The 70,393-nt window shown below is 49.2% G+C and overlaps 2 protein-coding genes and 1 long non-coding RNA gene across 5 annotated transcripts in view; 1 reads left to right on the top strand and 2 right to left on the bottom strand.

The window, feature by feature from the left end:
- Positions 1-2,229, bottom strand: part of CCKBR (cholecystokinin B receptor) — a 10,673-nt gene extending 8,444 nt beyond the window's left edge. For both annotated transcript variants that reach the window (XM_083500154.1, XM_083500155.1), the window contains exon 1: positions 2,075-2,229. In XM_083500154.1, coding sequence (XP_083356280.1) covers positions 2,075-2,204 — 130 coding nt within the window. In that variant the 5' untranslated portion in view covers positions 2,205-2,229. The remainder of the gene's footprint in view (positions 1-2,074) is intronic.
- A 15,859-nt stretch (positions 2,230-18,088) lies between these two features.
- On the top strand, positions 18,089-44,773 carry LOC310705126 (uncharacterized protein). 2 transcript variants are annotated; one of them, XM_083499599.1, is made up of 6 exons: positions 18,089-18,219; positions 19,451-19,943; positions 23,471-23,552; positions 23,842-23,924; positions 40,699-40,825; positions 42,957-44,773. In XM_083499599.1, the coding sequence occupies exons 2-6, from the start codon at positions 19,542-19,544 to the stop codon at positions 44,375-44,377; spliced, it is 2,115 nt and encodes a 704-aa protein (XP_083355725.1). In that variant the 5' UTR covers positions 18,089-18,219; positions 19,451-19,541; the 3' UTR covers positions 44,378-44,773. The 2 variants fall into 2 exon arrangements, with proteins under 2 accessions (XP_083355725.1, XP_083355724.1); XM_083499598.1 differs by having other exon boundaries at positions 18,090-18,192.
- Positions 44,774-52,180: 7,407 nt separating this feature from the next.
- LOC310705758 lies at positions 52,181-59,521 on the bottom strand. Its single transcript, XR_014525472.1, has 2 exons — positions 58,303-59,521; positions 52,181-57,897 (listed from the first exon to the last, which is right to left on the bottom strand). It is a non-coding gene; the product is annotated as an uncharacterized lncRNA (long non-coding RNA).
- Between the last annotated feature and the right edge of the window lie 10,872 nt (positions 59,522-70,393).

The raw sequence follows: 70,393 nt of genomic DNA, 5'->3' as shown, positions 1-70,393 counted from the left end.
AGTCGCCTCTGAAAAGGCCGCACCAGGAGGGAGTCCCACTCTCTTTCGCAGAAGGGAGACTGAGGGTCATCTAGACTGACCCCCTGCAATGCAGGAATCTCAGCTCAAGCATCCATGACAGGCGGCCGTCCAACCTCTGCTTCAAAACCTCCAAGGCGGGAGAGTCCGCCATCTCCCCAGGGAGACCACTCCACTGTCAAATCATAATACGTAAATGACTCCTGATGTTTAGTGGGAATCTCATTTCTTGCCCTTTGAATCCACCCGTCTGGGTGTTACCCTCAGGGGCGGCAGAAAACAGCCTTGCTTCCCCTTCCGACTAAACATTAGGAGGAACTTTCTGGGAGTAAGAGCTATTTGGGGGGGGGGGCGGACTCCCTCCCTGCGAAGGGGAGAGGTTCTCCTTCTGAAGCAGAGGTTATCATCACCTGGCATTCTTGTTATCTGTTTATTGATACCTGCCTTTCCCCCTGTTGGAACGCAAGGGGGCTGACAGATAAAATAAAAACAGCTAAAAACACAGTCATGAAAAAAAATTAAAAACAAACATTAATAGAATAAACCTGTCTGTCTGTCTTCTCTATTTACCTAGTGCTTTTTTCTTTAAAAAATTGTTTAGGGGTACTCTCATTTTGTTTTCCTTTTATCTCCCTACTTTATAAAGGAAAACAAAATGAGAGTACCCCTCAACAATTTTTTAAAGAAAAAAGCACTAGATAGATAGACAGACAGACAGACCGACCGACAGGTTGGTCACGAAGAGTCGGACACGACAAAACGACTAAACAGCAACAACAAGTCTCCTTTTCCTACTCATATTGAAATCCTGCCCCTCAGTGAGGCCAAACTTAGATTCACAAAATGTTTTGGGGTATGCGTCCCTCTGCGCCCCCCCAGAAAAAAACACACACACACTCTCTCTATCTGTCTGAGCTATTTTAAGACATGCAATTGTAATGAAACCAGCAGGGTCCCAACCCTTTCATTAAAAGGTCTTCGGCTGCCAGGGAAGGACAACCAGGAGGGAGCCAGTCTCGCTTCCCAAGGGAGGGAGTTCCACTGGCTGGCCTCTGTCCCGGATGCTTCAGCTGAGATTCCTCCATTGCTGGGGTTGGACTAGATGACCCTTGGGGTCCCTTCCAATTCTGCGCTTCCAGAATTCGAGGGGGACATCCCTTCCGATATTGGAAGATGGCTATCCCGTCTCCTCTCGGTCTCCAAGCCCAGCTCCTTCCACGGTTCCTCCCGCGCCTCATCCTGCTCTCCCTCCTCCGCACACCTTCCCGGCCGGACTCGAGGGGCCCCTGGCACTGTGCTCATGCTCTTACCCGCAGGAGAGAAGCCAAGCCCCCCCCGAAAGCCCCCCAGAGAAGAGAAGCCAGGGGTCCAACCCGGAGGGACACGGCAGCACCCAGGCCACAAAAGAACTCTGTGCATGCTCCGAAGTCCTCCAAGGACCGGAGGGAATGACTGAGATGGACTGCGGGAGGGGTGTCAGGACCTGTAAAGGGCAGAAATGGAGGCTGGAGGACCCGATCCAGGGACGTGGAGGCGACACCACGTGGAGACGAGGGGGGTCTCCCCGCTGCCTCAAACACGGGCTTGGGCTGGGGAGGCTCCAAATACTGTAGTTGGGTTGGGGGTTTCACCAGAAAACGGGGGTCTATCAAAAGGCACCCCCTATTTTCTGGCGATAGGGGTCTCCTCTAGGATGCTGAGGGAGAAAGTCCATTACCCTCCCCAGCGCCGTTGGGGCTGCGTGGAATCGCGGGTGGGGGGCGCTTCAGAGTTCCCGCGCGAGAAGCGCGAGGGGGGCCCCGGAGGAACGTGTTGGTTGTGTGTGTTGCATGTCCCCTTTGGGGGTGTCCCGGGCAAAAAGGGAGACCCTCTCCTTTAGGGGGATCTTGCGGGGTGGGCGCGGGAGTTCCGCGGCCGAGATGCGCGCGCGTGCGCGCGTGGCGGGTGGATTCCGGCATTAGGCTCGCCGGTGCTGCAGAGAAGGTGGAATTTTTGTGGGGGGGGGGCTGTGCCGGTCCACCGATGCCTTGGGCGGGGTCCCCTTCCTCCTCCTCACCTCCGGCTCCGCGCGGGGGTCTCCGCGAAGCGTCGCAGCCTCCGCCGGTCCCGTTCCAGACGCCGCCGGCCGAGCCGTTCCCGGTCCGGCCGCAGAGCAGCGACTCGTTGAAGGGGCGCGGAGCCTCCATCCTCGGCGTGGCGTCGCGGGCAGCAGCCCAGGCAGACTGACGCCCCCTCCCAGCCCGCCCGCCGCCGCCGCCGCCTCCGCCGCTGCCTCCTCCCCCTGCGCTCGCCGCCGCCTCTGCAGCCGCCCGGCTCAAGGCTGCTGCCACCCCGAGCCCGACACCCAGCGCCGCCGGAGCAGCAGCGCCCCCTGACGGCGGACGGGGGCCCTCGCTGCGCTCGGGAGCTGCGGTCCGCGGCGCAGGCGGGGCGCTCTGCACATGCCCCGGCGGCCAATCACAGGATGGCCGAGTGGGAAGGGAACCCAGGGGTCATCTAGCTAACCCCCTGCCATGCAAGGAAGGAGGGCCGCTCTGGAACAGCTTGGCGGCGCCGAGGCTCACCCTTGAGCATGGGCAGAGTTCGGGGCAAAGGACACTTTTCCGGGGTGGCGGCCGCACCCCGTGCCCCAGGGCATGTGCAGAGTGCCTTTATCCCCAGGCTCCCTGGTCTTTCGGGGAAGAAGGTCGGCCGGCCGGCGCTCGGACTCCAGCCAGCCAGGCGCAGTGCGGGGGGGGGCATCCAGAGCCCCCACCCCACCCCTGCGCGGGCCAAACTGCTGGCCCTCGGGCTCCTCGAGTGGGGGTGGGGGGTGGCGTCTCCCAGCAGCAGCCCCGAGCCGGAAAGCCGACGCCGTGTTTGCTGGGGGAGGGGCGGAGGCACCTGACCGCCCCCCTCCCGCTGTTGACACAGGTGGTTGTTTACCTGGCCGAACGGCAGCCAGGTAAGTGCTGCCTGCGGGTCCGAGCGGGGGAGGGAGCCTGGCAGCCGCAGAGGGGGGCTGCTCCTCTCTCAAAGCCTCCCGAGGTGCCCCCCCCCGTGGCACATCGCCTCCCCTTGACCGCTCCCCCCCCCCCACGATCCGAGAGGGGAGAATTTTGAGAAGTGCAGCTTCTCTCGTTCCTCCTGGTCCCCAGTTCCCCCCTCTCTTGGGTTAGCTTCCCTCGCAGGGTTGTTGTGGGAAATAAAAGCTGGAGAAGCCCCTTGTTGCGCCCCCTTGAGCTCCTGGGAGGGAAAAGGTTGGCTATGAGCCACAGTTCTCTGCTCCTGGCGGGGGGGGGATCCCTCTCCGTCTCCTCGCGGGGGAGGCGCTGGCTGTCATTTGGCAAAGCAAGGTTGTCAGGGCGGCGGGATGGGGACCTGGGCTGGCAGCCCAAGCAGCCGGACGTGGCGGGACTGCTGAGCGGGGAGAGGGGAGCCTCCTGGAATAGCAATAAAGGGCGGCAGGTTCTCCTCCGGTGCCCTGGGGGGCTCTGCGCCTGCGTGGCCTGGGGGCTCTTCACACTTTCCCTTTCTTGGCTTCCCCTAGAAGCTGCCTTTTGATGTCTCTCTCTGAGTTTTGGAGAGAGGGATGAAGGGAGATTTGCGGGGGGGGGGAGGAGGGGGGTGATCTCCTCCTCCTCCTCTGTGCAGAGGGTGGCGGCTGCCACTAGGAAAAGGGAGTGAGTGAAGGCAGAAGATGCAGCCCTGCTGGCAGGGGCTGGCAGGACCCTACACGGGAAGAGGGGCTGGAGTCTGGCTTGAAAGAGGGGGGCAGTGATTTGTGGGGAACTGGGCCAGTCGGGAGGCAAGAGGCGGAGGCAGGGGAAGCTTCAGAGCTGGAGGAAGAGGAAGATGAGGCAGGCCAGGGAAGGGCCAGGGGCTTCCCCACCTTCTTCTGAACCTCCGGCTCCCAGAACCAGGAGGGGACTGAAGAGGGAAGGGCAGAGGGAGCTTCCGTGCAGGCGCAGTCTCTGGCTGTGAGGAGCGTAAACGGAGGGAGGGAGGGAGAGTCGCCCCTGTTGTTGCAGCTGCTCATAGAGCGCAGACCTGGGAAGAGCTGCATCCTAGCTCGAAGCTACCAGCATGAGTCTGACCAAACTGCGGGAGGCAGTGGAATAATAATATAAATAAATAAAATTTTATTTATATCCCGCCCTCCCCAGGTGAAGCCGGGCTCAGAGCAGCTAACAGCAGTAAAAGTAACACAGCATTCTAAAACCAATTCATTCTAAAAGCAATTCAAAATCAAATTAATGGCAACTATTGGGCTAGAGTTCTGTGAGGATTACCAAAGGAGGGGGTCAGACTGTGCCTTGGCCAAAGGCCCGGTGGAACAGCTCCGTCTTGCAGGCCCTGCAGAAAGATGTCAAGTCCTGCAGGGCCCTGGCCTCATGAGGCAGAGCGTTCCACCAGATCGGAGCCACAGCCGAAAAAGCCCTGGCTCTGGTCGAGGCCAGCCTAACCTCCCGGTGGCCCGGGACCTCCAAGATGTTTTTGTTTGAAGACTGTAAGTTCCTCCGTGGGACATACCAGGAGAGGCGGTCCCATAGGTACGAGGGTCCTAGGCAGGAGTGACTGGCGTGCTCTGGTCCATGGGGTCACGAAGAGTCAGCCACGCCAGCTCCATGGAAGGAAACAGAGCTGGTGGATGGACGGGGGTAGAGAGGCTTTCAAGCTCCAACATAAAGTTCATTCTGGGGGAGGCAAAGAGGAGGCATCAGGGTGGGGGCAGCCTTGCTCAGTTTGCCAAGAGGCAGCTGAAGGAGATGGCGATTCCGGGACGGGGCGGGGCGGGGAGGGCAAATGACTCCTGACTTCTTGGCATGAGAACCCAAGAACCTAACATGAGCCCCACAGGGCACCAGAATCCGGCCTCCTCTTTTCCCAGGGGTCAGCCAGGTGCCTGTGGGGAACTGAGACCCATAAGCATGGCAGAAGCAAGAAGCAGGGGGTTCTTATGTTGCCTGGAAAAGGTCTTCCTTTGGTTTGCCCCGAATCACCCAACCTTCAGCTTTGCATCTTCTAGTATTTCCCATGTGCCAATTTCTGCAGCTCTCTTGTGGGACCTCTTCCTTGCCTTTTCTATCAAGTCAAAAGGCCCAGATGTTGCTACAGTTGTCTTGGATGTTCCTTCTTTAATCCTGTGTTATGCCAGGCTTCACACCCCCCCCCCATGCCACTCTTTTTGTACCCGGCTCCCTCAGCGCTCTCGCAAAATTCAGTCCTAACTTTTTCCCTGGTGCGACATGTTAGTTGAATTACTGCCACTCTTGTTTTTGGAGCAGTCAGGTTTCGGCAGAGAACCGATTGGTTCCAACAGACGGTTTGCCAAAATTAAAATGGCAAGAAGAGCAGCAGTCCAGACCCCCCTAAATGGCAGGTGCGTCAAAGCGCAACTCCCAGCGCAATTGCAGGGAGAGTTGGCCAACGGGGCCAGGGAGGAGAGGAGTTTGAAACCTGCAGCAGAAGAAGAACAGGGAAGCAGCCCTCCCTCCCCTGCCAGCTCTGAAGGGCACCTCATGGAAGACGGAGCCAGCTTGTTTCAGAGGCTGAAGCCAGACACAAACGTTTGGAGTCAGATAAAGGCAAGAAATGGAACCGAAAACCCCACCTCTGCAATCCAGCAAGACAGACTGTTGGGAGAGGGAGGCGCAGGGAAAAGAAAGCGCTTGTTTTGGGGTGCAGAGTTGAACCACTGAACTCCCTCCCACAGGAGGCAGGGATGGCCCCCCACCTGGGTGGCTTAAAAGAGGATGAGGCTACCAAATAGGATGGGAAACAGCCCTACTAGAAAAATTAACCAATAAACTGAAACTGACACGGGGACAAATAGAAGAAGATGCCTTCACCCCGATGTGGCTCCCCTTTATCACATACACAGCCCAACAAGACAATGACAAAAATCCACCAACAGCATACAAATCAGTATGGCTAACCTGATCCAAAACACCCACCCACCCCACTCACACATGAAAACAAAGATCACCACAGCCAACCACAAATGAATAACCACACTCCAGGCCAACCCCAGCCTCTCTCACCACCAAAGGAACACAAGTGAACGGCAGAGAACCTGACACCAAACCCCACATATAGTAAGTAAAATAGAACATCGCCACCCGACCCCCCATCTCCCCCCCCCCACATCTTTCCCCCTTTTCTTCCTAATGTCTCAACAAATGAAACTGATTTGTAAAATGTTACATGGGGGGGGGGGGAAATACGAGAGAGAGACAATGCACACACTTTTGTAAATCAACAAAATCTTTAATAAATAATAATTAAAAATAGAAGAGGATGAGGCCAGTTCATGGGGCAGGGCTGGATTACACCCTGTGGAGGGAGGCCCCTAGGCAGTCAAACTCGGGGCGGGGGGAGGGTCTCATGCGCCCCCTGGAATAACATTGAACTAAGAAAGCTTGATTGGCATTTTCTTTTAAGATCAAATCAGAATTATTTTGATCCATTGTCCCAGGGTGCCTCAAAGGGCCAGGGTCTACTCTGCCTCTTTGGTATCCAGCAAGCCCCTTTGGCCGCAGGAGAGAGAAGAAAGGAAGTGGAGGGAGGCCTCCTGATGCGCTGCAGATGTTCCCCACAAGGAAAGGGAAGGCTCCACATTTGCCAGGCACTTTCGGATGCTGAGCAGTCCGGTGTGGATACAAGAACCCTGTAAAGTAGACCAGTGCTAGACGCTCCCCATATTGCAGCTGTGGGGACTCCCGAGGCTGATCTGAGGCAGGGTGGCCAGGGTCTGGGGGGAGCGATCCGGGAGGGTGGGCTGCCCCCAGCAGCCTTTGCAGCATCGGAAGGCCGTCCCTGAACCACACTGGCTAAGAAGACTCTGTCCCCCCCACCCACAGCATCCAGAAAAGGCAGAGGCACTTTCTCAGTCTTGGTGTCCTGGGAAAAGGCAGCGTTTCTTGTCAGGATGGTTCTGACATGGTGGTTCCCCCCCCCAAAGGACTGCATGACCTGCAACACGGAGGAGAAGAGGGTTCAGAGCAGGTCATCCCTCCCAAAATGGGGGGGAAGGGGGATATTGATCCAGCTGGGCAAAGGAGCTCCTAGAACTTCCATGAACCTTTGCAAAAGACGACTTGTTCACTTCCCATTAAATAAGGATTCTGAAAGGCTGACGCACCACCAGAGCTTTGCTCTCCAGACTGAGCCCTCAGGATGTGGCCTGAGGAGGGCGTCCCTTCTGGAAGAGCTCCTCCAGGTTGCACTTCCAGGCATGGATTCCTAGAGTCAGAATTGTAGAGCTGGAAAGGGACCCAGAGGGTCATCTAGTCCAGCCCCCTGCAACGCAGGAGTCACGGGTGAAGAATCCCTCACAGGTGGCCATCCAACTTTTGCTTAAAAGCCTCCAAGGAAGGAGAGTCCACCGCCGTCCCAGAGAGACTGGCCATCAGAAAGTTCTTCCTGATGTTTTGTCTGAATCTCCTTTCCTGCCCTCCCATCTGGAGCAGCAGAAGACAAGCTTGGTCCTTCTGGCAGCCCTTGAGATATTGGAAGATGGCTCTCCTCTCAGTCTCCTCTTCCCCAGGCCAAACATACCCAACTGCCTCAACCGTTCCTCATCAGGCTTGGTCTCCAGACCCTTGACCCTCCTGGCTGCCCCCCTCTGCTGCCCTTCTAGCGGCTCAGTTCCCTTCTTGAACTAGACAAAGGTCTCTCTGATCTCAAAAGGATATTAGATTAATTCAAGGAGGAGGAGACAGTGTAATGGCTGGACTAGGACCAGCATCACCTGCACTGACCGGTAGCAGCTCTCCAGGGGTTCAGACGGGGGGGGGGAGACATTGCCAGCCCCCTCCCCCCGGAGATGCCGCCCAGGACGGAAGACCTGCATGCCAAGCAAGTGGTCCAATCCTGCGCTGTGGAGACCCCTAGCCTGCCTGGGAGGATGTGGGGCTGGTCTCCCTTGGGGAATGGGGCTGCAGGAAGAAGGAGGTGAAAGGCGGATGCAGCCCAGGGGCAGGCGGAGCAGCAGGGGCCTCCGAGGTCTGAAGGAGGAGCATCACCAGGTGGGCCCAGGTCCAGGTGAGGGGGTTGCCATGGTGACAAGGACCCCGCCCTCCTTTGTGACATCTCTTGCTTCTCCTTTAAAAGCCACTGACTTTCAGGCAGCCATTGTGGGTTAGGAGTGAGGGGAGTGGAGGAGAGAGGAGTTGGTGGCGGTTGGAGAAGATAAGGAGAAGCGTTTGGTTTATTGTTATTTTTCCAGTTTCTTATTTTGATTTATTACTTTTATTTGATTCATTTTATTTAATTTATTATTTTACTTTTTATTTTAACACTTTTGTTTTACTTTTTACTTTTATTTTTTGCTCAGCTCCTCCACACTCTTTCCATGCCTTCCCCCTTTCTCTCCCCTCTTATCATTTATTAGGACATTCCTAGCCCACTTTCCTCCCAGGAGCTCAAGGCGGCCTTCATGGTTCTCCCTGCCACCTATTTTTATCTTCTCGGCCGCCCTGCCAAGTAGGCCAGGCTGGCCCAAGGTCCACCAGGGAGCTTCATGACTGTGTGGGGATTCGAACCCTGCTCTCCCAGGTCCTCCTAGTCCCGCCCTCCAACCGCTACACCTCTGCCTGGCTCCATCTTGCTTCTCTCCAGCTGCCCAACGCCAGCTCCCCCTTCTCCCCCTTCCTGGGGGTCTCTCTGACTCCAAGGAAGACTCCACCCCCTCCCTCAGGTTCTGCTCCTCTTCTGGGACCCCTTGGGACTTGGAGGTCCCTCCTAGGGGTCTCCTCCCTCTCCAGGAAGGGCAGGGCTCTCCTAAGAAGATGATGCAGAGCAGCCCTTGAACGGCTGGCAATGCTTCTCTTTCCTTTGGGCTGGAGCGTTGGATATAGCAAGGGATATGGCATAGCCGGATAAGGGGCTTCCACCCAGAGCCAAGGCCAGGCAGATGTCTCCAGGAAGCCCACCAGCAACAGCCCACTCCTGTGGCCTGTCCTCTCGCAGGTACCTTCCATGCTAGACTCTAGCTGGAAGCTCTAGACAGCTAGGTCTGATTATAACCAGAGATACTCTCCTCCTCCTCCTGTGAAGAGACGTGACCCCCGTTCCAAACTGGCAAGCCTGTTGTCCTTGCCGCATCTTGTGGCTTCCAATTTCACCAACCAATTAAACATTATGAGAATAAGTTCCCATCCATGTTAATAATGACCCAAAGCTCTTCCCTCTCCCTGTTTATTTCATTTGTTTCATGAAATTTATACACTGCTTGACTGCATGAATGAGAGAGCCAGGCTCTCTGGGTCCTGGCATGGCCGTAGCTCTTGAACCCAGAGAACTTGGGGCCTCCTTTCTCTCTCTGCCAGCCCTTCGTGCTCCGGGCTGCCTCTTTCAGGCTCTGATGATGCCCCTTCAGGTCACTGAACTGCAGAGAGACGGAAGGAATTGGTCACGATGGGCCGGCAAAGATCAATTAGGTTCCACATATGTATTTCTGTTCTGCCAATTCAGCGGTGGTTCCTTGTCTTCTCCAGACGCCCCTCCTCACAAACAAACACCCCCCCCCCCACAATTGGGGCTGCCGGCTTCTGAGTCACTCTCTCCGCTCATCCCTTCTAGGATCAGGTGCTTAAGGCACCTCTTCAGACGCTGCAACAGGGTGGCCCCCCAGCAAGGCCCGGAGCAGCCCGTGGTGCCAGGTGAGCAAGTGGCCCTCCTTTTTGGGGCAGAGGAGGGCAGGAATGGGCATGGGGGGCAGCTAGTCAAAAGATGCAAAGAGCCAGATGGCTGGATCCGAACCAAAGGTCCATCTGGGCCAGCGACTGGAAAGCCAACCCCCCCAGTGGCCACCCCATTTGTGGGGTCTGATGAAGGAAGCAGGGGGCTGGGCTGTGGGGCAGTTGTCAGCTGGAGGGGCACCTTCCCTGGGGAACCACGTTCTGGGGAAAGGAGGCCAGGATTGACCCCCAAGGATTGACCCTCCCCTGTATTAAGACTTGGAATGCGGGAGAAAACTCTTGGAATAGCCTTGACAGGTGCTCAGGGAGGGACTCACCTGTCCCCATGTCCTTCTCTTTGCAGATGTGTTGTGGTTCCACATCTCTACTAAAGGGGTGAGTATTGAAGAGAACCAGAGCAGGGACTAGACCCCTCAGACCTGCCCCCCGCTACCCGGGCTCTTTGCCCCCCACTCTGCCCTCTCCGATGTGGAGGAGCCCTCTGCTTGTGAGGAACATATGCCTGAAGAGTCTGTCTTTGCCTTCCAAGGAATAATACAGGAAACAAAAACAGAGCGCCAATTCCCTGACCTTCCCTCAGAGTTAGAAGAGGAGGTGCCCCCCTGGCTATGGGGAACAGAATCCACCTCAGTAGGACTTTTCAAATCAGCCACGCCAGTCAAGATTACCTGTCAGACAGATCTACCATACCCATGTAGTCAACAATCCCCTGTACCTAAAGAGGCTATTAAAGGCTTGAGATCCCATGATAAATGATTTCCCAGAGAAGGGAATTCTAGTTCATTGCGCCTTTCCTTGTAATACCCCCCTACTTCTGATTAAAAAAACCAGTGGGGGGGGACCCCAGTGCGCTACCGCTTAGTCCAAGATTTGAGACTCGTTAACCAATTTGTGATACAGTGCCTCCCAGTGGCAGGCAACCCAAATTCCCTTTTAAATGCCATCCTGGCAGAAATTACCTGGTAACCAGGGGACTGGTTCCGAAGATCTGCAAAACGGAGATTTGCCCTAAAACTTGCTCTGACCATAATGCTGTGAAGATGGAAATGAAATTGACGTCAATTGGTTCCTTTAGATGGAGAATGAATGATACTTTGTTTAGGAATGAAGAGGTGACTAAGAAGGCCCAAAAAACTCTAAGAGATTATTTTGAGATAAATAGGAATACTACAGTGGAAAAAAGAGTAATTTGGGATGCAAGTAAAGCGGTTATGAGAGGATTCCCAATACAACAGAATGCAATTAAGAAGAGAATTCAGAATGAAAAAAGGATAAAATCCTGGAGGAAGGAGAGAAAAAATTGAAAGCAAAACCAAAGTCACAGGAGATCCTGAAAGAGATAAAGCTATACCAAACACAATATATGAAGCTGATGAATCAGGAAATAGAATGGAAGATCAAACAGATGAGGCAGAAGACTTTTGAATCGGCAAATAAGTGTGGAAAATTGTTGGCCTGGCAGATGAAAAAAAGACAAAAACTCAATACTATTACGAACTTGGAAGTGGAAGGAAAGAATATACAGAACCCAGTGGAGATTAGGAAGTGTTTTCAGAGATACTTAGAATCATAGAATCATAGAGTTGGAATAGACCACAAGGGCCATTGAGTCCAACCCCCTGCCAAGCAGGAAACACCATCAGAGCACTCCTGACATATAGTTGTCAAGCCTCTGCTTAAAGACCTCCAAAGAAGGAGACTCCACCACACTCCTTGGCAGCAAATTCCACTGTCAAACAGCTCTTACTGTCAGGAAGTTCTTCCTAATGTGTCAGGGAACTGACATCGGAGCCAGAGGCGGAGGGTAGGCTCTCAAGCGATGCTGGAGAAGGGCCCAGCAGGGGGAGAGGCGGCTCACCAGCTGGGGAAAGAAATCAGTGTAACACCAGGGATAAAGGGGGGCAGATGGGGGAATCGGCGAGGGGGCTCCAGGACTCCTTGCCGGAGATCAGCGAGGAGAGCACGGGTCCTCCGCTACCCACGCCCTCCCTGCGCAGAAGACTTCCGCGCAGGGAGAGTAGGAAGAGACTTGGAGTCAAACAACTTTTATGCTGGAAAAGGTTTAAGAAACAGCCACGAAGTGCAGAGCTGTCCAGACAGAAAAGGTTTAACAAGGCAACCTAGCCGGGAGTGGCACCAACTTGCGCATGAGCAACCCCTACATTTATTACATAATGTTTAGGTGGAATCTTCTTTCTTGTAGTTTGGATCCATTGCTCCGTGTCCGCTTCTCTGGAGCAGCAGAAAACAACCTTTCTCCCTCCTCTATATGACATCCTTTTATATATTTGAACTTCAAACAACTTTATACACAGGAGAAGCAAAAAGAAATGGATATTGGACTACGTAAAATCTCTCAGGAAAAACAGTTAATGTTGAACTATAAGATAACGGATCAGGAGGTGGAAGGGGCCATCCAAAACATGCAATTAGGCAAATCTCCAGGACCAGATGGTTTGACTTCAAGATATTACAGATCTTTGAAAGAATGGTTAATGCAACCATTGAAGGAAGTCTGCAATGAAATATTGGAAGGAAGACAGGCACCAGAGTCGTGGAAGGAAGCTTACATTACACTTATACCGAAAACAGAGACTGAAAAGACACAGCTCAAGAACTACCGCCCTATATCGCTGCTTAATGTGGATTACAACATTTTCACAGATATTTTGGCTAAAAGACTAAAAAAGGTGTTAGCAGAAGAAATTCATACAGACCAAGCGGGCTTTCTCCCGGGCAGACATTTGTCTGACAATACGAGGAATATAATTAATATTCTAGAAAAACTACAAGTGAATATTAATACTAAAGCAGTCTTGATATTTGTGGATGCAGAGAAAGCCTTTGACAATATTTCTTGGAGTTTTATGAAGAAGAATCTACAGGGGATGGGGGTAGGACAAGGTTTTGAAAATGGTATAGATGCAATTTATTCAGAACAAAAGGCAAAATTAATTGTGAATAATGTGATGACAGAAGAGTTTAAGATTGAAAAAGGGACACGACAAGGTTGCCCAATTTCTCCATTGCTTTTTATATCGGTCCTAGAGGTTTTGCTAAACATGATTAAAAAGGACCAAGAGGTTAAAGGTATACAGGTGGGAGCTAAACAGTACAAATTGAAAGCATTTGCTCATGATTTAGTATTGACTTTACAGGAGCCAGAATCCAGTACTAAAAGGGTATTGGAACTGATTCAAGAATTCGGACAGGTAGCAGGTTTTAAGCTGAATAAGACGAAAACTAAGGTTTTAGAGAAAAACTTAACTGTGAATGAGAGAGAGAAGTTTCAGGAGGAGACAGGACTAACACTGGTTAAGAAAGTGAAATATTTAGGGGTTAACATGATTGCCCAAAATGTGAATTTAGTTAAGGATAATTATGAAAAATGTTGGATTGAAGTGAAAAAGGATTTAGAAATATGGACAAATTTGAAGTTATCATTGTTAGGCCGAATTGCTGTGATAAAAATGAATGTGCTGCCAAGGATGCTGTTTTTGTTTCAAACATTACAAATTTTGGATAAGATGGATTGTTTCAAGAAGTGGCAGAAAGATATTTCTTTGGCAGGGCAAGAAGCCTAGAATAAATTTAAGATATTAACAGATGCTAAAGAAAGAGGTGGATTTGCCCTGCCAGACCTTAAACTTTATTATGAATCAGCTGCTTTTTGCTGGCTGAGAGAATGGCTGCTTCTTGAAAATACTGAAGTGTTGGATTTAGAAGGTTTTAACAATGTATTCGGATGGCATGCATATTTGTGGTACGATAAGGTAAAAGTACATAAAGCATTTAAAAATCATATTGTTAGAAAAGCATTGTTTAATGTTTGGATAAGATATAAGGATTTGTTAGGGGGGAAAAACCCCAAGATGGTTGTCACCAATGGAAGCGAAGGCACAGAAAAAACTCAATATGGAGGCCAAATGGCGGAAATATTGGGAAATTTTGGAACAAGAGGGTGACAGATTAAAACTGCAGAGCTTTGAAAAATTAAAAAACAGAGTACGAGATTGGCTCCATTATTATCAAATAATGGAGGCATATAATTTGGACAAAAAATTAGGCTTCCAGGTGGAAAAATCAAAATTGGAAACAGAATTGTTAGACCGTAAAGTTAAGAATTTGTCAAGAATGTATAACTTGCTGTTGAAATGGAATACCCAAGACGAAACGGTGAAATCTGCTATAATTAAATGGGCACAAGATGTTGGACATAATATTATGATGGCTGACTGGGAACAGTTATGGACCACTGGTATGAAGTTTACAGCATGTAATGCCTTAAAAGAGAATTTAATGAAAATGATCTATAGGTGGTACATAACACCAGTCAAGCTTGCAAAAATCTATCATTTGCCCGATAACAAATGTTGGAAATGTAATGAAACTGAAGGTACATTTTTTCACCTTTGGTGGACGTGCCCAAGGATTAAGGCTTTCTGGGAGATGATCTATAATGAAATGAAAAAGGTATTGAAATATACCTTCCTGAAGAAACCAGAGGCCTTCCTCCTGGGCATAGTCGGCCAATTGGTGCCAAAGAAGGATAGAACTTTCTTTATGTATACTACAACAGCAGCAAGAATACTTATTGCAAAGTATTGGAAGACACAAGATCTACGCACCCAGGAAGAATGGCAGATGAAGCTGATGGACTACATGGAATTGGAGGAAATGACTGGCAGAATCCGAGACCAGGGAGAAGAATTGGTGGAAGAAGATTGGAAAAAATTTAAAGTATATTTACAAAAACATTGCAAAATTAATGAATGTTAGAAGGATGCTGGAACGAAGTTATATGGTTTTAGCAGAAATGTAATAAAGAATTAAGTAAAAGCTGATCGATAAATGAAAAAAATTAAGGTTAGACCGTTAAGATAAATTATAGAACAAAAATAGAGAAAGATGGAAGGAATTTGCTGACATAGTTAATTGAACTAGAATACAAAAAAGGGAGGTGAGAGGAGGTCAATGAAACAAGTAAATGAAAGGTAAAGATATGGAATATTGGATGTGTGTTTTAGTGTTTCTGTTTCTTTTTGTTGTACTGTTGTATTTTTGTGTGTGTGTGTTTTTCTTTTTATGTATTATGCTGTATGTTTTGTAAAAAAATATATTGTTTTTCTTTTTTCTTTTTTTCTGTAATTTTTAATCTTCTAATAAATATCATTTTAAAAAAAAAAGACCAAGCCGACTGGCTGCTGTTTTGCTCTGCTCTTCCTGCCCGGTGTCCTTGTTTTTTGTCCAAGGGAGACTCAGATTTCTCCGTTAACAATTCTCCACGGTGCCGTGCACTGAAATGAACTAAATTTGGGGGAATGGGCAGGTCTTTGCACCCTGGAGGGGGCTTGGACTCCCGAGCGCAGCCAAGCCTAGGATGGGGTCTGCGCATCAAGTGAGGGGTGGAGACCCCTGCGGGCAAGGAAATATGGCAACCAGCGCTGGGCTTCCCTGGGCTTCCCCTTGACAAGCGCCTGGGAGGAGGGGCCGGGGGGGGGTCCAGCCCTGGGGGTCTTAACGGAAAAATCCGAGGGCTCCCTTGGAGAAAAAGAAAGACACCAACCAGGATAACCTGGAGCAAAACAGCAGCCTGTAGGCTTGGTCTGGATTGATCTGTTGCAACAGGGGGCTCCCCTCACTTGCAGGAGAGGGGAGGGACCCAGAAAAATGGGGTGCAAGGCCTGATCCAGACTTTTGAAATTGCCCCCCTGTAGATCAAGACCACCCCCAGAAACATCATACATACATCACAGAAGGGGTGTAACCTAAGACCATCCCTCAGATACATCACACCTACATCACAAAAAAGGCGGTCTTAAAACAGAAATTTGAATGTTGTTTTTCTCCTGTCCTTGTTTGCGGGCACACGCGCTAAACCCTGTCTGTGGTGCCTACCCCTTTTCCCAAATGATAAGACAAGAGACCAGAGTATGGGTTCAAATTGGCCACAACTTTATTGAACTTCAGAAGTGGGAAACTTGGCACAGGCCTTGCCAGGTAACCCTCTCAGCCCGCCTGGCTGAGGATATGCAGGCAGATGAGGCCCAGTGCGAGGGGACTGCAAAGCGCAAACTTACACAGCATGCCCTTCCACTGACCTTGTCCAGGGAGTTTGACCTACATGCCGCCGCTCTAGGTTCAGGGACTCCCGGTTTGCCCTTCAATGGGCCCTGCACATGCTGCCGCATGGGGAGGGAGCATGAATGCATCCCCCCCAACTTGATGTTAGACTAAAGGCTACCTTGCCAAGGCCTAGAACCGCCACTCGAGGCCCTAAGGGGCCTTGCCGCCAAGTCCCACAACCGAGGACCAATCAAACTCCGCAATCTATCCAGTCCCCAAGGGCTCGTCGCAAGTCGTGGAGCCAGACGTCATTGCCCAGTGGGGTCAGGTGCACCCCGTCCCCCCCCCCCCGGAATAGGTCAACTCTTTCTGCTGTGATGGTGGGATGTGGGATAGGGAACCCACCAATTTGACGCATGGTGTTGCGCATGGCCCTGATAATTTTACTCACCGCATAATGGAGGCGAGAGGGATTGGAAGCCCCCCTCCAGTGAAGACGGGGTAGGAGATTGGACCAGCCGGTGGTCATTGATGGGTACAAGGCATGCAGGCTTTTTAGATCTGCCCTTGCAGCAAGGATAAGGGCAATGCCTTTTTGCTCCACTAGATCGTTCTCCCCCGCATGTATAATCAAGACCCTTGGAGGGCCATGGGTCGCTGCGGCACTACGCAGCATGGGCATCAAGCTCCGCCAACGCATGCCCCGCTGGGCCATCCAATAAAAGCGTACCTTGGGGTGGATGTTAAGGTTAAGGCCACAATTTTGAGACCGTGCATAGTCCGCTGCCCAATGGACAATGCTGTGGCCTATCACCCAGATCTTCATGGTGGGCAAACCTGTAAGACAATTAAATTGCAAGTGATAAGGAGGAGGAGCCGGGACGAATGTAACTTTTGTAGGCTGTCGAGCGCCAGCGGCCCAGTGTCTTGATGTGTGCGGGGTCCCAACCCTGTATCGCTGCTGAAGTAGCAGCCCCGATACGAAACGAGTGCCCGGAATATTCCTGGGGACTAACACCGCAAGCAGATAAGGCTTTGCGTAAAACCGCTGTGACTTGTGATCGCGTCAACGGGCGCGTGTTTGAGTGAATGAAGAAAGGGCCCTTGCACTGGGACCGGACCCTGAAGAAGCAGCGTGTGTTGCGACATGGGCAGGGGCCCGCCTGTTCCGTTGGGGACAGCGCGAGCGTGACCCCTTTCTGCAACTGGTCAGTTTTTGAGGACCGAATCTTAACATTCAACGTATGCCCAGAGAACTTGATGTCGTTGTCTGCCAACCCTGATTGCAGGGGCCCAACCAAACACTCCCCAATGCGCATGGCACCAAAAAAGGCTAGGGAAAATGCTGCCCGAAAGAGACGTGTTTCGAAATTTGACCAGCAGATCTCTGGTAGTGTTTTCCAGATTAGATAAAGTATGTCTATGGTGATAGGTTTCCTGCCATCCTGACGAGGGGGGATGACACGCCACCACCCAGCCAGTAACTTCTTGACATGGAAGCTGTCACTGGGATCTGGCCAGTGGCGGAATTTACAAAAGAAAGAAATAGCTGCCCTGTAAAGCATTAAAGTTTTTATGGCAAGGCCCTTGCGCTTTAGGAGCACCAAGAACTGAAGCACCTCCTCCTCAGATGCGCACCATGTTACAGAGCCACGAAAGCGCCCAAAGGCATCCCAGGCCCTGGAATAAGAATGTCCAGTGGAGGGTGCTATTGCTGCCAATACTCCCTGGTTTACTTCTCGCTTCCAATCTCCCACAGATCGTCTGGGAAGGCGTCTGGGGACTGGGCTGCTCCTGGTGCCACTGTCGAACAGCTCTTACTGTCAGGAAGTTCTTCCTAATGTTTAGGTGGAATCTTCTTTCTTGTAGTTTGGATCCATTGCTCCGTGTCCGCTTCTCTGGAGCAGCAGAAAACAACCTTTCTCCCTCCTCTATGTGACATCCTTTTATCTATTTGAACATGGCTATCATATCACCCCTTAACCTCCTCTTCTCCAGGCTAAACATGCCCAGCTCCCTTAGCCGTTCCTCATAAGGCATCGTTTCCAGGCCTTTGACCATTTTGGTTGCCCTCCTCTGGGCACGTTCCAGTTTGTCAGTGTCCTTCTTGAACTCTGGTGCCCAGAACTGGACACAGTACTCCAGGTGAGGTCTGACTCAGATGCTCTGAGCCCAACCGATAGCCTCACCCCCAAAAGGATATCTGGGCCTTGAGGGAGCCAGGGGGGCAGCTGCCCCCCCCCCGAAATCCATAGAAAAAGAAGAAACTGAGGTTTTGCCAAGGGGGACTCGGCTTGGCAAGGGTTAAAGGGAACCGAGCTGCCTTCCTAGAGAGGCCAGGAAGCGGGAGGGGGGGCAGGTCCTCCAGAGCCAAGGCCCCTCCCTCCCCAGTCCTTCCCTGCTTGGGTGTCTCTCCTGGGATCTGGTGAGTCTCCTCTCTCTCTGGGATCTGGTGAGTCTCCTCTCTCTCTGGGATCTGGTGAGTCTCATCTCTCTCTGGGATCTGGTGGGGGTCCCAGGGCTGCAGCAGGGGAGGGGGCGGGGGGGACCCCAAGTCAGGGAGGAGAGGGTCCTGCCAGGGAGGGGCCAGGTCTGCCACGCTCTCCTTCCTGCAGAGCAGAGGGTCCCGAACTCAGTTGGCCTTCCACCCCCCCCTTTCAGAAAAGATCTCCCTTCTTCAAACAAAGGAGTCCCTGGGACTTTGTGTGACGTCTCTCAGCCTCATTGCAGAACAGAGGAAACATCTGCAAATGGTTTTCCAAAGCTGGACGAGGAGGTGGACTAGCCCCCCCCAAAAAAAAAACCCACGGGGAGGGAGGAAGGAAAGGTGGGAAAGAGAGGCTAGGAATAAAGAGAGGGATCCCAGGCCAGAGTCTGGCTGCTGCATCGGGGACCAGTCATCTCCCAGTGTCTCCCAGGGCAGCTCCCCACGGAGGCCACTGCAGCAATCCCCTCGCACCCAGAGCAGGGCATCCCAGGACCACATCCTCTCTCTCCCAAAGGGATTGTTGCTGGCAAAGCAGCCGGAAATGGGCGCTGCTACTCCCTGAGCCTCCAGGGACCTTGGCATCAAGGGCTGTGCGTGTGTTCAGCCATCTAAGAGAATAATAATAATAAATTGCCCGTCTATATTTCAAGGGAGATGTCTTTGGCCTCATCCACTTGGCCCTCAGGGGGTTTGCCAGTTACACACCTGGCCCTCAGAGCAAAGGAAAAGGGACCCCACCCCAGGAGTCTGTCTTGAGAGCGGCAGAGAGTCCAAGTGCAAGAAAAGGAGACAGAAGCAGGGGGGAAATGTGCCCTGAAGTGGGGGTGGGGGGAGAGCAACTCCTGAGGACCCCCAAGTGAGGACCCCCACTAGAGCCAGGCATCCATTTTTCAAATGACTCCCTTGTCAGTCAGTTCTGACTTCATGCATTGACTGGAAGGCAGGAGCAACCAGGCTGACTCATCTCCCAGAAACCCCTTCAGTTGCCTCCACATTCTGCATTGCTAGAGGACTGGAGACTTACTTCTTCTCCCCTTCCTCCTCCTCCTCTTTCTTTTCCAAAAGGTATCTCATGGTATGGGCTCTGGTCCCGTCCAGTCCTGGTTCCTGGCAAGACTCCTCCATGCTTGTTCAGGGATCTGTTTCTTCTCCTGACCTACAAATTCTGTAACATAACAATGTATTTGCTTTGTAGGATTTGCTAGAGCTTCTCATTAAGACGGCCAGAACTTGGCAGAAGACCAAAGGGTTCCTTCTGATCTCTCCGAGGCTTCCTGAGAGCACAGATGGATGAGCAAGACCCAGCTGGCCCTGGAGCAGGAAGAGGCCATGCCAACCAAACTGGGAGCAGTGGGGGATTCTGGGAAAACTCTGGGCAGAAGATCCTGGGTGAGGAGGACACCCTCCGCTCAGAGGTGCAGAGCCAGCAGTTGAGGCAGTTCTGCTTCCAGGAGGCCAATGGACCCCGAGAGGTTTGCAGCCGACTCTACCACTTTTGCCACCAGTGGCTGAAGCCAGAAAGGCACACGAAAGCTGAGATGTTGGACCTGGTGATCTTGGAGCAGTTCCTGGCTGTCCTTCCACCGGAGATGGAGAGCTGGGTGAGGGACTGTGGAGCAGAGACCAGTTCCCAGGCGGTGGCCCTGGCCGAAGGTTTCCTCCTGAGTCAGGCAGAGGAGAGAAAGCAGGTGAGGGAGACTTTCCTCTGGATACTACCTTGACCAGAGCCAGGGCCTTTTCGGATGTGGCTCCGTCCTGGTGGAACGCTCTCTCACAAGAGACCAGGGCACTGTGGGATTTGACATCTTTCCTCAGAGCATGCAAGACAGAGCTGTTCCACCAGGCCTTCAGGGTTCAGAGTTCAGTCTGATTCTTTTCTTTCAGTACAAGAATAAGCATTAAAGAGGCTTCCTAGCCCGCTCACACCTCCTTTATAAGACCAGTGGTAACAGTAGTTGGCCCTAGCGAATATTAACCACTCTCATTTTTACTTGACTTGATCATGGATGGAGGATTTGACCTGGCATGTGTGACAGAGACCTGGTTGGATGAAGCAGATGGGCCTGTTCTTGCCGCTGCTTGTCCACCAGGTTTCTCTTACGCACAGCAACCCAGGTCATGTGGGCGGGGAGGGGGGGTTGCAGTGATTTTTAGGAAGTCATTAGTTTGCACCAGGCGTCCTATTGGGAAGACCCAGTTTTCCAAGTGCATGTTCAGGAAGTTGGGCAATAGGGGCAGTACAGGATTCCTTTTGGTGTACCGACCTCCCTGCTGCACCAAGGATTCCCTGTCCGAGCTGCTTCAGGTCGTGGCGGATGTTCTCCTGGAGATACCTAGCTTGGTTGTCCTAGGGGATTTTAACATCCATGCCGACACGACCTTACAAGGGGCCGCTCGGGACTTCGTGGAAAGCATGGCCTCCATGGGGCTGTCCCTGAATAAGTCTGGCCCAACCCATAGCCGCGGACATGCCTTGGACCTGGTGTTTACCTCTATGGATGTTGGTGATCTGACACTAAGTAAAAGCGAAACCAAAGAAGTGCCATGGTCAGATCATTTCCTGGTGCAACTGGACTTCTCCGCGACCCTTCGGATGGTCCGCCCCCACCACTTAATGGATCCAAATGGTTTCCAGAGAGTGGTAGGGGATGCTTTATCCCATGTTGATGGCCTTTCAGCTGATTCCCTGGTGGCCCGCTGGAATGCGGAGTTAACCAGGGCTATTGACTGTTTGGCTCCGAAGCGCCCTCTCCGATTGCATGGAGCCCGGACAGCCCCGTGGTTTTCCACGGATCTGAGGGCAATGAAACAATCGTTGAGACGGCTAGAGCGCCGGTGGCGGATGACCCATTCTGAAGCTGACCGGATACAGGTTAGAGCTCAATGTCGAGCCTACCAAGTGGCGGTAGCGACGGCAAAGAAGACTTTCTTCACCGCCTCCACTGCATCTGCGGAAAACAGCAGCAGGAGACTTTTTCAGGTGGTCCGCAATTTAGCGGAACCACCTGCTACAGCGGGGCCCAGTACGGGCCACATGATCTCCTGCAATGAATTTGCAAAGTTTTTTTGCAGATAAAGTCACTCAGATTCGGGAAGAGGTAGACGCCACCATGGGAGCAGGGCCGGGGCGGGAGAGTGCTAGAGTCCTGTCTTGTCAAATTGCGTGGGTTCAATTCCAATCTCTTACCTCTGAGGATGTGGACAGGCTGCTTGGAGGCGTGAAACCAACCACCTGTCTCCTTGATCCTTGCCCATCCTGGCTTATAAAAGCTAGCCTGGAAGGGCTGAGTGATGGGCTTCGTGGGGTGACGAATGCTTCCCTCCGTCAGGGAGCCTTCCCAGACCTGCTGAAAGAGGCGGTTATTAAACTGCTTCTTTAAAAACCATCTTTATTGCAGCCACGATGGCCAACTATTGCCCAGTCTCAAATCTTCCATTCTTGGGCAAGGTGATTGAGCGCGTGGTTGCTGAACAACTCCAGGCACGCCTGGAAGAAGCGGACCATTTGGATCCCTTCCAGTCGGGATTCAGGCCTCATCATGGGACTGAAACTGCCTTGGTCACACTGGTTGATGATCTCTGGCGGGCTAGGGACAAAGGTGAGAGCTGTTTCCTAGTTCTGCTGGATCTCTCAGCGGCGTTTGATACCATCGACCATAGTATCCTTCTGGACCGTCTTGAGGGGCTGGGAGCTGGGGGCACTGTTATACAGTGGTTCCGCTCCTTCCTCCTGGGCCGTGTTCAGAAAGTGGTGGGGGATGAGTGTTCAGACCCCTGGGCCCTCACTTGTGGGGTGCCTCAGGGTTCTGTCCTCTCCCCCATGCTCTTCAACATCTACATGCAGCCGCTGGGAGAGATCATCAGGTTAGGGCTGGGTGTTCATCAGTATGCAGATGATACCCAGCTCTACCTCTCTTTCAAATCAGAACCAGTGAAGGCGGTGACGGTCCTGTGTGAGTGTCTGGAGGCAGTTGGTTGGTGGATGGATGGTGGCTAACAGATTGAGATTGAATCCTGACAAGACAGAAGTACTGTTTCTGGGGGATAGGAGGCGGGCAGGTGTGGAGGATTCCCTGGTCCTGAATGAGGTAACTGTGCCCCTGAAGGACCAGGTACGCAGCCTGGGAGTCATTTTGAACTCACAGCTGTCCATTGAGGCACAGGTTAAATCAGTGTCCAGGGCAGCTGTGTACCAGCTCCATCTGGTACGCAGGCTGAGACCCTATTTGCCTGCGGACTGCCTCCCCAGAGTGGTGCATGCTCTGGTTATCTCCCGCTTGGACTACTGCAATGTGCTCTACGTGGAGCTACCTTTGAAGGTGACCCGGAAACTACAACTAATCCAGAATGCAGCAGCCACACTGGTGACTGGGAGCGGCTGCCGAGACCATATAACACCGGTCTTGAAAGACCTACATTGGCTCCCAGTACGTTTCCGAGCACAATTCAAAGTGTTGGTGCTGACCTTTAAAGCCCTAAACGGCTTCGGTCCAGTATACGTGAAGGAGCGTCTCCATCCCCATCGATCTACCCGGACACTGAGGTCCAGCACCAAGGGCCTTCTGGTGGTTCCCTCACTGCGACAGGCCGAGTTACAGGGAACCAGCTAGAGGGCCTTCTCGGTAGTGGCGCCCTCCCTGTGGAATGCCCTCCCACCAGATGTCAAAGAGAAGAACAACTACCAGACTTTTAGAAGACATCTGAAGGCAGCCCTGTTTAGGGTAGTTTTTAATGTTTGATGTATCACAGTATTTTAATATTCTTTTGGAAGCCGCACAGAGTGGCTTGGGAAACCCAGCCAGATGGGCGGGGTATAAATAAATTATTATTATTATTATTATTATTATTATTATTATTATTATTATTATACCAGTGGACTGCCATCTGTCCAGATTTTAATTTGTTTTGAACTAATAATCGATTGCCTATTCTTATGTTCTTTCTATACTGTGTTAGATTTATGATGTTAGCCACCAAAAGATTGGCTCCGGCCAGGGAGGGTGGGGTACAAATGAAAAATTATTATTATTATTATTATTAGGGGCTCCAAAGAGGGTGGAGAACATCCCATAATGCTCTGCTGATGGCCCATGCTTTTTCTGGGAAGGCATCCATGGAATGAGATCTCACACCCTTAAAGTTTTTTACTTTTCCATTATCATTCTGCTATTTCTTGTCATTCATTCTCTATTTTGAATCCTTGTTGCTTTTTCAGGAAAAGGATTGTTTTGAGGAAATGGACATGGATTCCTGTGAGGCAGAGAGGCCTCCGTTGGGCACCAGAGAGAGGCCACCGGGTAAGGAAGAAGGCGTTTTTTCTCCATTTGGTCTCATTCTGTTGGTTTCCCATATAACCTCTGGGTTCTTTTCATCAAGTTTTTTTTTGGGGGGGGGGAGTTGGGAGGAAGGGTCCAGAGGAGGAGAGATGTATTTCTGCATGACTAACATATGAAATGGGCACAAATGTCCAATTGAACTCAGCAGGTAAGGCTTTCTGAAAGGCCCATCTGTAGATAGAGATGCCCTGTTTCACCTGTGAGAGACATGGGCACGCCCGGCATCCTGCTTACCTGTTTTCTCTTTCAGGAGACAGAATGATGCCAGCAAGACCTCCTGATCTGTCTTTTTATGGGGGCAGAAGGGAAGCAGCGGCTGTGGAACCAGATCAGGTCAGGGGAAGCTGCCTTGTGGGGACAGAGGCCGAGGGATGGAGCAATGTCATGGACTGGTTGGGCACAGAGGAATGGTGGGAGGAAGCAGCCGGGGAACCAGGAAGGGAAAATGTCTCAGCCCAAGGAGTGGAGGTGGAGGAAGGATGAGCAGTGAAAGGGAGAAGAGGGAGAAGTCTGGGAAGAGGAGGTGTCAGAAGCTGAAGGGATAACAGGGCTTAGTGAGCTGGGAGACTCTGAGGCAGAATGCAGTCCAGAATCGGAGGCAGAAGAGGAAGGAGGCGAGTGGGAGGAGTAAAGGTCGAGAGGAGAGTCAGGAGAAGGAGGAGCCACCGGGGGCTCCCTCTCCTTCTGCCATAAGCCACCCTCCCTGCTTGTCTCTCAGAGCCCGGAGACTTCTGACAATGGAGGAGCAAAGGCAGGCTGCACACTGGCGCACTGTTGGATCACTTGCCAGAAACCCCAGAGAGGAGGGGACTTGGAAAGCTGTGGGGAGCTAGGGGCCTTCTCTTTTGGCAGCTGATTTCATGGAGGAAGACCCTGTCATGGAATTCTACTCAGTATTGATCCAGGCAGAACTCCAATGTATAGTTACCAGAGTGAAAACCTAAAGACGTTGCAGGATTCCCTAAAATAGACCATAGGCAATTGTATTTCACCCAGCAGAGCTTTACTGCTACTGAAGACAAATGAGCATAATGGTCCCAAATCCAAAACATTCAGGATTGGCCCTGTCCATAAGAAATCCAGTTGCAGCAAACTTAACTGAAATTTCCCACAACTTATAATAAGTTTAAACTTCAACACTCAGCATACTATGTACAGAACACCAGAAAGGAGGGAGAGAGAGAGAGAGAGAGAGAGAGAGAGAGAGAGAGAGAGAAACCCAGGTTCCTTCTGGCCTCTTCTTATAGTCAGCATGACCTTGATAGAAGACATAACAGAACCACTTTAACCCAGCTGTACTCAGGCTGCGAGGCCTGGGTCCTTGTGCCAAAGGCCAAGCTCAGAAAGGGTGGCCTAAGGTCCCAAAAGATGATTTTCTGTGGGTATGAGCCAGGGACCAAGGGGTGGAGATTTGCCTATCCAGACTTCCGGAGGCGGTGCGAAACGGTAATGGCAGTCCCCTTTGCGCTGTGAAGGGGAAGCTCTGCAGAAACGGGTCGTCCACTACGGCGAAGCGGAGACCCATACCGAAAAACCACAGGTAGAGTGAGCCTGTGGCCGTGGGACTCGGCGGGCACCAGAAGTGTCCCCCGAAACGAAGAAGGAACCCCATAAGAGGCTCCGGAACGTGGAAGGGCTGACGCGGTGCTGTGAGTCGATCGCTCTTTCTGCGGAAGTGAGGCCGCTTAGCTGCTGCCGATGAGCGCCGACCTTTTTCCCTGGAACATTGGATCTGAAACTACTAACCCGTGAGTAAGAGGGACTGAAGAATTTGGGGACTAAATTCGACTAGTAGTTCGACTAGCAACTCCCAATTGTTACTTTCCAATCTCTATCCTCTTAGTCCTCTTTTATAATCTAACCTTATATCCCTGTACCCCTTTGTTTCTGGTAACCACGGCATTTTAGCATTCATTAAGTTTATAGTAGTCCTTAAGATAACTTTTAAATTTTCTCCATTCTTCTTCCACCGTCTCTTTTCGTTGGTCACGGATTCTGCCTGTCATCTCGGCCAGTGTCATATAGTCCATCACTTTCATCTGCCATTCTTCCAAAGTGGGTAAATCTTGTGTCTTCCAATATTTTGCGATGAGTATTCTTGCTGCTGTTGTGGCATACATGAAAAAAGCTCTATCTTTCTTTGTCACCAATTGGCCGACAATGCCCAAGAGAAAGGCCTCTGGTTTTTTAGGGAAGGTACATTTAAGTACCTTTTTCATTTCATTATAGATCATCTCCCAGAAGGCCTTAATCTTCGGGCATGTCCACCAAAGGTGATAAAAGGTACCTTCAGTCTCTTTACACTTCCAACATTTGTTATCAGGCAAATGATAGATTTTTGCCAGCTTGACTGGGGTCATGTACCACCTGTATACCATTTTCATAATGTTTTCCTTTAAGGCATTACATGCCGTAAATTTTATACCGGTGTTCCATAACCAATCCCAGTCAGCTGACATAATATTATGTCCAACATCCTGAGCCCACTTAATCATTGCCGATTTAACTGTTTCATCCTGTGTATTCCATTTCAACAACAAGTTGTACATTCTAGATAAATTCTTAGTATTGGGTTCTAACAGTTCAGTTTCTAATTTTGATTTTTCCACCTGGAAACCGACTTTCCTGTCCTGTTTAAAAAATTCCATTATTTGGCGGTATTGGAACCAATTTTCTACTTTATGCTTCAATTTCTCCTGACTTTGTAGTTTGAACTTATCTCCATCCTGTTCTAAGATTTCCCAATACTTCGGCCATCCGACCTCCATATTGAGTTTCTTCACTGCTTTAGCCTCCACTGGCGACACCCATCTAGGGGTTTTGTTTTCTAGTAGATCTTTATATCTTATCCAAACATTAAACAATGCTTTTCTGACAATGTGATTTTTAAAGGCACTGTTAACTTTACCATACCAAAGATATGCATGCCAACCAAAAGCGTTATTGAAACCTTCCAGATCCAAGATGTCCGTATTCTCGAGGAGCATCCATTCTTTGAGCCAGCAAAAAGCTGCTGCCTCATAGTACAATTTTAGGTCCGGCAGGGCAAAACCCCCTCTTTCCTTAACATCTGTCAATATTTTAAATTTAATTCGGGGCTTTTTGCCCTGCCAGACAAATTTCGAGATATCTTTGTGCCACCTCTTAAAACATTCCATCTTATCAATAATCTGCAAGGTCTGAAACAAAAATAACATTCTAGGCAATACATTCATTTTAATTACTGCAATTCGGCCTAACATTGACAGTTTCAAATTTGACCATATTTCTAAATCTTTTTTAATTTCTGACCAGCATTTTTCATAGTTGTCCTTATACAAATTCTGATTCTTAGATGTTAAATAAACCCCTAGGTATTTAACCTTCTTGACCACAGTCAAACCTGTTTCCTCTTGAAATTTCTCCTTTTCCATATCTGTTAGGTTTTTCCCTAAAACTTTGGTTTTTTGCTTGTTCAACTTAAATCCAGCTACCTGGCCAAACTGTTGTATTATTTCTAAAACCCTTTTCGTACTAGTGTTTGGCTCTTGCAAAGTCAATACTAGGTCATCTGCGAACGCTCTTAACTTATAATGTTTAGCTCCGACCTGCACACCTTTGACCTGCTGGTCATTTCTTATCATATTCAGCAACACCTCCAGAACTGAAATAAAAAGTAATGGGGAAATCGGGCACCCCTGTCGTGTTCCTTTTTCTATCTTAAGCTCCTCAGTCACAACATTGTTTACAATCAGTTTAGCTTTTTGTTCAGAGTATATTGCAGCCATACCATTCTCAAAGCCCTGACCTACCCCCATCCCATGAAGATTCTTCCTCATAAAACTCCAAGAGATATTATCAAAGGCCTTCTCCGCATCCACAAAGATCAATACTGCCTTGGTGTTTATATTCACCTCTAACTTCTCCAAAATATCTATTACATTCCTTACATTGTCTGCTAGATGTCTTTTAGGGAGAAAGCCTGCTTGGTCTTTATGAATCTTCTCCATCAAAACTCTTTTAAATCTTTTTGCCAAAATGTCTGCAAAGATTTTGTAATCCACATTAAGCAGGGATATTGGGCGGTAGTTCTTGAGTTGGGTCTTTTCAGTCTCTGACTTTGGTATGAGTGAAATATATGCCTCTTTCCACGATTCAGGTGCCTTTTTTCCCTCAAGGATCTCGTTACAAACTTCTCTTAGTGGTTGAGTCAACCATTCCTTCAGCGATTTGTAGTATCTGGAAGTCAGTCCATCTGGTCCTGGAGATTTGCCCAGTTGCATATTCTGAATGGCAGCCTCTATCTCTTGTTCTGAGATTCTCTGGTTCAAGTCCATCTTACTTTGATGAGAGATGTTTTGTAGTCCATATTTTCCGAGGAATTTGTCTATATCTTCTTCATTTTGCGGGCCTTGGGTGTAGAGTTTTTTAAAATAGCTTAGAAAGCAATTTCTAATTTCATTGGGTTTGGATATGTTCCTTCCATCCACCTCCAGGCTTGTAACTGTATTTAGTTTCTGCCTTTTCTTCAATTGCCATGCCAAAAGTTTGCCACATTTATTTGCTGATTCAAAAGTCTTTTGCTTCATTTGCCTTATCTTCCATTCAATCTCTTGGTTCATCAATTCCATATATTGTGTTTGGTATAATTTTATCTCTCTTAAAATGTCCTGAGACTTTGGTTTTGTTCTTAATTTCCTCTCTCCTTCCTTTATCATTTCCAGAATCTTCTCTTTTTTCTCATTTTGCTTTTTCCTCTTTATTGAGTTTTGTTGAATCAAAAATCCTCTCATCACCGCTTTACTTGCGTCCCAGATCACTCTTTTCTCCACGTCGGTCCTCAAATTTATTTCAAAATAGTCTTTTAGGGTCTTTTGGGCCTTCGTGAGAATCTCCTTATCTCGAAAGAGGGTGTCATTCATTCTCCATCTAAATTGACCAGTTATTGTGAGTTTCATCTCCATCTTCACGGCGTTATGGTCGGAGCAAGTTTTTGGGCAGATTTCCACTTTCTTGATCTTCGGAGCCATTCCACTAGTAACCCAGATTTGATCGATTCTGGTCCAGGTCATCATTGCTTGGGAGAAAAAGGTTCCCTCTCTCTCCAGAGGGTTCCTTGTTCTCCAAATATCTATCAAGTCCATATTTTCAGTCATTTCGAAAAAAGTCTTAGGGAGTCTCCCTTCTTTGGTGACTGTAAGTCTTTGTGCCTTGTCCATATTAGTGGAGACCACGCCATTCATGTCTCCCATAATTATCATATTGTAGTCCAGATAGTCCATCAGAGTTTCATGAAGTCTCTTAAAGAAGTCGGATTTGCCTTCATTTGGTGCATAAATTCCAACAACTAAGAATTTTTCTCCTTGTACTTGTATCTCCACAGCCAAATATCTCCCTTGTTCATCTTTGAATATCATTTTTGGAGCCCATTTCTCCTTCACATATATTACAACTCCTCTCTTCTTAACTTTGTCTGATGAAATAAATTCTTGTCCTAGCCTTTTATTTGAAAGTAATCTCCTGTGGGCTCTGGTTATGTGAGTTTCTTGTAAGCATATCAAGTCCAATTGTTCTCTATTCAATATATGAAATACTTGTCTTCTCTTCAAAGGCCCATTGAGCCCATTACAATTCCAACTGAGGAATTGCAGAGCCATCTTGTTATTTTTCTAAGGCTCCTCCAACAGCTCCAAGTTGTTGCTCTTCTTCTGATGGTAGTGGTTTTTGTCCAAACGGGAGATTCAGGATATCCAATGCTCTCCTCTGTTCTGCAAGTACATCAACAGTCCCCTTCTGTAAGTCCTCCTGGTGTCTTGCCAAAAATTTGTCTTTATCTTGAATTGTCTTTATTTTCACTTTGTTTCCCTTATAGTCAAATGACAGCCCTTGTGGGAATTCCCACCTGAAACGGATAGCGTTTTTCTTTAATAAAAGGGCTAAGTCCTTATAGTAGTTTCTTAAGTCCAGAAAATATTTTGGGATGTCTTTAAAGATCTGTGCAGCTGAGTTTCCAATCTGCAAGGCCTTTTCAAAGTGTAGTCCCAATATTTTGTCTCTTTCCTCCTTGGATCTAAGTGTAATCAAGCAGTCTCTCGGAGTCTTTCTGTTTTGCTTCTTACCCAATCTAAAGGCAGTCGTAATTTTGAATTCGTCTTCCTGGAGTTCCCAACAATCCACAAACTCCCGTGTCAAGTATTCCACAAGGTTGTCTCCTTCATTCTCCGGGATCAGTCTTATTTTTAAATTTCTCTCTTTCCTCTGTAACTCCCACAAGGCCAAAGTTGCATCATGCTCATAGACCTTCTTGGCGATCGGCTCTAATTTCTCCTGTGTCTCTCCCGCAGTAGCTTTGGCGTCTTCCGCAATTTGGCGCGTAGTGGCGTTTTCCTCCACCAATTTATTTATAGATTCTGTATTCTGGTTTAGTCTTGCTGAAATTTCTGTTAATTTTAGTGTATTCTCTGAAGTCTGTTTTGTCAGAGACTCCAGAGTTTGATTTATCTTGAGCAAGGCATCTGTCACAGCTTCCATAGAGACGGCTGCTCCTTTGTCTTGTCCTGTTGATGCTGTTGTTCCTGTTGATCCAACTGTTGCGCCTGAGATTGAGCCTCTTTTCTTTACCTGTGACTGTTGCAGCTGTTGTTGTAATTGTTGCTTGGTCTTGGCCCTTGTAACTATCTCTTCTTGTGCGCCACTCATGTCAAGGTCAGTTCCCACGGGATTTATTCTCCCTTGGAAAATTCCACTGTCTTAGGCCGTGCCGGACTTCACTTTGTCCTCTAGAGGGAGCAAATCAAAATGGCCATAGAGCAAAGATTCCAAGTATAAAGACAAAGGAGACTGTCCCAAATGTCCAAAATATGAAAGGGAGATTAACACAGTCAGAAGTCAAGAAGCTTGTTACTTCAAATTGCCACAGTTGCCCTATTTATGCTACTTCTTGTTGTATTGTACAGTAGCCAGGCACTGTGGAAACTTTGTATCAAAGTATCACTTCACAGGGAAAAGTCAGTTCAGTGCACTAAGAAGGCAGACCGTTTCATGCTTTCCAATAAGTGAGACAGCAGAGGTTTTTTACTTCCAATAAATCTTGCAGTTATTGCTCAAATTCACCTCCCCTCTGCCCTGCTAGCTAGAGGGGAGATCAAAGGGTCTGAATGTCCGGTTAAGCTGATCAAAGAGCAAGTTTAAACGGATGCAGGTTTAGAGCTCCGTTGCTTTCGCTTTCATGCAGTCGGGGGGAGGCAGACTTCCTTTGTTTAGATCTCCCCCGTTTTTAGCCCAATTTTTAAAATTTTAAAGGTCCCGATTATATTTCAGCTCTTACTCACGGGGATTCAGTCCAGATTTTCTTTTCAGGAAGGAATCGGCGCTCTCCGCTTATGGCGACGCGGCTTCACTTCGCAGGCTGGGTAGCGACTCTCAGCACCGCGCTCACTCCCGATGTCGATCCGTAGCCTTTAAAAAGGCTCTTTCACGGTACCGGGGGGCGCAAAGGTGCCCACCGAGTCTCCTTGTTCTCAGGCTTCAGCGCCTGGGATTTTAGGGGTCCCCCGCTTGCCGTAGCGGGTAAGACCCGAACTTGCGAAGCAGTCCTTCTCCGGAGCTCGGAGCTAGGACCGCCATTAAGCGCTGGCACCGACCGGAAGTCTCGATTGAGATTGAATCCTGACAAGACAGAAGTACTGTTTCTGGGGGATAGGAGGCGGGCAGGTGTGGAGGATTCCCTGGTCCTGAATGAGGTAACTGTGCCCCTGAAGGACCAGGTACGCAGCCTGGGAGTCATTTTGAACTCACAGCTGTCCATTGAGGCACAGGTTAAATCAGTGTCCAGGGCAGCTGTGTACCAGCTCCATCTGGTACGCAGGCTGAGACCCTATTTGCCTGCGGACTGCCTCCCCAGAGTGGTGCATGCTCTGGTTATCTCCCGCTTGGACTACTGCAATGTGCTCTACGTGGAGCTACCTTTGAAGGTGACCCGGAAACTACAACTAATCCAGAATGCAGCAGCCACACTGGTGACTGGGAGCGGCTGCCGAGACCATATAACACCGGTCTTGAAAGACCTACATTGGCTCCCAGTACGTTTCCGAGCACAATTCAAAGTGTTGGTGCTGACCTTTAAAGCCCTAAACGGCTTCGGTCCAGTATACGTGAAGGAGCGTCTCCATCCCCATCGATCTACCCGGACACTGAGGTCCAGCACCAAGGGCCTTCTGGTGGTTCCCTCACTGCGACAGGCCGAGTTACAGGGAACCAGCTAGAGGGCCTTCTCGGTAGTGGCGCCCTCCCTGTGGAATGCCCTCCCACCAGATGTCAAAGAGAAGAACAACTACCAGACTTTTAGAAGACATCTGAAGGCAGCCCTGTTTAGGGTAGTTTTTAATGTTTGATGTATCACAGTATTTTAATATTCTTTTGGAAGCCGCACAGAGTGGCTTGGGAAACCCAGCCAGATGGGCGGGGTATAAATAAATTATTATTATTATTATTATTATTATTATTATTATTATTATTATACCAGTGGACTGCCATCTGTCCAGATTTTAATTTGTTTTGAACTAATAATCGATTGCCTATTCTTATGTTCTTTCTATACTGTGTTAGATTTATGATGTTAGCCACCAAAAGATTGGCTCCGGCCAGGGAGGGTGGGGTACAAATGAAAAATTATTATTATTATTATTATTAGGGGCTCCAAAGAGGGTGGAGAACATCCCATAATGCTCTGCTGATGGCCCATGCTTTTTCTGGGAAGGCATCCATGGAATGAGATCTCACACCCTTAAAGTTTTTTACTTTTCCATTATCATTCTGCTATTTCTTGTCATTCATTCTCTATTTTGAATCCTTGTTGCTTTTTCAGGAAAAGGATTGTTTTGAGGAAATGGACATGGATTCCTGTGAGGCAGAGAGGCCTCCGTTGGGCACCAGAGAGAGGCCACCGGGTAAGGAAGAAGGCGTTTTTTCTCCATTTGGTCTCATTCTGTTGGTTTCCCATATAACCTCTGGGTTCTTTTCATCAAGTTTTTTTTTTGGGGGGGGGAGTTGGGAGGAAGGGTCCAGAGGAGGAGAGATGTATTTCTGCATGACTAACATATGAAATGGGCACAAATGTCCAATTGAACTCAGCAGGTAAGGCTTTCTGAAAGGCCCATCTGTAGATAGAGATGCCCTGTTTCACCTGTGAGAGACATGGGCACGCCCGGCATCCTGCTTACCTGTTTTCTCTTTCAGGAGACAGAATGATGCCAGCAAGACCTCCTGATCTGTCTTTTTATGGGGGCAGAAGGGAAGCAGCGGCTGTGGAACCAGATCAGGTCAGGGGAAGCTGCCTTGTGGGGACAGAGGCCGAGGGATGGAGCAATGTCATGGACTGGTTGGGCACAGAGGAATGGTGGGAGGAAGCAGCCGGGGAACCAGGAAGGGAAAATGTCTCAGCCCAAGGAGTGGAGGTGGAGGAAGGATGAGCAGTGAAAGGGAGAAGAGGGAGAAGTCTGGGAAGAGGAGGTGTCAGAAGCTGAAGGGATAACAGGGCTTAGTGAGCTGGGAGACTCTGAGGCAGAATGCAGTCCAGAATCGGAGGCAGAAGAGGAAGGAGGCGAGTGGGAGGAGTAAAGGTCGAGAGGAGAGTCAGGAGAAGGAGGAGCCACCGGGGGCTCCCTCTCCTTCTGCCATAAGCCACCCTCCCTGCTTGTCTCTCAGAGCCCGGAGACTTCTGACAATGGAGGAGCAAAGGCAGGCTGCACACTGGCGCACTGTTGGATCACTTGCCAGAAACCCCAGAGAGGAGGGGACTTGGAAAGCTGTGGGGAGCTAGGGGCCTTCTCTTTTGGCAGCTGATTTCATGGAGGAAGACCCTGTGATGGAATTCTACTCAGTATTGATCCAGGCAGAACTCCAATGTATAGTTACCAGAGTGAAAACCTAAAGACGTTGCAGGATTCCCTAAAATAGACCATAGGCAATTGTATTTCACCCAGCAGAGCTTTACTGCTACTGAAGACAAATGAGCATAATGGTCCCAAATCCAAAACATTCAGGATTGGCCCTGTCCATAAGAAATCCAGTTGCAGCAAACTTAACTGAAATTTCCCACAACTTATAATAAGTTTAAACTTCAACACTCAGCATACTATGTACAGAACACCAGAAAGGAGGGAGAGAGAGAGAGAGAGAGAGAGAGAGAGAGAGAGAGAGAGAAACCCAGGTTCCTTCTGGCCTCTTCTTATAGTCAGCATGACCTTGATAGAAGACATAACAGAACCACTTTAACCCAGCTGTACTCAGGCTGCGAGGCCTGGGTCCTTGTGCCAAAGGCCAAGCTCAGAAAGGGTGGCCTAAGGTCCCAAAAGATGATTTTCTGTGGGTATGAGCCAGGGACCAAGGGGTGGAGATTTGCCTATCCAGACTTCCGGAGGCGGTGCGAAACGGTAATGGCAGTCCCCTTTGCGCTGTGAAGGGGAAGCTCTGCAGAAACGGGTCGTCCACTACGGCGAAGCGGAGACCCATACCGAAAAACCACAGGTAGAGTGAGCCTGTGGCCGTGGGACTCGGCGGGCACCAGAAGTGTCCCCCGAAACGAAGAAGGAACCCCATAAGAGGCTCCGGAACGTGGAAGGGCTGACGCGGTGCTGTGAGTCGATCGCTCTTTCTGCGGAAGTGAGGCCGCTTAGCTGCTGCCGATGAGCGCCGACCTTTTTCCCTGGAACATTGGATCTGAAACTACTAACCCGTGAGTAAGAGGGACTGAAGAATTTGGGGACTAAATTGATTTAAAATTTGGCGAAAGCGGGAGATGCAACCAGGAAGTCCATCTCCCGGCTATGCTTAAAGATTCAAAGCAAAAGATTTTGACAAGCTGGAAACCTTTGAAGTGATATTAGAAGTCTTTTTTTATCTGTGCAATATCTGAGCTATTTTAAAGAGATTAAGAGACGTTAATACGTTTTTCTTTTTACTTTTGAACTTGGCTTTAGCTCCTCCTTGTGGATTTACAATTGCTTGAGAAGCCCAAAACTCGGGCTGCCAGGTTACAGAGAACTGTCAAATTGCGGACTTCGTTTAGCTACCGGAACTGTTACATTGGAGCGTTATTGGATTGGATACAATTGAGACATTGTTGCTCACACCTTTTAGAGACTTTGTTTCATTTTAAAGGTTAGCTCTGTTCGCTAAAGGAGAGCTGAAGGTCTTTTTTAAAGCTGTCTGGATATTAATGGAGGAACAATTTTATCCTTTCCTTTGAGATATTTCCATACTCCCCCTAGAGGATTTTGGATTCACAGCTGTCTGGGACTTGCTTTTTGTTTCTATTCTCTGCTGCCTTGTTGTTTACTCTCTGGACTTGTGGATTCCCATGGGAGCATACACGGTTTGACCTTGACACGTAGACAGGAGTGGAATGAGTGGCACTGGGAAAACAAGATCGGCTAAAGCGAAAGCTAAACAATTAACGCAATCAACCTTGACTTCACAGCTACGCAGATCATCTGTCCCTACTGTTCTAGGATCACAAGAGGAAGAAACTGAGCAGATTTCGCTAGAAGGCATGGCTGCAGGAGGATCCGCAGCAGTATTAGAACAAATTTTGGGAAAACTGGAAAGTTTAGATAAAAAGGCAGATGAGCATTCGGCCAAAATTGACAAAGCCACAGCCAGTGTCGATAAATTGACTGAACAAGTTGCTCAGCATGCACAAGCAATAGGGAACCTTCAGGAAGCTACTGTAGAAAATCGTAAATTAGCTGTGGAAGCTAACCAAAAAGCTGAAGCATTACAGGTGGAAGTAAAGCCACTCCACAAGCAGATTGGTGAACAGCAGGCCTACCTGTCTATGATCGAACTACGAAACAGGGAAAACAATCTCAGGCTGAGGGCGATTCCAGAACTTGAACAAGGGGACTTAATTGACTACTTGACAAAAGAATTCTCAAAGTTCTGGCCTATTGAGGACGATAAGGGCTTTAAAATTGTAAGTGCCTTCAGACTGGGAAAAGTGGTAAGGAAAGATAGATCCAGAGATTGTTTGATTATCTTGAGATCTAAGCAAGAAAGAGATAAAATATTAAGCCTTCACTTTGAAAAGTCACTTGTAATTCAAGGCAGCAGAGCGGAAATTTACAAAGACATCCCGAAACAACTTTTGGATCTTAGATCTACGTATACAGAACTAACAAGACTACTGAGAAGCAACTCAATTCCTTTTAGGTGGGAATTTCCTCAAGGACTATCCTTCAATTTCAAAGGGAAGAAAGTCAAAATCAAATCAGCTGAGGATCAAGAAAAATTTGTGAACAACCACGGAGAAGACCTTCAGAAAGGGATCGCAGGACCTGAGTCTTGGCCACCGCCACCACCTATACCTACACCTTTGGGATCAGAGGACCAAAAGAAAGAGACGCCACTACCAAAGGAATAGCAGATTGGTCCAGGATGTCTCTGCAGCTCCTCAGTTGGAATATCAATGGTGGAAATTCCCTGGAAAAAAGGAGAAGAATATTGCATGTATTGAAAAAAGAACAATTGGACATTATTTGCTTGCAGGAAACGCATGTGACTAGGCTCCACAGAAAGGTGTTAATTAATAAAAGATTAGGCCAAGAATTTATTTCATCGGATAGAGTTAAGAAAAGAGGAGTGGTAATTTATGCAAAGGAGAGCCTATCACCAAAATTCCTATTTAAAGATGAGCAAGGAAGAATTTTGGCAATTGAGATACAAACCCAAGGAGAAAAGTTTTTGATATTAGGAATCTACGCACCGAACAAGGGGAAATCAGAATTTTACAAGAAGCTGCATGAGACAATGCTGGACTATCTGGACTATAGCAACATCATTATGATGGGAGATATGAATGGGGTGGTCTCTACAAATATGGATAAGTCACAAAACCAAAACTTGACAAAAGACGGCAGACTACCTAAAACCTTTGAGCTAACCGACAATATGCACTTGATTAACATTTGGAGGACAAAGAACCCCCTAGGGAAAGAAGGAACATTCTTTTCTGAAGCCCATCTGACATGGACAAGAATCGACCAAATATGGATAACTAGAGGACTGGCACCTAAGACTAGAAAAGTGGAAAACACTACAGGAGCCAGAATCTAGTACGAAAAGAGTTTTAGAATTGATTCATGAGTTTGGTCGGGTGGCGGGATTTAAATTAAACAAGCAAAAAACCAAAGTTTTAGAAAAAAAATTGACACCTTTGGAATCAGAAAGGTTTCAGAAAGAGACAGATTTAAATGTGGTTAAAAAGGTGAAATACCTAGGGGTTAATTTGACTGCCAAAAATTTGAATTTATTTAAAGATAATTATGAAAAATGTTGGTCAGAAATTAAAAAGGACTTAGAAACTTGGTCAAGATTGAAACTTTCCTTGTTGGGTCGAATTGCTGCTATAAAGATGAATGTGTTGCCAAAAATGTTGTTTTTGTTCCAAACCCTACAGATTGTGGACAGAGTGGAATGTTTTGGAAAGTGGCAGAGAGATACTTCTAAGTTTGTCTGGCAGGGCAAAAAGCCCAGAATTAAATTTAAAATACTAACTGATGCAAAGGAAAGAGGGGGGTTTGCCCTGCCGGACTTAAGGTTATATTATGAAGCTGCTGCTTTCTGCTGGATGAAAGATTGGTTACTTTTAGAGAACACTGATGTCCTGGAACTGGAAGGGTTCAATAATGCCTTTGGATGGCATGCTTATTTGTGGTACGACAAGGTAAAGGTTCATAAAGTGTTCAAGAATCATATTGTCAGGAAAGCAATATTTAATGTCTGGACAAAATATAAAGACTTATTAGAAAATAAAACCCCAAGGTGGCTATCACCTATGGAAGCTAAGGCTCGGAAAAGACTCAATATGGAGGCCGTATGGCCAAAATATTGGGAAATAATAGAAAAGGTTGGAGATACCTGGAGGTTGCAGAGTTTGGAGAAATTAAAGGACAAGGTGCGCCCAGATTAAGGAGGTCTTTAATGTGGACAAAAAGACAGGATTCCAGGTGGAAAAATCGAAACTAGAAACAGAATTGTTAGAACCAAAGACTAAGGTACTTTCTAGAATGTACAACTTGCTGTTAAAATGGAATACTCAGGATGAAACAGTTAAATCAGCCATGATAAAATGGGCTCAGGACATTGGGTACAACATTATGTTTGATGACTGGGAACGGTTATGGACCACCGGTGTGAAGTTCACGGCATGTAATGCCTTGAAAGAAAATATTATGAAAATGATATACAGGTGGTACATGACCCCAGTCAAGCTTGCAAAAATATATCATTTGCATGATAATAAATGTTGGAAATGTAAGGAGACTGAAGGGACATTCTTTCACCTCTGGTGGACTTGTCCAAAAGTGAAGAGTTTCTGGGAAATGATTTATAATGAGTTAAAAAAAGGTATTTAAGTATACCTTTCCCAAGAAACCAGAAGCCTTCCTCTTGGGTATTGTCGGCCAGAAAGTGTTAAAGAAGGATAGAACTTTTTTTATGTATGCAACAACAGCAGCAAGAATACTCATCGCAAGATATTGGAAAACACAAGATTTGCCCACACTGGAAGAATGGCAGACGCAACTGATAGACTATATGGAACTGGCCGAAATGACTGGCAGAATCCGAGACTTTGGAGAAGAGACAACGGAAGAGGACTGGAAAAAATTTAAGGACTATCTACAAAAACAGTATAAACTATATGAATGTTAAGAAATTGCACGATTGAAAAGAGCATGGTACCAGCAACTTAGTTGAAAGATATATGAGATTAAGTGATGCTTAAGAAAATGAAATATGAAGTAATAGTATATTTGAACTAAATTAATAAGTATTGGACAAAAAACATTTGAACTTTGAGACATAATATTTGAGAAGTATAAAATAAGAACTGAAACAGGGTAATAAATTGCTGTGTATAACTTTAACATTGAGAATGCAGGGAAGGGAGATGTGAGGAAGTCCAGTAAGATATGGAAAAATATGTTAAGAACAGATATGAGGTTTTTTTTACTTTAGATTTATGTTTTTGTTTATGTATACTTTCTTTGTTATTTCTTGGTGATGGGATTGTAAATGTTTGGTGATATTTTTTTTGTTTGAAACTTACAATAAAAAATATTTTTTTAAAAAAGAGATTTGCCTATCCAACAGGCAATCAGTCCAGGATTCTGCTCAGCAGCAGTGCTGAGTTCTGTGAGTAGAATGGATGGACACGAATACATGGGAACCCTGATGTTCTTTCAGAGAGTCTGCTTGACTCTGCTGATGAGGAAGAGATAGAGGTTGAACCTGCTGCTGAGGCACAGAGTCCTGACCCAGAGCAGGTAGAGGGAAGAACTTCTCCTAAAGCTGTGAAGCTTGAACAGAGAAGTGCTCCTTCCTCACCCACAGGTTCAGCTGAGAAGTCTAAACGGCGCAGTAAGTCAGAGGGGGAGCTCTCTGAGGCCAAGGACGTTCTAGCTGGTCCTAGTGGATCTGAGGGAGTACCTGAAACTGGGTTGAGACGTTCAGCTCGCACAACGAAAGGTAAACTTCCTGACAGGTTTGCAGTCACAAGTGTGTGGGTTGGCATTGGAACAGTGTGAACCCGAGAGTTTTGAGGGTGTTCAGAAACTGCCTCAGGAAGAAGCCAGGAAATGGCATGAGGCAATGCAGAAGGAGATGAGCTCAATGGAGTCTCTAGGTGTGTTCTCCCTCACAACGTTGCCAGTGGGCAAACAGGCTGTGAGCAGCCGCTGGGTTTACCATCTTAAACCCACATTAACAGGGGAACCACAGTACAAGGGTAGGCTAGTAGCCAGAGGGTTCATGCAGCAAAAGGGGCTGCATTATACTCAGGTATATGCTCCTACTTCCAGAAGTGAAACTCTGCACATGCTCTTAGCGATTGCTGCACAAAGAGGTTTTCAGGTGTATCACTTTGATGTGGATGTGGCCTATTTGAACTCAGAGCTCCAGGAGGATCTGTACATGCTTCCTCCTCCAGCGTTTGAGGGCAATGAGCCGAATACTGTATGGAAGTTTCACAAGTCCATTTATGGCTTAAAGCCATAGAGAAGCAAGGTTTCAAGAAGAGTCTGAATGAAGCCTTAGAGAAGCTAGGTTTCAAGAAGAGTCTTGCTGACAGCTGCCTGTACCTTAAAGAGTCAGGAGAGTCACAGGAAATGGTGTTGATCTTTGTTGATGACATCATTCACATCTCAGGGGCAAACAAACAGGTGCAGAAGTTTGCCAAAGAGCTTGGAAAACGGTTTCAGCTCAAGAACCTGGGTGCAGTAAGGATCTACTTAGGTGTTCAGATAGACAGGACTGAAGATGGAAGCTTCTTGCTCAGTCAGAAAGGCAAGATTGAGCAGTTGCTTGAGAAGTTCAGAATGTCTGATTGTGCAGGGGTTAGGGCACCCATGGAGACGAGCTACATGAAAGACAGTCGGCTAGCAGAACGCATTGAGTGCGAGAACGCTGAGCTCTTCCAGTCTGCTCTGGGTAGTCTGTTATATCTGTCCCAATGGAGCAGGCCGGACATTGCTTTTGCTACCAATCTGCTCAGTAGGGAAGCATCAAAGCCCAGTGTAAATGCCTGGCATGGTATCAAGCGGGTGCTGCGTTACCTGCAGGATACCTAGGACTTCAGTCTCAAGCTGTCAGCTGCAGGTGAAACGGCGCTTACTTGCTGGGCAGATAGCAACGGGGCGAATCTGGATGACAGGAAGTCCGTATCTGGGATGGTAATAAAGTTTGGGGAATCTCTAGTTGGATGGAAGTCCCGGAAGCAAAGTTTCATTGCGCTGTCCTCTACTGAGGCTGAGTTCATTGCACTGTCAGAATTGTGCAGGGAACTGGAGTTCTATAGATGCCTGGTGCAAGAGATCTATGGGGATTGTTGCCTGCCCATCACTGTTTGGGAAGACAATCAACCCTGTCTGAAGTTGGCAGAATCTGGGCAGTTGAAGGCCAGAACCAAGCATCTAGACATACGTTTCCAGAATGCGTGTCAAAGTGTCAATCCTATTGAAAGCAATCCTATTGAAACAACACAGCAATTAAGAGGAAGGAAAGAACAGAGCATTGTGTAGCAGATCATATTACTGCTGTCTCAGAAGAGGACATTTCCTTTTTCTTTTAGGGTCCAGTGTGCTTTGAAGAGGTCGCTGTTTGTTTCACGGATGAGGAGTGGGCGTTGCTGGATCCTGACCAGAGAGCGATGCATAAGGACGTCATGGAGGAGAATCGTGGGATCGTGGCCTCTCTTGGTAAGGCTCCCTGTGGGATCGTCCTATCTGCCTGGAAATTCAAAAAACACCTCTGTGTGACAAACCTCATACATTTTCACAGAGCTCAACAGTGCCCAATACAACACCTGGGAACCTAACACTCCCACAATAAACCTTGAACAGCAAATTCCAGTTTTTTCTGTAAACCATCTTCCTCCAGTTCTGCCTTTTTATACAACGATTTGGCTGGTCTGAACTGCCCAGGCATCTTAAATGTCAGCTTCAATGTTGGTATCTGAAGAAGTGTGCATGCACACGAAAGCTCATACTGATAACAAACTCAGTTGGTCTCTAAGGTGCTACTGGAAGGAATTTTTTTTATTTAGCTTCAGAGTTGTGCGGAAAGATAAGTAGCTTCTGTCAAGTTTTCTGTTTTTGTTTTTGCTGCTCTCAGTCTTGGGTTGACCAGAGACAACTGACATTCGAGATGGAGGGGATGCCATGACTGGGCCAAACAAAATCCATCCCAGAGAAGAGCCAGGCTTATTGAATCTCAGGTAGCAGTAGCAGTGATAATAATAATAATAATAATAATAATAATAATAATAATAATAATAATAATAATAGTAATTTTTATTTTTACTCTGCCCATCTGGCTGGGTTGCCCCAGCTGCTCTGGGCGCCTTCCAACACTTATATAAACCAGAAACATTAATCATAACAATCTGTCCCCATATAAAAAGTGTCAGGAAAAAGCAGCAATGCAAAAGCCAGCTGCAGGTGGCTGGAATGCAAAACAGGATGTTGGTGTCTGGAACTGTACTGTTGGGGAAAAGGGGCAGTCTATTCTCTGTACTGAGCACCGGATGTTAGCTCAGAGTGTCATGTGACCTGTACTGGAAGTACAGGGGTGGAGCAGAGACTCTACTGCCGGAGTCTGGAGGGTACAGACACGTTTCTCTGTACTGCTGAATGACAGGAATAAAAGACATGTAAATAGGACTCCTGTCTGTCTCTTTTCCCCTCCCTGGGGGAATGCAGGGAGGGAGAAGGAGGAGGGTGTGTTTTCTTCACGTTTGAGGAGGATCGCCGATTTGTGACCTTGCCTGTATCCTGCCGGGAGACGCAGACGGGAAGGTCAACAAGGATCTCAGCCGGATGCCTGGAGTGAGGCCAGTTACCTCTGACTGCGGCTGAGATTTCTGACAAAAAAAATGACACCACTTTTTGGGGAGTAATAGCATAAAACTATATATCAATGGAAAGATAATTTAATGAAGAATGTAATGATTTTCTTCTGTCATGCAGGCACAGTCTCTCCATTCTTCGATCATCACTTGCTGTTGTGCACCTTTTCCTGCCTTTACCAGTCTGATTTTGGAGTGACTGAGTCTCTTATACCTCTTCAAAAATATAGACCAGCTTTGGTTAAGTTTTCCCCAATCTTCCTTCTAATTTCTTCATACCTGTAGCCTTGTTCACTTAATAGTATGATTTTACATCTCTTTCTGGGTAACTACCAACCAAATTGATAGCAATCACATAATACCCTGACAAAAGTCAACCTAAGCAAGTTGTGCTTCCCTTTTCTGGTCATATGTCTATAACCTTTGATAGAATACAGATAATTGAACAAACTTTGTTGCACTACATTCTTGATTAAATTATCTTTCCATTGCTATATAATATTATGGTATTACAGTCATACCTCGGGTTACAGTCACTTTAGGTTGCGTGTTTTTGGGTTGTGCACTGAACTGAACCTGGAAGTACCGGAATGGGTTACTTCCAGGTTTCAGTGCTTGCACATGCGCAGAACCACCAAATTACGACCCACGCATGCGCAGATGCAACGCTGCAGGTTGCGAACGCTGCGGGTTGTGAACATGTCTCCCACACGGATCATGTTTGCAACCCGAGCATCCACTGTACTCCAAAAGAAGTGGTGTTATGATCCATCAAACACCTGAAATGCACTTTTTTCTAAAAGACTTTCACAATTTTACCACTACAGTATATCAAAGAAAGCAACATTCAACAACTCATCAGAATCTAATAAGAAATATGTTGGTTAATGACAAACAACAAAGGTAATGAACACACACGCAACTCCCTTCAGTTCTTCTTCATTTGTTCCTGAGGCTCTAATCCCTTTTTGTCTCCATTGCAGATTGTGATGAATTGGAAATCGGGAACAAAGGTGAACACGACAAAATGTCCAGAGAGGAAAAGCCATGCAAAAATTTGGAGTGTGGAGACAGCTGCACTCAGAGCTCCAATCTCACTAAGCATCAGAGAATTCATATAGGAGACAAACCCTATCAGTGCATGGAATGTGGGAAGAGCTTCAGTTGGAGCTCCCATCTCACTTACCATCAGAGAATTCATACAGGGGAGAAACCCTATCAGTGTGGGGAATGTGGAAAGAGCTTCAGTCAGAGCTCCCATCTCACTAACCATCAGAGAATTCATACAGGGGAGAAACCCTTTCAGTGTGGGAAATGTGGAAAGAGCTTCAGTCACAGCCATGATCTCACTTCCCATCAGAGAATTCATACAGGGGAGAAACCCTATCAGTGTGGGAAATGTGGAAAGAGCTTCAGTCACAGCCAAAGTCTGAATTCCCATCAAAGAATTCATACAGGGGAGAAACCCTATCAGTGCATGGAATGTGGAAAGAGCTTCAGTCACAGCCAAAGTCTGAATTCCCATCAAAGAATTCATACAGGGGAGAAACCCTATCAGTGTGGGGAATGTGGAAAGAAATTCATTACAAGCTCCAGTCTCACTAAGCATCAGAGAATTCATACAGGAGAGAAACCCTATCAGTGTGGGGAATGTGGAAAGAGCTTCAGGAAGAGCTCGGATCTCACTTCCCATCAGAGAATTCATACAGGGGAGAAACCCTATCAGTGTGGGGAATGTGGAAAGAGCTTCAGGAAGAGCTCGGATCTCACTTCCCATCAGAGAATTCATACAGGGGAGAAACCCTATCAGTGTGGGGAATGTGGAAAGAGCTTCAGTACAAGCTCCAGTCTCACTACCCATCAGAGAATTCATACAGGAGAGAAACCCTATCAGTGTGGGGAATGTGGAAAGAAATTCATTACAAGCTCCAGTCTCACTACCCATCAGAGAATTCATACAGGGGAGAAACCCTATCAGTGTGGGGAATGTGGAAAGAAATTCCTTACAAGCTCCAATCTCACTTCCCATCAGAGAATTCGTACAGGAGAGAAACCCTATCAGTGTGGGGAATGTGAAAAGAGCTTCTGGGTGAGCTCTGATCTCACTAAGCATCAGAAACTTCATACAGGGGAGAAACCCTATCAGTGCATGGAATGTGGGAAGAGCTTCAGTTGGAGCTCCCATCTCACTTACCATCAGAGGATTCATACAGGGGAGAAACCCTATCAGTGTGGGGAATGTGGAAAGAGCTTCAGTCAGAGCTCCTCTCTCACTTCCCATCTAAGAATTCATACAGGGGAGAAACCCTATCAGTGCATTGAATGTGGAAAGAGCTTCAGTCAGAGCTCCCATCTCACTTCTCATCAGAGAATTCATACAGGGGATAAATCCTTCATTCTATAGCTTTAGGAGCCAGGCTAATACGCACCTTTTTAACCAGGCCTTTGGTTGATTGACATCTAAGGCCCTTTTAACATGTGGTGGGGAGTTGAGTTACTGATGTGTATTTTGTGTTTTTATGTTGTGTTTTTATGTTGTAACCGTCCTGAGACATGTGGGAACAGGAGTCAACACTTAGAGGCCAAGGGGGTTTTGCCCCGCAATAGTATATTTGAGGGGGCCACCCCCCCAGTTGATAGGCATTGCCATTCCAATGCCCTTTATGCATCATGTGATTGATTGTGCAAAGCAGGCCTTACCTCCCTCCCCTCCCACCAATATTTTATTCAAGTTGGCACCACTGGGTCGGGTGGTATATAAATTAAATATAGACATAAATCGCCTTCCTTTGCACATGTTCCAGCTTGTCAATATCCTTATTCATTATCATTTTTAATATTTATGTGCCTTTCATCTGAAGATTTCACAACAGAAACATACAGGATAAAAGCATGGCTTTCTCAAAAACAAGAAAAGCCAGAGAAATCTCTCCTCCCCTTTTTTTGGATGGAGTTACAAACTTTGTTGAGCAGGGAATAGCTGTGGAAATAGTGCATCTTGATTTCAGTAAGGCTTTTGACGAATTCCCCCATAATATTTTTGACTTTAAGCTTCTAAAATGTGGGCTGAATGAGGAAACTCTTAGGCGGATTTGACTATCCGAACCCAAACAGTCCTCCTCCATGGTTCCCCCTCATCCTGGGGAAAAGTGACAAGAGGGGTGCTGCAGGGTTCTGTCCTGGGCCCGTTGTTGTTCAACGTCTTTATGAACGACTTGGATGAAGGAACTGAGGGGGTGCTCATCACATTTGCGGAGGACACCAAACGGGGAGCGGAGGCCAATGTGGCAGAAAGCAGAATGAAGCAACCAGAAATCACCTCAACCCGATGAACTGGTGACCCCCTCCTCCCTTTCCTCTCCCCCAAGCCATCAATACAGCTAACACGATCAATATTCCCCCCAGCCTCACACCTCCACAGAGATCCCCACCCAACACCAGTCCAGGTGACATAAAAAGACACTCCCCATTACCCAACAATCTACAACTCACTCTCAGCACCCCTCCCCATGCCTTACTAAGTAAAATAATTCCAGGATTTTTAAGGTACCAGTGAGCCACTCAAATTGTGTCCCAGAATTGACAGACGCAGCAGTGGAGAAAAAGAAAGTGATATTTATTGCTGAGCAATAAGTGACCCAGTGGAATCCTTTCCCAAAGACTGGGCCCTGGGCTCCAGCGCCCTGAGGCTTTATACCTGAGTACATACATGACACAATCGGATACATTCGCACACGGCAGCAAAAAGAAGACCAATGAGTGCATTCAAGCCTTGCCCCCTGATCATGTAAAGAGTTCCCTCCCAACTTCTGCTTTTTCAGTCTGAACATGAGCTACTCGGGACCCTGTCTGGACAGGGGGGAAAGTGCCAGCACAGCAGATTTATTGCTTCCCCCCTTATGTTAGCGAGACATTAAGAAGAACAAGGGAAGCGAACTGGGGCAGAGTTCATTTCGGATTCTTCCGATCTAAGCAATTTGCTATAAGCTTTTGCAGAAGCCGTCATGATTCAAACATGGATTATAGAAAAATCATTATAAGGCTATATGGTTATATGGCTAACTGATTATATGAAAAGCATAAGGGTAGAATTCCTCCAGGTGGTCCTGCTTCACCCCAACCTCAATAAAACAATCCACAAACAGGCTAAAACCTGACAAACAAGCAGCACATTGGGGCTGCCAGAGGATATCAACAGGCTGAGACCCTTCCTGCCCACGGACTGTCTCGCCAGAGTGGTGCATGCTCTGGGTATCTCCTGCTTGGACTACTGCAATGCGCTCTAGGTGGGGCTACCTTTGAAGGTGACCCGGAAACTACAACTAATCCAGAATGCGGCAGCTAGACTGGTGATTGGGAGTGGCTGCCGAGACCACATAACACCGGTCTTGAAAGACCTACATTGGCTCTCAGTGCGTTTCCGAGCACAATTCAAAGTGTTGGTGCTGACCTTTAAATAGATACCATCGAACCGGTAACAGAACCAGCTGAACCAGACCAACAAATGAGAGACGACTCCATTTTATTTTTAGCCCCGAAGAATGATCTGGTTGAAGACCCGACAGGTCGTATTAACAAAACTATCCAAACAATTAATGATCACTCAACTAGTGGCACGATACCTGTTGACTTAAATTCGCTCTCTGTAAGTAATACCCCCCTAATTCTACCATCTGGCTCTGAAAAGTCGACTATCTTAGGCCAAACATCTGCCTTTAGCGAGACGGGTGGCACGACTTTACAGCCAAACCATCCCAATAAATCTAAACAGTTGGGATGTATAGCACGATTGCCACCTTCTCAAAGGAAAATTACCGATTTTTTTTGAAGCTGAAACTCCCCCAAAGTTAGAATCCCATTCCCACATGATGTGACTACCTAACGACCAACCCAGCCACCCCTTGATGTCATTTTTATGCTGGAATATTGCGGGATGGAGGGGGAAGAAATCTGATCCAGACTTCTTAAAATTTGTTAATTTATTCCAAGTAATTCTCCTGCAAGAAACTTGGGAAGAGGAGGTGATTGACATAAATGGATACGATACCATTTTCCTTCCAGCTAGCCCCTCTCTTAAAGGTGGACGCCCTAGAGGAGGTTTGGCAATAGCCATTTCCCTCAAATTGCAAGCAAAACTTACACTTGTTAAATCTTCCTCTCCTTACGCGATTACAGGATTGATTTCAGGAGGGAAATTTGAACTACTGGTAACAAATGTTTATTTCCCCCCCGGGGGGCAGGTAGTGGACCTCCATTCCAAATGGGAAACACTTGAAGAACACCTTGCTTTCTGTTATACTAAGTTCCCAAATATTTCAGCAGTCATGGGAGGTGATTTTAATGCTCGTACAGCTGCAAACTGGGAAGCACTAGGCAAGGCCAAATGGTGGGTCATACCTGATCACCAGAACTTGGATTTCTCCCCCCATATACAGAGAAAATCGAAAGATAATAGGGTTAACGAAGCGGGAACCCTTCTTTATCAACTGATTTTACGTTTGAATTTGATAATTTTAAACAGAAATTGTCCCCCGGATATTCCGGGTGAGTTTACTCATTTGAGCACACTTACAAATAGTGTTCTCAATTATTTTACTGTTTCCAGAGATTTATTCTCAAATTTTTCTTATTTTAAAATAGAAAACGTCCAAATGAGCAACCATCTCCCCTTGAGTGCCAAGCTTTCCCTAGACTGGCAGTCTATCAAGTCCAGACACCCCATATATATGAGAATAAATACTGCAGAACAAGTGAGAGGAATAAAATAGTCAGTAACTCAAGCCCAAAAATATATGGAATTCTTCCAACAAGAGATAATTCTAACTCATGTTTTAGATTTAGATCTGTATGGGCATGAACAAATTATTAATTCATTCTCTCTGCTTACAGAAGATCTTATGTCCTTTTTTACAATACCATCCAAGTAAATCGGGCCCATTTTAAGACCGGTGCCCCTTGGTTTAACTTAAAATGCAAACAAGCTAGACGACATCTCTGTGCCATTTACAATGAATACAAATCTTCTGGTGCTTTAGTATTACCTAGGAATTACCAGCAAGCAAAAACAGCATATAAGCAAGCCCAGAGAATGGCTAAGCAAGAGTGGCAGCATAATCGCTGGCAGGCGCTTATAGTCGCCTCTAGTTCATGTAGCTCACGGCAATTTTGGCAATTGGTTAATAGAAGATCAAGGAGATATCCCTTAACAATAATTCCTGCCCCGGTCTGGGAATCCTTTTTAAGGAAATATTTTGCGTCACCAGATTCCAATACCAACGCTCTTGATGATGTATTTGACCATCTCCCCATCTGGCCCCCTACTGACCCTGATGAAATCTTGAATTTAATCTCTAAACTTAAAATCGGCAAAGCCCCTGGGCCAGATTTGGTTCCGGCGGAAGCCATAAAACTACATTCCGACTGGTGGGCAAAAATCCTGGCTGTTACTTTCGATGCTATTAATGCAACTGGAAGGGTGCCAAAAATATGGAAGGACGCTATTATAATTCCAATATATAAAAAAGGCTCCCCAGACGATCCGGAGAATTATAGGAATATTAGTTTACTGTCAATAGTTGGAAAGATATACGCGCGTTTTCTGCTGAATAGACTTATCCAATGGGCTGAAGAAAAGAAACTGATAGGCCCCGAGCAAGCAGGATTCAGACCGAACCAGTCAACTACGGACCATGTCTTAGTCTTGCACCATCTAGCCCAGAAATACTCCTCTTCAAACCGGGGCCAACTTTGTGCGGCTTTTATCGACCTTAAGGCTGCATTTGACAGCGTCCCCAGAAGGTTACTCTGGGAAAAGTTGGCCCGATGGGGAATTGATAGAAGACTTTTATGGTTAATAATCCAGCTGCATGAGGGGTCGGCTGCTAGGGTGAGAATAACCCCAGCCGGCGATCTCACAAACTCTGTGCCCATCAACAGAGGAGTCCGGCAAGGATGTATCCTAGCTCCTTTTCTTTTCAATTTATTCATTAGTGACATGAGGATACCATTGGCCGAATCTCAGGAAATCACCCATGCCCCCCGCCTCGCAAACTATCGTTGCCCACTATTACTCTATGCTGATGATGCTGTGATTTTATCCTTCTCAAGAATTGGCCTCAGGAGAGCATTAAAATTCTTTGTTTCATATTGTAAAACAAATTCCCTCACTATAAATCAATCTAAATCAAAAGTACTAATTTTCTCAAAAAATCGGAAATCCTATAAGTGGCAATTAGATGGAAAACCTATTGAACAGGTCTATAAATTTCAATACCTGGGAGTTTTTCTCCAATATAATCTGGGTTGGAAGGCCCATATTGCACATATTTTAAACAAGGTCAAGGCCCTATCCTTTGCACTTTTTCTTTTCGGACGGGGCTCTTCATGTTCCATCTGCCCTGAAAGTATTCAAAGCTAAAGTAATTGCAACATTGGCATATGCTGTTCCTTTATGGGGGACCGCAGTAAACTAGATGTCCTTGGAGGTAATTCAAAATCAATTTCTAAGACGACTGCTAAAACTTCCTCAGTGCGTTAGTAATGCAGCTATTCGCTTAGAATTAAAAACTACATCTTTAGAAAATACTCTTTGGAGGCGCAGCATTTGTTACTGGTTGTCCTTAGGCATAGGCTCCCGAATCTGTATTTGATCCAATGCCTCTGGAGAGATAATTTTCCCGTCCTAGGGGCAAAAGAGATCCATTCCAAAGTAGTGACCTATGGATTGTCTCCATCAGAATTATTGGAATTGGACCTAGCCACAGCAAAAAAAAACCTCACTCAAAAACTTGAGGAGATTGACCTACAACAAAACACCATTTCGGGTAGTGGCACTTGCTCACCATTAAATCTTGGCATAGTGCCCTCACAGCAGATACCATCTTATTTGACTTCTTTGTCTGTAGCGGCCCACAGATATGCCTTTATTAAGGCAAGATTTAACGCCTTTCCTTCCAATGTCTTGAATAATAGATTTTCCAATGGTCGGATCTCAGCGGTGTGTGTATGTGATAATAGATCTATAGAATCTTTACAACATATACTATTCTGTTGTTCACTACATTCGGTTTCTCGGATCAGATTTTTGTCCCCTTTATTATTGGAAATCTCAGGTGACTCCTTGGAAACACAGCTAATACATTTATTGCAAGATTCTGATCCGAGTAGGTCCCTTTCTGTTGCCAGATTTCTGATAACAGTATTAGCCTATAAAAGGAAAAATGGATTACTCTATGATTATTGATTTTGCCTAAATAATATTGATTTATACTGATAATTTGATATTTTAAGCGCTATATTGTTCTTATTTTAATGGAATTTAGAAACTTACAGATTGAGATGTACTTGATTTAAATGTAATTTAATTTATTAATTTTATCTTGTTATACCTGTTCTGCTGTATGATGTATTGAATGTGGGCCTATGGCCGTAATAAACTATCTATCTATCTATCTATAAGCCCAGTTACAGGGAACCAGGCAGAGGGCCTTCTCGGTAGTGGCGCCCGCCCTGTGGAACGCCCTCCCACCAGATGTCAAAGAGAAGAACAACTGCCAGACTTTTAGAAGACATCTGAAGGCAGCCCTGTTTAGGGAAGCTTTTAATGTTTGATGCATTATGATATTTTAATATTTTGTTGGAAGCCGCCCAAAGTGGCTGGGGAAGCCCAGCCAGATGGGCAGGGTATAAATAATATATTATTATTATTATTAAGACACTTAACACCGTTTCACTGACCCCTTTCTATCGCAAACAACAGGGAGGATGGCCTGACCTTGCAGGGCAGAGCTTGCAGGGCAGCAGCTGAAGAAGGAGAAAAAGGGTTTTCTTGTGTGTGTGTTTCTTTGTGGCTGATTAGCTGCTCTCCCTGTGCAGTTTGATCCGTCTTTTAGATTCAGGGGAGCTAGTCTCAAACGTTTGTTGGGGGAGACCTAGGGTTTTTTTTGGGGGGGGAGTTATTTGTCCTCTCTTCACGCTTTTTATGATGGAGGACCGCTGTAGCCACCCCCAACGACACGTTCTCAAGATCGGGAGGGAACAGCTGCAGTCGCCTGCGGTTCCTGCGCAATGTTTGCCATCTTGCCAAAGGTTGCAGGCAGCTTTACCTGCAGCAATTGCATGTTGATTGCCCTCTTAAAAGACAAAGTCCAGCAACTGGAGGAACGTGTAGCTATGCTCCAAAGAATTAGAGAGCTGCAGCTCTTCTTGGAAGCAACAGAGCACACCGTCCCCACCAAGGAGGAGACAGGGGACTCCCCTGAGAAGGAGGATAGTTCACCAACACAGGAGCCAGATATATGGAGAAACGTGACTCAAAGAAGTAGGAGGCCCAGGGTTCGCTCTGATTGTTTAGAAATACACAATCGCTTTGAGGTCCTCTCCCCTAGCATGGAAGACGAAGAGCAGACTCCATTTGAGGATCTCTCCCTCATTACAGTCGATCAGGTATATGAGGACGAGCAGCAAAGTCAGTCCTCAGGGAATGTGCAGGCGACCTTGGAACGGACAGCTCATGGAAGAACCCCGACCAAACCTAAGAGGAGGCGTGTAGTGGTGATAGGGGATTCCCTACTGAGGGGAACAGAAGCAGTGATCTGTGGGCCTGACAAGATGTCTCGGGAAGTTTTATTTTCAAGTAAATGAAATGTTTAAAAAAGATTTGAAGGAAAAGGGCTATGTAGAAAAAGAATCTAACTTTCAAAGGGATATAATAAACAATGAATATAAAACGCTGTCAAAAATGTATAAGGTATTGTTGGAATGGCATACCAAAGATGAAGAGGTTAAAACGGTAATGGTACAATGGGCAAAAGATTTTGGGTACAATATTCAATTGGATGAATGGGAAAAATTGTGGAAAGAGAATATAAAATTTACTGCATGTACGTCACTGAAAGTAAATGTTATGAAAATGTTTTATAGATGGTACATTACACCAGTAAAGTTAGGTAAGATGTATAAGATGTGTAACAAATGTTGGAAATGTAAAGAAAAAGAAGGGACGTTCTTGTTGGAATTCTGCCTGGGTCAGAGGAATGTGCCACAGCGTAGGCACCGGCAGATATTCCTGTCGACCTCCCCGCGTCTCCACTCTGCTGATAAGCAGGCGAGGTCTCGGCGATTCTTCTCAGATGTGTGAGAGGAACACACCGTTCTTCCTCTCTCCCCTTTGGTGTCCCCCAGGGAGGGGAAAGAAGCAGACAGAAAACTATTTACATCCTTTATTTCTGCCTCTCATATCAGTACAGAGAAACATGTCTGCACTCGACAACAGCAAGAAGAAACTCCACCCATGTACTTCCAGTACGGGTCATATGACACACACACTGAGCTAACATCCGGTGCTCAGTACAGAATGGACTGCCCCTTTGCTCCCATGGCAACAGTCACAAACATCCTGTCTGGCTTTCCAGCCACAAGCAGCTGACTGAGCTGCTGGAGCCTTTGCTTGCTGCAGCATTGGTGCTTTATGGTAACATACTCCCCCTAAAGTATCAATGCGTGCTGCGAGCAAAGCGTCATCCAGAGAAGAAAACAAATAGTTGTTATATGTATAACATTCCCCTGTTGTTTCAGTTCCACCCTTGGAACTACCCGCCACTGGTTTTACCAATGTACCTCTCTGGTTGTGTGACTTCGCATTACCTTGGTTAACAACTCTCTGTTGTGCCTTTGTCTCTGACTCAGACACAGCTTCAATCTGTCCTTGGTCGTTTACAACAGCAACATATGCAAGGTTAGCAAACTCCTTTGAATACCTCTTGGGTGGTACACCCTTTGTTGCTCTCTCAGACCTACGTAAGAGTTGCAGCTCTTCTCTGCTTTCTGGTTCAGCCTCACAACTCTCTGGAGAACCAGTACTAAGCTTAATCAGTGGTTCATCCTCTTCTTCTGAGGGTCTAGTCATTATTTGAGATTTCCTCTCAATGACTGTGACAACTGAGCTGTCTGAGCTATCGCTGTCATCATCAGTACCACTGAACTCAATAAGATCAAACTCATCATCATCATCATTGTCCTCTGTGGGAAAAGCGTGAACAATCACTCTCTCCTGTTCAGGAGCACTCTCTAGAAATTTTGTGAGAATCACCTGACCAGATTCAGACAAAATTACTCTGTAGAGACCTTTTTCATAACCTACGAAGATGCCTCTGGCATTCTTTACCCCACTTGGAGCTTCTGTTCTCACATGAGACCCGAAAACCTTAAAATAGGCAACAGAAGGTTTTCTATTAAACAGCTTCTCAAAAGGAGAACATCCCAACTCTGTTGAGACTTTTCTCAACCACACATGAAGATAGGACGCTAGCGACTCGGCCCAATATTCATGTGGTAAATGTGAACTAAGCAATTGCGCATGCATCCCTTTTTGCAACTCTTTGTTCACCCTAACACAGACACATTTCTTCCATGCTTCTTCGGAACTAGCAAGTTTGTGTCTTATCCCTTTCTCCTGCAGGAACCTCTGGAAATCCTGTAAAAGAAAAACTGGCTTGTCATCTGTGAAAAGACAATCAATGTTAGCATCATGCATACTTTTAACCTTGTCACAAAACTCCTGAAACTTTTCTAAAGTTTCCTGCGGTTTCTTCATCAAGTAAACCCAAGAATAATTAGTGAAACAATCAACACACACAAGGTAATATTTTGCACCGCCTCTAGATGGTTCTAGAGGACCAATCACATCAGCATACACCCGCTGAAATGCTCTGTCGACCTTCTTGGCCACCTTCTTGGTGTCCTCTTTGTTGGTCAGACCTGCAAGAGAAATTTCGTTAGAATCAGAAGTATTACATTTTATGTAATCACTTTGATCAAAAGTCAACAAATACAGTCCATCTTTCTCTTTGGCAGTAAGAAACAGTTCTCCATCTTTGTAGATCTTGCATCTTTTAGCATCATAGTACAGTTTTAGTCCCTTCTTTGCAATCTGCGAAGCACTCAGCAGACTAAATCTCAGTTCTGGAACCAGGTAAACATCGCTTATAGTCAAGTTCAGACTCTCAAGATACACAGTCCCAATTCCGGTAGCTTCCAGTTCTTGACCGTTGGCTTGTTTCACAGCGAAGCTTTGCTTCTTCAACGTCGAAAACAGTTCTCTGTGTGGGCAGAGATGCTTCGTGGCGCCGGTGTCGATTATGAATGCGTTCCCAACATCTGGCGTGGTTCCTTTCGCCATCATAGCCTTTGCAGGTTTCACCTGGCACTTGGTACGGCTTTTGCTTGACGCCTCAGGCTTCGTAGAGCTGTTCTTGGCTCCTTTTGACTGTCGCGGCTTCCTACAGTTCCGCTGTAGATGCCCAGTCTGTCCACAATTGTGGCATCGGACAGCACTCAATGCTACAGTAGCACCGGCAGTGGGAAGATTTGAACTCTGTTCTTGCCTCCCCCTGTCCTTCACTTCCAGTGCAGCAAGTCTGTCGTGTTCATTCAGGACGACGGCACACACCCTTTCCGCGGTCAGATCCTGAGCCGGTAGCGAACCAAGCTGACTGGCAACAACCTTGTAAGTCCTATTCAGGCTGTTTATCATCATGAAGCAAAACACTTCCTCCTGTAGACGAAAATTGCGTTCCACCATCTGTTGACGCAGAAACTTCATTTCCGTCAGGTGCGCTTGAACATCTCCATCAGGCGCTAATCTCAGATTGGTCAACTTCTCAAAATACAGCAACGCTGAAGAACCAGCATCTCTCTGATGCGTTGTACGCAGCGTATCCCAAACCTCTTTCGCATTTTCTAAATGCTGAATATGCACAAGCTGCGAGTCTGGCACACACAGAATTATAGCAGTCCTAACCTTCACATTCTGTGACTCCCAAGCACGCGTTGGTGCTGCAGGGATGGGGTTCTCAATCACCCCAAACAGCCTCTGATTCTGCAGCAGGGCCTTCATCTTTACAGACCAAGATGAATAATTGTCATTGGTCAGGAGGGGTGGAGAAGGCAAACCTCCCCCCTTCTTAGCATCCATTTTGAGTCCTTGCATTGACTCTAAACACAAGCCTCTAAAATCCAATAGCTGGCTTGTTTACACTCTTGACACCTGGCAACTCTGACACTGGCTGCGTTGGAAAGTCCCTTCCACCAGTTCGTGAGGACCTAGTCATAACAAAACTTTGTTTTCGCCTCTCTGAGGCATAGACTGACTGTCCAGCCCTCTCGAGTAACTTTCCATTTCTCCTCTCTGAGGCACAGCCTTCACTGAAGGGCGTTGCTTAGCAACAGCGCATAGCTCTCCTCGGACAGGAAACCACAAGAATGCCTGGAATGCAGGCCTCTTCTAAGTTGGAGCTGCTTTCCCACACACGCTCTCCGTGAAGCAGAGAATGAATCAATCTGCATTCACACTTTTAAGCCCTTAAAATCTCATACCTTGGGCATCGTGCCTTGGCTGTCAGCTTCTTCTGTTCAGCTTCTGGCTGCAGAGAATCAGCTTCTCCCATCAGGCTTCCATGGAGCAGAGGAGGACAATTCACCAGCCTCTCATGCAGATGTCGATGGATCGTAAAAAACAGCAACCGGCATCTGCTACCACTGTTGGAATTCTGCCTGGGTCAGAGGAATGTGCCACAGCGTAGGCACCGGCAGATATTCCTGTCGACCTCCCCGCGTCTCCACTCTGCTGATAAGCAGGCGAGGTCCCGGCGATTCTTCTCAGATGTGTGAGAGGAACACACCGTTCTTCCTCTCTCCCCTTTGGTGTCCCCCAGGGAGGGGAAAGAAGCAGACAGAAAACTATTTACATCCTTTATTTCTGCCTCTCATATCAGTACAGAGAAACATGTCTGCACTCGACAACAGCAAGAAGAAACTCCACCCATGTACTTCCAGTACGGGTCATATGACACACACACTGAGCTAACATCCGGTGCTCAGTACAGAATGGACTGCCCCTTTGCTCCCATGGCAACAGTCACAAACATCCTGTCTGGCTTTCCAGCCACAAGCAGCTGACTGAGCTGCTGGAGCCTTTGCTTGCTGCAGCATTGGTGCTTTATGGTAACATACTCCCCCTAAAGTATCAATGCGTGCTGCGAGCAAAGCGTCATCCAGAGAAGAAAACAAATAGTTGTTATATGTATAACATTCCCCTGTTGTTTCAGTTCCACCCTTGGAACTACCCGCCACTGGTTTTACCAATGTACCTCTCTGGTTGTGTGACTTCGCATTACCTTGGTTAACAACTCTCTGTTGTGCCTTTGTCTCTGACTCAGACACAGCTTCAATCTGTCCTTGGTCGTTTACAACAGCAACATATGCAAGGTTAGCAAACTCCTTTGAATACCTCTTGGGTGGTACACCCTTTGTTGCTCTCTCAGACCTACGTAAGAGTTGCAGCTCTTCTCTGCTTTCTGGTTCAGCCTCACAACTCTCTGGAGAACCAGTACTAAGCTTAATCAGTGGTTCATCCTCTTCTTCTGAGGGTCTAGTCATTATTTGAGATTTCCTCTCAATGACTGTGACAACTGAGCTGTCTGAGCTATCGCTGTCATCATCAGTACCACTGAACTCAATAAGATCAAACTCATCATCATCATCATTGTCCTCTGTGGGAAAAGCGTGAACAATCACTCTCTCCTGTTCAGGAGCACTCTCTAGAAATTTTGTGAGAATCACCTGACCAGATTCAGACAAAATTACTCTGTAGAGACCTTTTTCATAACCTACGAAGATGCCTCTGGCATTCTTTACCCCACTTGGAGCTTCTGTTCTCACATGAGACCCGAAAACCTTAAAATAGGCAACAGAAGGTTTTCTATTAAACAGCTTCTCAAAAGGAGAACATCCCAACTCTGTTGAGACTTTTCTCAACCACACATGAAGATAGGACGCTAGCGACTCGGCCCAATATTCATGTGGTAAATGTGAACTAAGCAATTGCGCATGCATCCCTTTTTGCAACTCTTTGTTCACCCTAACACAGACACATTTCTTCCATGCTTCTTCGGAACTAGCAAGTTTGTGTCTTATCCCTTTCTCCTGCAGGAACCTCTGGAAATCCTGTAAAAGAAAAACTGGCTTGTCATCTGTGAAAAGACAATCAATGTTAGCATCATGCATACTTTTAACCTTGTCACAAAACTCCTGAAACTTTTCTAAAGTTTCCTGCGGTTTCTTCATCAAGTAAACCCAAGAATAATTAGTGAAACAATCAACACACACAAGGTAATATTTTGCACCGCCTCTAGATGGTTCTAGAGGACCAATCACATCAGCATACACCCGCTGAAATGCTCTGTCGACCTTCTTGGCCACCTTCTTGGTGTCCTCTTTGTTGGTCAGACCTGCAAGAGAAATTTCGTTAGAATCAGAAGTATTACATTTTATGTAATCACTTTGATCAAAAGTCAACAAATACAGTCCATCTTTCTCTTTGGCAGTAAGAAACAGTTCTCCATCTTTGTAGATCTTGCATCTTTTAGCATCATAGTACAGTTTTAGTCCCTTCTTTGCAATCTGCGAAGCACTCAGCAGACTAAATCTCAGTTCTGGAACCAGGTAAACATCGCTTATAGTCAAGTTCAGACTCTCAAGATACACAGTCCCAATTCCGGTAGCTTCCAGTTCTTGACCGTTGGCTTGTTTCACAGCGAAGCTTTGCTTCTTCAACGTCGAAAACAGTTCTCTGTGTGGGCAGAGATGCTTCGTGGCGCCGGTGTCGATTATGAATGCGTTCCCAACATCTGGCGTGGTTCCTTTCGCCATCATAGCCTTTGCAGGTTTCACCTGGCACTTGGTACGGCTTTTGCTTGACGCCTCAGGCTTCGTAGAGCTGTTCTTGGCTCCTTTTGACTGTCGCGGCTTCCTACAGTTCCGCTGTAGATGCCCAGTCTGTCCACAATTGTGGCATCGGACAGCACTCAATGCTACAGTAGCACCAGCAGTGGGAAGATTTGAACTCTGTTCTTGCCTCCCCCTGTCCTTCACTTCCAGTGCAGCAAGTCTGTCGTGTTCATTCAGGACGACGGCACACACCCTTTCCGCGGTCAGATCCTGAGCCGGTAGCGAACCAAGCTGACTGGCAACAACCTTGTAAGTCCTATTCAGGCTGTTTATCATCATGAAGCAAAACACTTCCTCCTGTAGACGAAAATTGCGTTCCACCATCTGTTGACGCAGAAACTTCATTTCCGTCAGGTGCGCTTGAACATCTCCATCAGGCGCTAATCTCAGATTGGTCAACTTCTCAAAATACAGCAACGCTGAAGAACCAGCATCTCTCTGATGCGTTGTACGCAGCGTATCCCAAACCTCTTTCGCATTTTCTAAATGCTGAATATGCACAAGCTGCGAGTCTGGCACACACAGAATTATAGCAGTCCTAACCTTCACATTCTGTGACTCCCAAGCACGCGTTGGTGCTGCAGGGATGGGGTTCTCAATCACCCCAAACAGCCTCTGATTCTGCAGCAGGGCCTTCATCTTTACAGACCAAGATGAATAATTGTCATTGGTCAGGAGGGGTGGAGAAGGCAAACCTCCCCCCTTCTTAGCATCCATTTTGAGTCCTTGCATTGACTCTAAACACAAGCCTCTAAAATCCAATAGCTGGCTTGTTTACACTCTTGACACCTGGCAACTCTGACACTGGCTGCGTTGGAAAGTCCCTTCCACCAGTTCGTGAGGACCTAGTCATAACAAAACTTTGTTTTCGCCTCTCTGAGGCATAGACTGACTGTCCAGCCCTCTCGAGTAACTTTCCATTTCTCCTCTCTGAGGCACAGCCTTCACTGAAGGGCGTTGCTTAGCAACAGCGCATAGCTCTCCTCGGACAGGAAACCACAAGAATGCCTGGAATGCAGGCCTCTTCTAAGTTGGAGCTGCTTTCCCACACACGCTCTCCGTGAAGCAGAGAATGAATCAATCTGCATTCACACTTTTAAGCCCTTAAAATCTCATACCTTGGGCATCGTGCCTTGGCTGTCAGCTTCTTCTGTTCAGCTTCTGGCTGCAGAGAATCAGCTTCTCCCATCAGGCTTCCATGGAGCAGAGGAGGACAATTCACCAGCCTCTCATGCAGATGTCGATGGATCGTAAAAAACAGCAACCGGCATCTGCTACCACTGTTGGAATTCTGCCTGGGTCAGAGGAATGTGCCACAGCGTAGGCACCGGCAGATATTCCTGTCGACCTCCCCGCGTCTCCACTCTGCTGATAAGCAGGCGAGGTCCCGGCGATTCTTCTCAGATGTGTGAGAGGAACACACCGTTCTTCCTCTCTCCCCTTTGGTGTCCCCCAGGGAGGGGAAAGAAGCAGACAGAAAACTATTTACATCCTTTATTTCTGCCTCTCATATCAGTACAGAGAAACATGTCTGCACTCGACAACAGCAAGAAGAAACTCCACCCATGTACTTCCAGTACGGGTCATATGACACACACACTGAGCTAACATCCGGTGCTCAGTACAGAATGGACTGCCCCTTTGTTCCCATGGCAACAGTCACAAACATCCTGTCTGGCTTTCCAGCCACAAGCAGCTGACTGAGCTGCTGGAGCCTTTGCTTGCTGCAGCATTGGTGCTTTATGGTAACAGTTCTTTCATGTGTGGTTGGAATGTAAGAAAGTGAAAAGCTTTTGGGAAATGATATACAATGAAATGAAAAAAAAATGTTAAGATATACTTTTGTAAAAAGACCGGAGGCTTTTCTCTTAGGGATGGTAGGAAAGGATATAAGAAGAAAAGACTGTAAACTCTTTCAATATGCGGCAACGGCAGCCAGAATCTTAATTGCCCAGAAATGGAAACAAGAAGAAATACAGACAATAGAAGAATGGAGACCGAAATTGACAGACTATGTGGAATTGGATAAATTAACTGGGAAAATTAGATATACCAAAGACCAAAAGTTCATCGAAGACTGGGGAAAGTTTGTAGATTATCTGAAAAACATATGTGGTACGAACACAACGCTAGTGGGATTTCAAGAGGCACTGTAAAAATGGAGAAGTATTGTCAGCAGTAAATAGTGGGAGAAGTTACAGATAGGTAGCCGTGTTGGTCTGCCATAGTCAAAACAAAAAAATTCCTTCCAGTAGCACCTTAAAGACCAACTAAGTTAGTTCTTGGTATGAGCTTTCGTGTGCATGCACACTTCTTCAGATTCACACTTCTTCAGCCCCCCCCCCCCAAGGGACCGAGGGAGATGCTCAGAGCCCAGCCAAGAGCCAAAGGCCCCCAAAAGGGACCGAGGGAGATGCTCAGAGCCCAGCCAAGAGCCAAAGGCCCCCCCCCAAGGGACCGAGGGAGATGCTCAGAGTCCAGCCAAGAGCCAAAGGCCCCCCCCCAAAAAAGGGACCGAGGGAGATGCTCAGAGCCCAGCCAAGAGCCAAAGGCCCCCCCAAAAGGACCGAGGGAGATGCTCAGAGCCCAGCCAAGAGCCAAAGGCCCCCCCCCAAAGGGACCGAGGGAGATGCTCAGAGCCCAGCCAAAAGCCAAAGGCCCCCCCCCATATGGACCGAGGGAGATGCTCAGAGCCCAGCCAAGAGCCAAAGCCCCCCCCCAAAGGGACCGAGGGAGATGCTCAGAGCCCAGCCAAGAGCCAAAGGCCCCCCCCAAGGGACCGAGGGAGATGCTCAGAGTCCAGCCAAGAGCCAAAGGCCCCCCCAAAAAAGGGACCGAGGGAGATGCTCAGAGCCCAGCCAAGAGCCAAAGCCCCCCCCAAAAAAAAGGGACCGAGGGAGATGCTCAGAGCCCAGCCAAGAGCCAAAGGCCCCCCCCAAAGGGACAGAGGGAGATGCTCAGAGCCCAGCCAAGAGCCAAAGGCCCCCCCCAAAGGGACCGAGGGAGATGCTCAGAGCCCAGCCAAGAGCCCAAGGCCCCCCCAAAGAGACCGAGGGAGATGCTCAGAGCCCAGCCAAGAGCCAAAGGCCCCCCCCCAAAGGGACGGAGGAAGATGCTCAGAGCCCAGCCAAGAGCCAAAGCCCCCCCCAAAGGGACAGAGGGAGATGCTCAGAGCCCAGCCAAGAGCCAAAGGCCCCCCCCCAAAGGGACGGAGGAAGATGCTCAGAGCCCAGCCAAGAGCCAAAGACCCCCCCAAGGGACCGAGGGAGATGCTCAGAGCCCAGCCAAGAGCCCAAGGCCCCCCCAAGGGACCGAGGGAGATGCTCAGAGCCCAGCCAAGAGCCAAAGACCCCCCCCAAGGGACCGAGGGAGATGCTCAGAGCCCAGCCAAGAGCCCAAGGCCCCCCCAAGGGACCGAGGGAGATGCTCAGAGCCCAGCCAAGAGCCAAAGACCCCCCCAAAGGGACCGAGGGAGATGCTCAGAGACCAGCCAAGAGCCAAAGGCCCCCCCAAAAGGACAGAGGGAGATGCTCAGAGCCCAGCCAAGAGCCAAAGGCCCCCCCCCAAAGGGACCGAGGGAGATGCTCAGAGCCCAGCCAAGAGCCAAAGGCCCCCCCAAAGGGACCGAGGGAGATGCTCAGAGCCCAGCCAAGAGCCAAAGCCCCCCCCAAAGGGACTAAGGGAGATGCTCAGAGCCCAGCCAAGAGCCAAAGGCCCCCCCCAAAGGGACCGAGGGAGATGCTCAGAGCCCAGCCAAGAGCCAAAGGCCCCCCCCCAAGGAACCGAGGGAGATGCTCAGAGCCCAGCCAAGAGCCAAAGACCCCCCCAAAGGGACCGAGGGAGATGCTCAGAGCCCAGCCAAGAGCCAAAGGCCCCCCCAAAGGGACCGAGGGAGATGCTCAGAGCCCAGCCAAGAGCCAAAGGCCCCCAAAAGGGACCGAGGGAGATGCTCAGAGCCCAGCCAAGAGCCAAAGGCCCCCCCAAAGGGACCGAGGGAGATGCTCAGAGCCCAGCCAAGAGCCAAAGGCCCCCCCCAAAAGGGACCGAGGGAGATGCTCAGAGCCCAGCCAAGAGCCAAAGGCCCCCCCAAAAAAGGGACCGAGGGAGATGCTCAGAGCCCAGCCAAGAGCCAAAGACCCCCCCAAAGGGACCGAGGGAGATGCTCAGAGACCAGCCAAGAGCCAAAGGCCCCCCCAAAAGGACAGAGGGAGATGCTCAGAGCCCAGCCAAGAGCCAAAGGCCCCCCCCAAAGGGACCGAGGGAGATGCTCAGAGCCCAGCCAAGAGCCAAAGGCCCCCCCCAAAGGGACCGAGGGAGATGCTCAGAGCCCAGCCAAGAGCCAAAGCCCCCCCCAAAGGGACTAAGGGAGATGCTCAGAGCCCAGCCAAGAGCCAAAGGCCCCCCCCCAAAGGGACCGAGGGAGATGCTCAGAGCCCAGCCAAGAGCCAAAGGCCCCCCCCCAAGGAACCGAGGGAGATGCTCAGAGCCCAGCCAAGAGCCAAAGACCCCCCAAAGGGACCGAGGGAGATGCTCAGAGCCCAGCCAAGAGCCAAAGGCCACCCCCCAAAAGGGACCGAGAGAGATGCTCAGAGCCCAGCCAAGAGCCAAAGGCCCCCCCAAAGGGACCGAGGGAGATGCTCAGAGCCCAGCCAAGAGCCAAAGGCCCCCCCCAAAAGGGACCGAGGGAGATGCTCAGAGCCCAGCCAAGAGCCAAAGGCCCCCCCAAAGGGACCGAGGGAGATGCTCAGAGCCCAGCCAAGAGCCAAAGGCCCCCCCCAAAAGGGACCGAGGGAGATGCTCAGAGCCCAGCCAAGAGCCAAAGGCCCCCCCCCCAAGGGACCGAGGGAGATGCTCAGAGCCCAGCCAAGAGCCAAAGCCCCCCCCCAAAGGGACTAAGGGAGATGCTCAGAGCCCAGCCAAGAGCCAAAGGCCCCCCCAAAGGGACCGAGGGAGATGCTCAGAGCCCAGCCAAGAGCCAAAGGCCCCCCCAAAAAAAGGGACCGAGGGAGATGCTCAGAGCCCAGCCAAGAGCCAAAGGCCCCCCCCAAAGAGACCGAGGGAGATGCTCAGAGCCCAGCCAAGAGCCAAAGCCCCCCCCAAAGGGACCGAGGGAGATGCTCAGAGCCCAGCCAAGAGCCAAAGCCCCCCCCCCCAAAGGGACCGAGGGAGATGCTCAGAGCCCAGCCAAGAGCCAAAGGCCCCCCCAAAGGGACCGAGGGAGATGCTCAGAGCCCAGCCAAGAGCCAAAGGCCCCCCCCAAAGGGACCGAGGGAGATGCTCAGAGCCCAGCCAAGAGCCCCAAGGCCCCCCCCAAAGGGACCGAGGGAGATGCTCAGAGCCCAGCCAAGAGCCCAAGGCCCCCCCCCAAGGGACCGAGGGAGATGCTCAGAGCCCAGCCAAGAGCCAAAGCCCCCCCCCCAAAGGGACTAAGGGAGATGCTCAGAGCCCAGCCAAGAGCCAAAGGCCCCCCCAAAGGGACCGAGGGAGATGCTCAGAGCCCAGCCAAGAGCCAAAGGCCCCCCCAAAAAAAGGGACCGAGGGAGATGCTCAGAGCCCAGCCAAGAGCCAAAGGCCCCCCCCAAAAGAGACCGAGGGAGATGCTCAGAGCCCAGCCAAGAGCCAAAGCCCCCCCCCAAAGGGACCGAGGGAGATGCTCAGAGCCCAGCCAAGAGCCAAAGCCCCCCCCCCAAAGGGACCGAGGGAGATGCTCAGAGCCCAGCCAAGAGCCAAAGGCCCCCCCAAAGGGACCGAGGGAGATGCTCAGAGCCCAGCCAAGAGCCAAAGGCCCCCCCCAAAGGGACCGAGGGAGATGCTCAGAGCCCAGCCAAGAGCCCAAGGCCCCCCCCAAAGGGACCGAGGGAGATGCTCAGAGCCCAGCCAAGAGCCAAAATCCCCCCCCCAAGGGACCGAGGGAGATGCTCAGAGCCCAGCCAAGAGCCAAAGGCCCCCCCAAAGGGACCGAGGGAGATGCTCAGAGCCCAGCCAAGAGCCAAAGGCCCCCCCCAAAGGGACCGAGGGAGATGCTCAGAGCCCAGCCAAGAGCCCAAGGCCCCCCCCAAAGGGACCGAGGGAGATGCTCAGAGCCCAGCCAAGAGCCAAAGGCCCCCCGAAAAAGGGACCGAGGGAGATGCTCAGAGCCCAGCCAAGAGCCAAAATCCCCCCCCCAAGGGACCGAGGGAGATGCTCAGAGCCCAGCCAAGAGCCAAAGGCCCCCCCCAAAAAAGGGACCGAGGGAGATGCTCAGAGCCCAGCCAAGAGCCAAAATCCCCCCCCCAAAGGGACTGAGGGAGATGCTCAGAGCCCAGCCAAGAGCCAAAATCCCCCCCCCAAGGGACCGAGGGAGATGCTCAGAGCCCAGCCAAGAGCCAAAGGCCCCCCCCAAAGGGACCGAGGGAGATGCTCAGAGCCCAGCCAAGAGCCAAAGGCCCCCCCAAAGGGACCGAGGGAGATGCTCAAAGCCCAGCCAAGAGCCAAAGGCCCCCCCCAAAGGGACGGAGGGAGATGCTCAGAGTCCAGCCAAGAGCCAAAGGCCCCCCCCCAAAGGGACCGAGGGAGATGCTCAGAGTCCAGCCAAGAGCCAAAGGCCCCCCCCAAAGGGACCGAGGGAGATGCTCAGAGCCCAGCCAAGAGCCAAAGCCCCCCCCCCCCAGGGACCGAGGGAGATGCTCAGAGCCCAGCCAAGAGCCAAAGGCCCCCCCCAGGGACCGAGGGAGATGCTCAGAGCCCAGCCAAGAGCCAAAGGCCCCCCCCCCAAGGGACCGAGGGAGATGCTCAGAGCCCAGCCAAGAGCCAAAGGCCCCCCAAAAGGGACCGAGGGAGATGCTCAGAGTCCAGGCAAGAGCCAAAGGCCCCCCCCAAAAGGGACCGAGGGAGATGCTCAGAGCCCAGCCAAGAGCCAAGGCCCCCCCAAAAAAAGGGACCGAGGGAGATGCTCAGAGCCCAGCCAAGAGCCAAAGCCCCCCCCCCAAAGGGACCGAGGGAGATGCTCAGAGCCCAGCCAAGAGCCAAAGGCCCCCCCCAAAGGGACCGAGGGAGATGCTCAGAGCCCAGCCAAGAGCCAAAGCCCCCCCCCCAAAGGGACCGAGGGAGATGCTCAGAGCCCAGCCAAGAGCCAAAGGCCCCCCCAAAGGGACCGAGGGAGATGCTCAGAGCCCAGCCAAGAGCCAAAGGCCCCCCCCAAAGGGACCGAGGGAGATGCTCAGAGCCCAGCCAAGAGCCCAAGGCCCCCCCCAAAGGGACCGAGGGAGATGCTCAGAGCCCAGCCAAGAGCCCAAGGCCCCCCCCAAAGGGACCGAGGGAGATGCTCAGAGCCCAGCCAAGAGCCAAAGGCCCCCCGAAAAAGGGACCGAGGGAGATGCTCAGAGCCCAGCCAAGAGCCAAAATCCCCCCCCCAAGGGACCGAGGGAGATGCTCAGAGCCCAGCCAAGAGCCAAAGGCCCCCCCCAAAAAAGGGACCGAGGGAGATGCTCAGAGCCCAGCCAAGAGCCAAAATCCCCCCCCCAAAGGGACTGAGGGAGATGCTCAGAGCCCAGCCAAGAGCCAAAATCCCCCCCCCCAAGGGACCGAGGGAGATGCTCAGAGCCCAGCCAAGAGCCACAGGCCCCCCCAAAAGGGACCGAGGGAGATGCTCAGAGCCCAGCCAAGAGCCAAAGGCCCCCCCAAAGGGACCGAGGGAGATGCTCAAAGCCCAGCCAAGAGCCAAAGGCCCCCCCCAAAGGGACGGAGGGAGATGCTCAGAGTCCAGCCAAGAGCCAAAGGCCCCCCCCAAAGGGACCGAGGGAGATGCTCAGAGTCCAGCCAAGAGCCAAAGGCCCCCCCCAAAGGGACCGAGGGAGATGCTCAGAGCCCAGCCAAGAGCCAAAGCCCCCCCCCCCCAGGGACCGAGGGAGATGCTCAGAGCCCAGCCAAGAGCCAAAGGCCCCCCCCAGGGACCGAGGGAGATGCTCAGAGCCCAGCCAAGAGCCAAAGGCCCCCCCCCCAAGGGACCGAGGGAGATGCTCAGAGCCCAGCCAAGAGCCCAAGGCCCCCCCCAAGGGACCGAGGGAGATGCTCAGAGCCCAGCCAAGAGCCAAAGGCCCCCCCCCCAAGGGACCGAGGGAGATGCTCAGAGCCCAGCCAAGAGCCAAAGGCCCCCCCAAAAGGGACCGAGGGAGATGCTCAGAGCCCAGCCAAGAGCCAAAGACCCCCCCCAAGGGACAGAGAGAGATGCTCAGAGCCCGGCCAAGAGCCAAAGGCCCCCCCAAAAGGGACCGAGGGAGATGCTCAGAGCCCAGCCAAGAGCCAAAGGCCCCCCCCCAAAGGGACCGAGGGAGATGGTCAGAGCCCAGCCAAGAGCCAAAGGCCCCCCCCCCAAAGGGACCGAGGGAGATGCTCAGAGCCCAGCCAAGAGCCAAAGGCCCCCCCAAAGGGACAGAGAGAGATGCTCAGAGCCCAGCCAAGAGCCAAAGGCCCCCCCAAAAGGGACGGAGGGAGATGCTCAGAGCCCAGCCAAGAGCCAAAGGCCCCCCCCAAGGGACCAAGGGAGATGCTCAGAGCTCAGCCAAGAGCCAAAGCCCCCCCCCAAAAGGGACGGAGGGAGATGCTCAGAGCCCAGCCAAGAGCCAAAGGCCCCCCCCAAAGGGACCGAGGGAGATGCTCAGAGCCCAGCCAAGAGCCAAAGGCCCCCCAAAAGGGACCGAGGGAGATGCTCAGAGTCCAGGCAAGAGCCAAAGCCCCCCCCCAAAGGATCCCTTGCCATAGGCGGAGCCAGAGAGAAGCTGCCCCCTTAGAGCCATTCAAAATGACAGAAATGAATAGAAATCAGAGTTCTGCCCTGGCCACGTGAGTGTGCAATGCGGGGGGGGGGGGGGCTGAGCTGGGGGACTCGGTACTGCAAGGGTTAAGGGAAGCGAGCTGCCTTCCTAGAGAGGCCAGGATGAGGTTTCCGGCTTCCCAGGCAGCAAGGTTCTTCTTCTTCCTTAGTCTTCCCGCCTCTTCGTCACCCCCCCCCCCGGACCCTCCTCTCTTCCCCAGGGAGGCTTCTCTTCTCAGAGCCCAATTCTGGGCGAGAGTGGGCTGAGCGGGGGGGGGGGGACTGGCCTTGCAAGGGTTAAGGGAAGCGAGCTGCCTTCCTAGAGAGGCCAGGAAACGGAGGGGGGGCAGGTCCTCCAGAGCCAAGGCCCCTCCCTCCCAGTCCTTCCCTGCAAGGAAGGGGGGGGGTGTTGCTTTGGTGTCTCTTGCAAGGGCTGCCTCGCTGCCCCCTCCTGGGATCTGGTGAGTCTCCTCTCTCTCTGGGATCTGGTGAGTCTCCTCTCTCTCTGGGATCTGGTGAGTCTCCTCTCTCTCTGGGATCTGGTGGGGGTCCCAGGGCTGCAGCGGGGGAGGAGGCCTGGGGGGCCTGATCTGCTCCTGCAGGGGGGGGGGACCCCAAGTCAGGGAGGAGAGGGTCCTGCCAGGGAGGGGCCAGGTCTGCAACTCTCTCCTTCCTGCAGAGCAGAGGGTCCCAAACTCAGCTGGCCTTCCGCCCCCCCCTTCAGAAAAACAATGACCCCCCCCCGAAATCTCCCTTCTTTAAACAAAGGAGTCCCTGGGACTTTAAGTCAGTGTGACGTCGCTCAGCGTCATAGCACAACAGAGGGAACATCTGCAAATGGTTTTCCAAAGCTGGACGAGGAGGTGGACTAGACACCCCCCCCCAAAAAAAAAATCCCACTGGGAGGGAGGAGGAAAGTTGGGAGAGAAAGGCCAGGAATAAAGAGAGGGATCCCAGCCCAGAGCCTGGCTGCTGCATTGGGGACCAGTTTCCCAGTGTCTCCCAGGGCAGCTCCCCACGGAGGCCAGGGCAGCAATCCCCTCGCACCCAGAGCAGGGCATCCCAGGACCACATCCTCTCTGTCCCAAAGGGATTGTTGCTGGCACAGCAGCCGGAAATGGGCGCTGCTACTCACTGAGCCTCCAGGGACCTTGGCATCAATGGCTGTGCGTGTGTTGAGCCATCTAAGAGAATAATCATAATAAATTAGCTGCCTAAATTCCAAAGGAGATGTATTTGGCCCCGCCCACTTGGCCCTCAGGGGGTTGACCAGATACATTCCTGGCCCTCAGAGAGTCCAAGTGCAAGAAAAGGAGACGGAAGCAGGGGAGTGGGGGTGGGGGGAGAACAACTCCTGAGGACCCCCGGATGAGGACCCCCACTAGAGCCAAGCATCCATTTTTCAAATGACTCCCTTGTCAGTCAGTTCTGACTTCATGCATTGACTGGAAGGCAGGAGCAACCAGGCTGACTCATCTCCCAGAAATCCCTTCAGTTGCCTCCACATTCTGCATTGCTAGAGGGCTGGAGACTTACTTCTTCTCCCCTTCCTCCTCCTCCTCTTTCTTTTCCAAAAGGTATCTCATGTTTGGGCTCTGGTCCCGTCCAGTCCTGATTCCGGGCAAGACTCATCCATGCTTGTTCAGGGATCTGTTTCTTCTCCTGACCTACAAATTCTGTAACAGAACAATGTATTTGCTTTCTAGGATTTGCTAGAGCTTCTCATTAAGACGGACAGGACTTGGCAGAAGACCAAAGGGTTCCTTCTGATCTCTTAGAGGCTTCCTGAGAGCACAGATGGATGAGCAAGACCCAGCTGGCCCTAAAGCAGGAAGAGGCCATGCCAACCAAACTGGGAGCAGTGGGGGATTCTGGGAAAACTCTGGGCAGATGTTCCTGGGTGAGGAGGACACCCTCCGCTCAGAGGTGCAGAGCCAGCAGTTGAGGCAGTTCTGCTGCCAGGAGGCCAAAGGACCCCGAGAGGTTTGCAGCCGACTCTACCACCTTGACCGTCAGTGGCTGAAGCCAGAAAGGCACACGAAAGCTGAGATGCTGGACCTGGTGATCTTGGAGCAGTTCCTGGCTGTCCTTCCTCCGGAGATGGAGAGCTGGGTGAGGGACTGTGGAGCGGAGACCAGTTCCCAGGCCGTGGCCCTGGCCGAAGGTTTCCTCCTGAGTCAGGCAGAGGAGAGGAAGCAGGCAGAGAGAAAGCAGGTGAGGGAGACTTTCCTCTGGATACTACCTTGACCAGAGCCAGGGCCTTTTCGGATGTGGCTCCGTCCTGGTGGAACGCTCTCTCACAAGAGACCAGGGCACTGTGGGATTTGACATCTTTCCTCAGAGCATGCAAGACAGAGCTGTTCCACCAGGCCTTCAGGGTTCAAAGTTCAGTCTGATTCTTTTCTTTCAGTACAAGAATAAGCATTAAAGAGGCTTCCTAGCCCGCTCACACCTCCTTTATAAGACCAGTGGGTAACAGTAGTTGGCCCTAGCGAATATTAACCACTCTCATTTTTACTTGACTTGATCATGGATGGAGGACTTGACCTGGCATGTCTAACAGAGACTTGGTTGGATGAAGCAGATGGGCCTGTTCTTGCCGCTGCTTGTCCACCAGGTTTCTCTTACGCACAGCAACCCAGGTCATGTGGGCGGGGAGGGGGGGTTGCAGTGATTTTTAGGAAGCCATTAGTTTGCACCAGGCGTCCTATTGGGAAGACCCAGTTCTCTGAGTGCATGTTCTGGAAGTTGGGCAATAGGGGCAGTACAGGATTCCTTTTGGTGTACCGACCTCCCCGCTGCACCAAGGATTCCCTGCCCGAGCTGCTTCAGGTTGTGGCGGATGTTCTCCTGGAGACACCTAGCTTGGTCGTCCTGGGGGATTTTAACATCCATGCCGACACGACCTTACAAGGGGCCGCTCGGGACTTTGTGGAAAGCATGGCCTCCATGGGGCTGTCCCTGAATAAGTCTGGCCCAACCCATAGCCGCGGACATGCCTTGGACCTGGTGTTTACCTCTATGGATGTTGGTGAGCTGACACTAAGTAAAAGCGAAACGAAAGAAGTGCCATGGTCAGATCACTTCCTGGTGCAACTGGACTTCTCTGCGACCCTTCGGATGGTCCGCCCCCGCCACTTAATGGATCCAAATGGTTTCCAGAGAGTGGTAGGGATGCTTTATCCCATGTTGATGGCCTTTCAGCTGATTCCCTGGTGGCCCGCTGGAATGTGGAGTTAACCAGGCTATTGACTGTTTGGCTCCGAAGCGCCCTCTCCGATTGCATGGAGCCCGGACAGCCGCGTGGTTTCTCCCCCAGAGCTGAGGGTGATGAAACAATCGTTGAGACGGCTAGAGCGCTGGTGGCAGAAAACTCATTCTGAATCAGACCGGACACGGGCTAGAGCTCAACGTCGAGCCTACCAAGTGGCAATGGTGACGGCGAAGAGGGCCTTCTTCGCCGCCTCCACTGCATCTGCAGAAAACAGCAGCAGGAGACTTTCTTAGGTGGTCCGCAATTTAGCGGAACCACCTGCTACATCGGGGCCCAGTACGGGCCACATGATCTCCTGCAATGATTTTGCAAAGTTTTTGCAGATAAAGTCGCTGAGATTCGGGAAGAGGTAGATGCCACCGTGGGAGCAGGGCCGGGGCAGGAGAGTGCTAGAGTCCTGTCTAGTCAAATTGCGTGGGATCAGTTCCAATCTGTTACCTCCCGAGGATGTGGACAGGCTGCTTGTTTTTTTTTAAAAAAGATATTTATTAAAGATTTTAAACATTAAATTCACCAAACACTATAACACCCTCAACCCAAATACAACAAACAAAGAACAATAGAAAAAA

Source organism: Podarcis liolepis (genome assembly GCF_965112155.1).
Source record: "Podarcis liolepis genome assembly, chromosome: 4".
In the NCBI taxonomy this organism is placed as follows: domain Eukaryota; kingdom Metazoa; phylum Chordata; class Lepidosauria; order Squamata; family Lacertidae; genus Podarcis; species Podarcis liolepis.
The sequence above is the reverse complement of the archived record's forward strand: the minus strand, read 5'-3'. Positions and strand labels throughout refer to the sequence as shown.

Bases quoted from the DNA above. Each gene is read 5' to 3' on its own strand.
- LOC310705126 (XM_083499599.1), top strand. From the start codon at position 19,542: ATGGATGAGCAAGACCCAGCTGGCCCTGGAGCAGGAAGAGGCCATGCC. The intron at 23,553-23,841 runs GTAAGGAAGAAG...TTTCTCTTTCAG, and splicing joins CACCAGAGAGAGGCCACCGG to GAGACAGAATGATGCCAGCA. The intron at 40,826-42,956 runs GTAAGGCTCCCT...TCTCCATTGCAG, and splicing joins TGGGATCGTGGCCTCTCTTG to ATTGTGATGAATTGGAAATC.